Consider the following 72,089-nt stretch of genomic DNA (forward strand, 5'->3'; position numbering starts at 1 on the left):
TGAACCATAGCACATCAATGAATACTAAGGGGAAACACCAAAGCCAAGCAATTTGCAGTTATGGAAACATCCTATTTTACCTTCAGGCTGTAACAATTCATACAACACTTATCCATGCTGCATGGTAGAAGGCAGCAGTGTTATTCAATTGACATGCAATCACAAATCAACAGTATGGGGCTTCTGTCTGTTTGTGTTTGGTCCCTTCCTGCTGTCTACTCCCACAATATCAATTTATCTCCCAACATTTTGTAAGTCCACCTCCCAGAGAATACTTATTTCTAGAGTGACTTACAGTCACAGATCTCAGCCTCTCATCTTTGGGAAGGGGCCATCAGAAGGTGCCAGTCCCATTTCAAAGATTATGCTCAGAGCAGAGATGATTTATATTACATGCCCTACTTGGATAACAGTCAGGCAACAGGAATCCCACTTTGACATTTTCTCAACCAGCTGGTACCCCCATCTTCCCTTCTTCACTGTCTAGATAATCGTAATGCAGAATGTTGTGAATGAGGTACAATTGTTTAACTTAGAAATGATGCTGTATTACTTCCTGGAAAAAAACTTTTTTCCCAATTCCTTTGAATTGCAACCAAAAGGCAAGGCAAAAAATCCTTTCTTCCTCTAGGAATGAAAAAAACAACTCATTGAAAAGTCTTGCGAAAGCTCTTCTTAAACAATTTTCTTTACGCTTCACACTCTGAGGATCCCACACAGTGTCTATTTATATATGGGAAAAGCTACATGCCTGAAAAAAAAAAAAAGAAGATTCTGGAATAGACATTGTAATTTGCAATGAATACTGTGATCACACTGGGCATTGTACTAGACCTTCTTTTCTATCTCTATTTTCTCAGTCTTTGTTATCAGCATTTATTTTTATATCAACTCCTACAAATAAATATTCAGCGTCACTTTGTTGGGGCTGTTACCTGAAAATAGAAAGCTGGCCATGAATTTTGCTGAAAGCAAATCTACTTAAGCAAAGAATTTATCCCACACTATTTTCTTAAGCTTTTGTAAATAAAAAGATGTGAATGAATTGCAAATCTATGCACTCTGAAGGTTTCCTATCACTAGTTTATAGGGAGCACAGAACAGGAGCATAACAAATTCTTCTCCCCACTCTTGAAGTTTCGGTTGTCACCAAACATTTTATTAAAGGTCAAGCCCATGAGCAGTTTCAGCTCTGCATTTTGTTATGTGAGCTATGTTCCTAAAGTGCTGAAGATGCAGATTTTTGTGTTTGGCAGAGTACTCCTGTTCGGTCCCTTCCTCTGCCTGTGAGGATGTAGGTGTGCATCTTCCCTCAAGGTGCTCCTGTGTGGCTGCAGGAGAAATGAGGAGCTCTCAGATCCTCCTCTTAGTGTTTGCCTTTTTATAAATATCCCAGTGGTGAATAAAGCAATACATGGAATCAAATTCCACACAATGCCCATCCTGGAGAACCTTTCCCCTGTCCTGACTCAAAATGATGCTATCTCAGGCCATTCTTTGGCCTCTCTGTGAGGGCACTCACTGCAGCGCTGGGTGATCAGATGTCCTTTGCTTAACCCAGGCAAGGATCTTAACCAGGAGTCATTGCTTTTCAGCCTCTGTCTTATGTGGAGAAAGGCTTCCCCAACCTGTCTTCCTACTGAGTTTGGTCTACATAATGAAGTATAACTTTATCGTGCACCACTGGGTTGCCAGTTCTTTCACTGCTATGTTTCTCCCTGAACTTTTAGATTGTTGCTCTCACTGAGCTTATTCATATAAAGGTTGAACTCATCACCTGCTGTCATGCCATTAGTGTTACTGTTTTACTTTTTCTCCCTGCTGCTCTATTACCTTGCAAGGTAATAATTATAGAAACTTCTCCTTCTATAAGTTGCAGTCTAGAAGGGCTTTCTCACTGAAGACAGTCCTATTTTCATGAAGTTTCTCGTGCCTCACCAGAATAAAAGTTTCACTGTCCCAGACTGAGGAGAAAATGAAGTGCATGAAGATCTGCTTCAGAATTTGTTCAGACCCCTAAGTTTGCAATGCAAGTCCCACAGATGGTAAATCAGGCTTTTCAATGTAAGTGTTTCTTTTATTTATTTTAAATGAAGTTGAATTTGCTGCTTTGAAAAATCTTTTAAAATAAATCTTCTGAAAAACTCAATCTGGTACTTGGTCAGTGTCTAATGATCTGGTTCTGCTGGTTCAGAACCAATTGCTCTGTGCACACTGGTGAAGCAGATGCTTGGCAAGGCTGCTGAAAGAGAGGCAAGATGCCAGTTCATAGCAGGGAGAAAGGCTCCTCAAGTGCATCTTTGACTTCTTTGGAGTGAAATACATTTTACTGTCACACTTCCCAAAACATGTACAAATGGGCTCACAGAGCTCCCAGGTTACTCCATTATGCTGATATTCAGCCTATATAAACACATGGGATTGAAGGGATTGCTTTTTAGTTCTGATTCTTAAAAATTTTACAAAGATGCTTTTTTTTTTCCACTTGCTTAAGTAGTTTTGTCTAATTTTACTTTCACTGAATTTGCTCACACAGACCTGACATCTCAGGAAAGGGTGTATGGGGAAAGATCCAAATTTTTGGCACTGATACTAAAGAAATCTGAACGTGATTTGAAGTAAGCATAGGGGAGAGGAAGGAGGTGAAAGCAGATTCATAGAGATGACTGAGATTCAGGATATGATGGTTTTGCTCTGTTTAACCACCATTTATGCATGATATTAATTCTATTAATCATTCCACATGAGAAGAAGCAACAAAAAGATTGTTTCAGAAACTGGAGCAATGAATACCAAGGAATCACCTGCTATTAGAATAAATGTGAGTTTGGGTATCAGAGTTGGGATAACTGCACCCAGAAAGAACCAAAACTATACATTAGTACCACAGTCATACTCAAGGAATGTAGCCAAGAATGGGTTGTAAACCATCCCTATTCAGATGTAAATGCATGTTTTACATGAAGCAGGTGTTTTAATCACATTTAATTAGGGGAGTTTTTATCTGAATGAGATCTTGCAGTTAGCAAATGGCATTTGCAAGTGATTAATATCCATCATTGATGGATATATTATTGGATGGAAGCTTATGATACCAGCTTAAGCACGTGCAATTAAAGGTCCTAATATATAGCAGTGCCCTGTCCATGTCAGCAAATCTTGGCTGGAGTCACTTAAAAGTTAGCTCTCTATTTAAGACTAAGATAAAGCTGTTTCTCATGATGGCATGAGAAACCCACCATTTCACACGGAAAACTTGAGTGGAAGAGGCTGGGTGCAAAAAAACCCACAAAGTATTTTCCAACTAATACCACAGTATTTCAAAGATTTCTTTATTAAAGTCTTTTTTCATGTTCTCTTTAAGTTGTTTCTATTGTCTGACAGCAGAAAACAAAACACTCTTGAAAAGTTTCAAAATGCATTAGATTAAAAGGTTGTGTTCCATTTTTGGTAGCTACATTTGTTTAGAAAATGGATAAAGAAATCCTTTTAATATGTCTTCTTTACTCAAGAATAGCCTCTCATAAAAGGTTTATTATTTATTCCTTTAGACTTTATTAAATATAGAGCATGGCTTGCATCCTGCAGGTTACTTACTACATCTCATGATTAGTGAGAAATGCAATTATCTTTTAAAAAAAATTGATAGATACATACCATTTTTGGAGGATATAGCCATTGTCATTGTGCTGGAAAACAGAATTTATCTCAGGTTCCTCAAAACAGAACTGCCCAGATATAATCACCTTAAAAACTGACTTGCCTTTGATTACTGACTTTAAGCAAGTAGACAAATGTTGCTAGAACTGTCTAAGTGCACCTTTGAGAGGTGGGTATGAATGGCCACATTGCAACGGCTTTGGTAATTTTGGACTCTTATGTTACCAAAAAAGAAAAGAAAAAAAAAAAAAGGAAAAAAAAAAGGAATGAAAAATATTAGCAAAAATTGAGTAAGGCTGCCTGGACATTGCTAAGGTGGTTGATATTTAAGACTGTGATATTTAAGACTGCAGGTAAGTGACACATCTCTCTAGATCACAGCAAGGCAGTTCTCAAGCCTCTGCATTCTGCTGTGGAATGCCTGGCTTTGCACGCCAGTTTTGCCCGGGATCATTACATGCCTGCATCTGCTACAAGTAATTTTCTAACTGGGATAAGTTTTTCATTCTTACACCAGTAACAAATTTCCTGAAGAACCTGTTCTGTAAAACTCTTTAGTGAAGTAATTTATCAATGGCAGATGAGGCCCCTCAATATCAGACTTTGCTACGAGCAAGTTCCACTGTGTACATTTATCTTTCAGCTTTATTTCATGCTATTGATTTTAGAGTAACTGTACCATTTTCTCCAGACCCAGGTACACCACAGTAGCTCCCACCTCGCTGTCTCTTCATTGTCCTGAATGCTCAGTAGACTTCCCCCTTTCACTCACTTACACACACAGCTATAAAATCCAGTGTGGCAAGCCTACAGCCTTGGTGTGCCAGGTCAAGGAGAAGAAGAGAAGCACACCAGCAGTGTCATGAGGACTTTGACAACACCCTGTGTGAGTCACTCTGATCCTGCTTTCCGCCAGACCACCAGGAGAGAGACCTGTGCCTGGAACCTGAGTTGCACACCCCTCTCAGGACCTCTATGGTCAACAGTTATGAAAATAAAGACTGTAAAATTCTCCCCTCGCAGGGGAAGTGCTTGGGCATTCCCACATATACCCAAGCTATATTAATCCATGGAACTCTGTATTTTGTGGGACCCCCACCATGAGCCAAATGAGCCACAGAAGCAGTGATGTGGTGAGCTTGGAGATGGGGCTTCTCCTGTCCATCCAAGGCTCCCACCAAGCTCTGGCTGCCCATGCTGGTGCTCCCAGCAGCTTCTCCAGCACACCTTTGGTCCCGGGACATGGCTGTCCCTCAGCACCTCTCTGTGCTAGCTAAACTTCAAGGCCGAGTTTTCACAGAGTAATTTAATGATGAAAGAATAGAGGAGGGAATGACAGGACAGGTATTACAGCATTTTTTTCCAAATTCTTTGTGGGATTTACAGCTGGTTTAAAGAGGACATAGGCTGATGGATATTGAAGAGCTATAGTAACCACAAATACGACACCTACTTAATTAACAAGATTTCCAGAATTTCTGAGGCATAGGTTGAAATTCATAGTGTTATGACAGCCAGCATCCTTCAGAGCTGCTCTTGAACCAAGCATGAGTTTCGGCCATGAAAAACTGGAATACTTATAAGAAACTGATTAACAAAACACAACATTCATCAGTCTGACCAATTCATGTGAAATCTGGGGAGAAAAATAATCAATAATTCCACATTTTTATACATCTCAGTATCCTACCGACACCAGGTTCCCCGTGGAGCAAGTCAGTCCACCCAAGCTGACAGATACTGGTACACAGTGGCCTAGAGCAGCAGTGAGAGCACTTCCCAAAAGAAAAGAAATTGCAATGAATCACTATGATGAATAGCCTGGGGCAACAGCTCATCCTGTGAAGGACCATTTAAAAAATGCTTTCCTTTTCTGTCAATGAAATATTGTCCCATCAGAAAGCACTGATGAATGAGTTATGCTGGACACATCTCCGTGGCGAGATGAATCTGCCTGTTCCCAGGGAATGCAACATGAGGCTTAGCGAGCCCATCCATGAACCAGGACACTTCTGCAGCACTTTGGTGCAGACAAGGATGCAGAACAGCAGCCTCTGGCTGGCACGGCTTTAGGAGAGCTGAGCCAGCGGCTCCCTGAGCAGTGTGCTCCAAGAGACATCAGAATCATCAGGTGCAACAAAAACTTGCTCAAGGGGAGCTCGGGGCTGTAAAACAAAGCAAAGGGCTGTAAACCTGTTTCTAAGTAAGCCAAAATCATTACAAAATCAGGATCATGTTTTTCAAGAGCGTAACAAGGTTTCACAATGGAAATTAGGTCAGATCTGTGTTCCTCATGTTAAACAGAGATTACCAGGGACCTATTCAGAACATATGTGCCATTGTCATACATTTAATGAGTAAAGCAGATTTGAAAAATGAGATAGAGATAGGGAAAACACCATGCTTTAAAGACTGGGGAATGTTTCATAAACATCATATGCCATTAAACTCACAGAAAGAAAACCAGGATGCACTCATGCCTATATCTATGGAGAACCTTCTCTAGCTAATTTGAGCCAGACTGGCTCCTGTAAATCTATGCTAGTTTGTGGCAATCATTCTCATCTCTCTGAGAAACTCAGGTTTCAAAACAAATCAGAGGAAATTGCTAAGAAATATGAAAGGATGGGGCTTGCGTCTGTCTCGAGACACCAATAGTGGATAAATCTTTGCCTCTAACACCTGCACCCCATCTAACTCTGTGATTAACAGTCAGTCACTACTGAGTTTGGGTACAACACAGCACGAGGTCCTCTTCTATTTCTTTCATAACTTAACAAAATGTTAGCACTACATTAATGCTAACTACATTTCCCAGCAAACATGTAATATTCTTTCACTTCTCATGACAGCCCTTAGTCGGGTGTTTCTGGGTGTCTTGGCCAGGATCCCTGAGGTAAGAAGTAGTTAGTGTTTTCCATGTCTGGAAAGACTGACGTTTGGAGATCTTAGCACCCTTCTCACCGGAGTTTTGGCAGAGGAGAAGGAGGTATGACAACTGCCCACCCTTCAAGCACCTATCCCAGAACCTTCTACACAGCTTCTGTCCTTCACATCCTAACAGCAGAGTAGCACCCACAGTGGCATCCCTAAAATTCACTGGATGGGGCAGAAAATATCCAGCCTGTCTTTTCTAGTGATGCAGCAGAATTTTTACATCCATTTGAAAATTACTGTTTTCCTTCTTTCAGAGATCAGAAAAGACTCAGGTTTGCAGTGGTAGTTAATCGCACCTTCATAATAACCTCATAAATAATTCATTTTTTAGTTCAGTTGCTAGCAAAGGGATTTGGATGTAAATTTGAACTCTGAAAGGGTTAGGATTACTAGGGATATATAAAATGTATATGCAGGTGACCTGCTTTTGCAGCAGTACCTATAAGAATCTGGTATCAAACATTACAAATATTTTCAAATTTTGCTGCTAAAAAAAGCATTCCTCCTATGTTTTAGTAAGGGGTGACGACAAAGTCTCTTCCCTAACAAGACGGGCTTGGGACCCCAAGCATCCAGGAGCTCACCTGGACAGATGAGCAAGGCTCAGTGTTCCAGCCCGGCTGCTGGGGAAGCTGTGCCAAAAACAAGGAGCTGTGAAAATGAGTGTTGGCAAGGGCAGAGGCACTTGCAACACCCGTGTGATTAATGCAAGCCACGCTTGCAAAAGCACATGGCAAACCTTGACCTGCATTAATCATATTAAGAAGGGGAATTATTTTGCCTGTCACTGTGATTAGGCTGTGTCAGAAGGAAAATTTTTCCATATTGGCAATTACTAATATTGACTGAAATGCTTTAAAGCATTATTTAACTAAACTGCATTTCACTGCAAGTAAGGCCTTCTCTCTTGCTCTTCTCACCCAATTGCCTTCATCATGTTGATAAGGGGGCTTTTGTCCCCATTTGTTGCGGGGCTTGGGGTTTTTTTTTACTAGATATGGAATTTTTAGTGTCTTTTTGATTAAACTGAATACTGGGCCTTTCAAATTTCTGAATTGTTTCACTTTGCTGTGGAAACAGGAAGTAACAATAGTATGCAAGGAATTTTTCACTGTGTCTGTGTTTCTCCTGCCTACATGGAAGGACCACAGAGCTCTCCAGAATATAAGAACTCTCATTCACTCAGACAAAATAAATCCCATAAGATCTGGTTCCATGCAGAAATGACAGAGATTGTTCTGGAAAGAGAAAAGTTTAAAAAAAAAAAAAAAAAAAGACACATTAGAGAGTGTTTAGACAAGCCAGTGAAGATTAACATTTGCAGCATCAGCAGGAGTTTGAATCTGGGTCTGCTGCATTTCTGTGCTCAGCCCACTCCCTCCTTCTCTCTGACTCACCACAATTAAAGCAAAAGATTCTATCTCAAGGGATGTCCTTCAGTAGAGATCTTTGTCTTCAGCTAATCTACATTTTGTGATGGAAAAATGTTCCATACATCATACCTTCAGTTAATTGTAGTATTTCCAGGAAACAAAGTGTTTTTTTAAATCCAAAACTACTCTGAATAGTGGAGACTTCGCATCCAAAGATTTTCTTTAATTTCTTTTTTTAAATTTCAGCACTGATCCATTAACTTATCAGAGATAATGGAGAGCATGTTGCTTCTTGGGTTACAGTACTAATGTATTGCATTTATCAGATTTGGTAATTTTCTGTTTACAGGAAGCCAACATTTACCAGTCATTAGTCTTTATCCTTTTCATCCTTTGCAGCAAGGAGTGATCTGTATTTTCTCCAGTGGAGCCACTGAGATCTGTAAGCCATACAGCCTTGAATCTGATATTATTCACAATGGGAGCACTCTCTCAAATTAACTTATTGCAGAGAAATGTAAATCAATTATGTTTACAGCTCTCAACAAACAGAATTAAAATGTTCCACCAGTCTGCTTCGAATTCCTAATCATTTTTGTGATTAACCCAGTGTCTGGGATTTGCAAGAGAGTATGAGATGAATTGGTTTCTCTTCATTATCTGACACAGTTCAGTTATTCCTGAGGTGTCCTAAAAAAACAAGCAGCCAAGCAAATTCCACCTTAAATAGTTATCCACCAAGAAATGGATAACACCCCCTGCCATTCCTCAGGACCACTGTGTAGCATATGTGCAAGTCAGAAGGTCATGCTCTTGAGAAGGCAAATGAAGCAAATTTAATCCCAGGCCAAGAATAAGCATACAACCAGCCTGGCAATGTCAGCCTGCTCATGAGGGACTGCGAGTGAAGGCAAGAGAATTGGGCGCATGATATACAGAAATGCAATTTTTGAAAATAATGAGCAACATCCAAAAATGTGAAGCTCAAAGCACCACTCATCTCCCCACCACATTTTAATACTGTTCTCTGCAGTAGCCATCTCCCATTGATTCCATTTCATTTGGACCAGTACAATAAGAACTTTTGATGATCCCTGCTTTTGTGATCACATTAAAAGCTAATCCCTAACTGTATGTTTGATGGTCTCCTGGCTCTGAAGAGCCTCTTGGGGCAGGAGGGGTCTGCCTTACACCACCCTACAGATCCTCCTCCTTGTTGACAGCCATCGGGGGTTGCATCTGGGCTCCCCAGTCCTCTCCAATGGAGAGCAAGGATGTCCTTGGGGACACCTTGTCACTCTACAACTACTTGAAAGGAGGTAGTAGCAAGGTGGAGGTCAATCTGTTCTCTCAAGTAACAAGCAACAGGATGAGAGGAAATGGCCTCAGGTTCTGCCAAGAGGTTTAGATTGGATGTTATGAAAAATTTCTTCAAGGAAAGTGTTTAGTACTGGAACAGCCTGACCAGGGAAGTGGTGGAGTCACCATCCCTGTGGGTATTTAAAGGATGTGCAGATGTAGTAGTTACAGATATGGTCTTAAAGGTCTTTTCCAATCTAAACTAGTCTATGATTCTATGATTCCATTTCTGAAGGACATGTGTCTTTCAGATATGTCCAAAAAAATACCAGGGCTGGAGCATTTTACCTTTTTGTACAGTAAGACATTACCATTTTTAACACTATTATCACTTTTGTCTTCCCAGGACTCATGTGAAGCAGAAGCTGCCCCATCAGACAGATGGGAGACACTGGAAGTCTGAGCACATGATGGCTCCCTAGGTAACCTTCCGTAGAAGTGCATTATTTCAGGAGCATCCAGTGTGCTCATACCGCCCAAGAGCCCAGACAACTTTTCTGAGATGCAATGGCCAGGTCAGCTCTGCACGAGACATCAGCCTGAGCTGCCAGGCAGACTGTGCTCATTCCACTGCATGAGGAATTTGGCCAGCTGGCAGGGAAACTTCACCCGGAGAAGGGATGAGCCTCCACAGCTGCAGGAGCCCAGCTCCTCCTGCTCTCCAGATGTGCAGGCTCCCATGGGACAGGCACTGCAAGCCCCTGCACCACAGCACAGTTGCACACTGGTCTTACAAGGAGCTTGCCATTCTCAGCAGCTTCATCCATCTCTGAATTTCAACAGCCCAGATCCTTCACATCCTTATGTAAATCTCTGCTCAGTCTAGACTGACAAAATACATACCTTACGCAAAGCCTGCACTGATTTCTACAAATCCAGCATTTAGTGGCTTGACACACTGATGAAATATCACATTTTTTATTCCAACCTTATAATCAGAAATTCAGAATTACAGTAAATGGAATCTTTTCTATCCTCTGTTTTAAAAGGTCTAATTATTTTATTATTCAGTGTATGTACACGCAGATAAGTAATAATTATTCTGAGTATTATCCTGCATAATAGAGCCAGTTAATGCTCAGAGATAATAGCACAGAGACAGCTCATTATACCAATTTGTACAAAAATAACATAATTATTTTCTTCTTCTGAACAAACTTGTTCTGGTGTGATAAGAGCAAGTTTAAATCACTTCCTTATTTGCTGAAAGATTAAACACTATGCAGCCAGTAAGGTGATTATTATTTTAATGATGAATCATCATGTGCAATGAAGAATTATCCATCCAAAGGATTTGAAGACAAATTCATATAAGACTACATTAAAATAAGGATGATCCCGAAATTATTGCACATCTGTTTCTAAATAGCCTTCTTACCGGAAATACCACATAGGAGTTCATCCTGCTAAAGGCTGAGAAAACTCAGATGAGCATGGAGAGGAGGAAATGGTGATGTTTCCCTGATAACCCAGTGGTCTCTGGTGGATCTAGCAGCCTGTTGCCCTCAAAGCGGGTATGGACATCCTGTGACAAAGTATGTGTTTTATTTTTCCAGCCCTGTTTTCCTTCATCACCACTGATCTAAGTCTTCTTCACTCAGTTCTTATCTAATCCCTTACTCCACTTTTACCCTGAAATAAAGAACTCTGGGAAAAAAGCAGAAAACATAAAGCAAATGAAACCAATGCTTGCCATTCTTGGCTCCTGTCTCTCTTAATCCAGGGTCTCCACCAAAGACAGCTCTGCCCCACAGCTGTGTACTGCCAGCAGGACATGGCAGGGCTGAGCAGCAAGGAGACTGACCTGCCACCACCTCCTTTTCTTGTGGGATGGGGCTGCCAGGGCCAGAGACTCTGGTGAGACAACTTACTTTCAAGAAGGAAAATAAGGGAGAACAAAGGAAGAACTAAAATAAAATCTCCATGGAAAAGGAAGACTTTAATTTCAAGCTTTCCTGTCTTCCGTCCCTAGGAGTCTGTCCTGCAGTGAAAAGAGAAAATCACCACTATATTGAACACAATTTCGTAACTCACTTTTGCTTTTGATGAAAACTCATTTGTGGTGGGCTTTATTCTGCACCAGCATTTATGCATGTGCTCAGGGAATGGGAAGGTTCCCCTTAACCAAATGAAATACTGTTCTTGCCTCTAGACAGACATTACAGATCATTGCAATTTGTATCTTTCAGCAAACGACCTGAGACTGTAAATTTGTCTGCAGTTTTGGGTTTTTTCTACACCAGCTGCATGAGGGTGAGCCATGAGCAATGCTGCTCCTCAGCCACAACCTATGCTGCCCTGACTGGAAACTCAGGCTGGTTCTCAGGCCCAGATGCTGACAAATCTCCTTCTCTAACACAAGCAGCAGGAGCCTGGCTCCATGGGCACAGGTGAACTTTGCCACCATCTCCCCTGTATCTGGGGCTTACTGGAGGAATGGTGCTTGCCCTTGTTCTGGATTCCAGTTAGTTGATGACGCCTCCAGTTGCAAATCTTATTTCTACAGTGCTGATGGATTTATTTTCTGTGGATTAGAAAGGGCATTTTTATCATCTGAATTGCATGAGCCAGCAATAAAATTCACTGGAATATAGTACCTCTATAAATATTACATAGAAATATGCCAAGTACTATAAATTGTTTCATACCCTGCTCCCAAGCACCATGGAAGCACGGTGCACACCAAAGGCCTAGGAAGGCCTGTGGTCCAAAGTCTAGGAGGAGCTGCCTGTCCCATCCGTTGGGAAGACAACACACTAAAAATCTTGCTTGGACAAGGTGTTCACTGGCATGTCAAAGCTCCATGACGGCTCTGAATTTTCACAGCATGCAATCTGGGCAGAATGTCAGAAAGAGTAGAAAAAACCTTTCATATTTATGGCAGAGGCTGAGTCTAGCAACAAGCCACATTCCCGGGGCTTGGGAAGCCTTCTTCTTCATGCTGAATGAGGCTGACTGGGGATGGTACAGGGCAGGGCAGTGGTACATGCAGCATGAGGCTCAGAGAGCAGCTGTACCAAGTGCTTCTTCACACCCTCCACAGCCTCTTACTTCTGTTTATCCCCTCCCTCACCATGCCCTCCAAATATGACCTCTGTGTCTGCCCCCTCTTCCCCTGCTGAGCAGATGTGCTTTTTATGCAGCAGATGTTGCTTGGCACTTGGCACAGGAAGTGAGAATCATTTCTAAAAAAAAAAACCAAGCAGCCTATTTTGGGGCTTATTGCAAATGCTTATTATAAAGTTCATTTTTTATTTAAAGACATGGCATTTTAAGGCCGTGCTCTTTAAAAGGTTGGTATTCCAGGCTCTATGCAGTGCCCTGAGGCTGAAAAACACATCTAAGCAGCCTGTCCACACCAAACCATCTGAGTAATTTCTAAAAAGGCTCACTTGCAGTCCAGGACAGATGGTACACAGGTTCCCTCCTAATCCCCTCTGTGGTATGTTAAAATTAATTCAGAAAATCCACACAGATCCCTTGGAGTGACGACAGAAGCCCCTACTCATTTGCACAGATGAGATCTCTATTGCAGAGGCCAGTGCAGTGGGTCCTGAGCTTCCTGAAGCTTCCGATGTTTCAGTAAAATAGCATCAGTTTCAATAATCTTAGACAGGTTTGCAAACCTCAAGCAGTTTTTCTTACCTGCAAAGGGGAAGAGCTAAGAAGTCTTTTTTCCAAGCCAGGCTTTCCATCTTCTCAGCTGAAAAGCAAACAATTCTGGTAAAGAAATGCCACCTCAGGACTGGAAATACCACAGTAAGAACAAACACAGCTGGGACCAGATTTGGTTTGATGCAATTTTCAGTTTCTTCCGTTTTGCCTCCCCCCAAGGGGAAGGCAAAGGTTCACTGTGGGCATGCCACCACAGTCCAGAGATGCTTTGCTGGGGTGTTTCACAGGGAAGAAGTGAACCCCTTGCAGTCCAAACCTCAGCCTACTGAGAGCAATGGGCAACATAATGTCAGATTTCCCTCAGAGGTTTGCTGTGCTGTGTCAGAAGTGCCCTTCCTCACCATGCAGAGGACGGAGGTGGCAGCCCTGGGCCCCCTGAAGCTGGTCACACTGTCTGGGGAGGAGGTGGGAGTGGGGACCATGGGGAATGGCCTTGAGAATGGGTCCCTCCTTTCCACAGGAGAACATTCCCCGGCTCCCACCAGCACAAGTACTCCTTTGGACCCCAGAGGGTGTGACACACAGTGTTACCTGATTTAGAGGGTAGTCAAATGAAAGACAGAGTGTGGTTTAACTTAAACATGGCTGCATATCATGCCTCACATTTCTGAAACATCCATGCAACAGCAACAGGCTGTTAAGGATCGCAGCTGCTGGAAAACAGCAATTTAATCCCACAGGTAGCACTGATATTTCACATTTATTGCTCTCTCCAGCTACCTTTGTGCAGGGAACAAAACTTTGCTCTTTCAAATGACTATACCATCACTAATTACATAGTGATCAGTTAGTTATAATAGAAGGGGTTATGTGGTAATGATGAGACCCAGAAGTGATTATAAATCATACATAAGGTTCATGTGATGCAAAGAGCTTCACAGGTATCTCATTACACATATTATGTTCAGGAGTAATTAATAACATTATTAATTTTCTAAGCCTTTTTGGTTATTTTGTGGAGTATAGCCCAGGCATTTTCAAATTTCTCAAGTCTTAGTTACTTATAGGAACTTTTTATACTAGTGTTAAGAACCCTTGCCATCAGTTTTTGCATTTATTTCTGAATTTGAAAAGAAATAGCTCCAATTTTTAACTTATCAAGTAGTTCTTATGGAAATAAAGAGATTAATTAAACAGAGAAAAATAAAGAACAGAATCATAGAATCATTAAGGTTGGAAAAGACCTCCAAGATCATGGAGTCCAACCAGGCAAGAACTCACTTCCATCTAGTATCAGCTTCTTAACTTGCACTTAGCATTTGAAGACACTCTTGAGTTTAAACAATCCCCCAGATCCCCTTTCCAGTTCTCTAGGTGTTTTCTCAGGAGCTACTTTACTCTCCCTCTAAGGCTGATTTTCACATAACTTTTAAATTTACCTAGCTTTTGAGATGAGCGGAGTAATAATTTGGCTTATAAACCTGCTGAAAATTGGTTTCAAAATAACTATACACATTGTAGGATCCCAATAACATTAAAATAGCTTTTATAGCATTGCCTCGAACTCCAAGTACCCCCTTGGCATTCCAGGTCGATATTCCTTGCTTGTTATGTCTCATTGTATAGATTTTGGTGAGCTTTCATTGTGATATCCCGTAAAATTCCTACAACAGTTCAACATTAAGGATCAAACTAGTAAATTCCTGCAACATGTCCCCTGCCATCTCATTTCTGGGTTTTTTTTACACTGAAAGCCATTATCCAGTCTTTTGATAACTGTCAGTCAGCACAGATATCTCTACACCCTCCACCTGGCTGCTCTTAATTAGAAGAAATACAGATGTTTAGGAATAGCCAGGAGAAACACTTCTTGCTCTGGGAGCCAGCTGCAGCTTTGCAGAGCTGAACAGTGAAAAAGAAGAGAAAAGGGAGAAGATAATTCCATCTGATTTACTTGTCCTGTAGCATTTCCACTTGTTGGGCTGCTGTTTCAGGACTGACACATGCGTCACTGTGGAAAACCACATGGATTCAGTTATGTCCCAAGTCATGACAACCAGAAGAGGCTGCTGATGGATCTAAGTGGTCAGGGATGAGACCATACTGTTGCAGTGGGGATACTGCAACACGCACATATCAAACCAGGAGTCCCGTGGAAAGGAAATATATATGGACAGACAGATTCTTGATAGCTGTTTCAGAGATGTTTATTTCCCCAGCCGCATGGCCGGAGCTCTGCCCAGGAACTGTTCCAGTCACGGGACCAAGGGTCCTTCTGCCCGCGCAGGGAACACAAACCAACCAATGGGAACGAGGCTGAGCAGGGGCAGGGAAACCCCGTGTCTGTGCCCTCAGGGCCCCTCTCCCAGGGCTACACGGCGGGGGAGGGACCCCAACACCTCACCCGTTTTATTTTAATAAAAGGAGAATGAAAACAACTGGATAAACATAACAAGAACAGTTTCAAAACAAAACAAGCCACCCTCCTGAGTCTTTAAATGTCCAATCAGATTCTGTGGAACATCTTAGGGCTGACAGAAGGGAGACAGAACTCTCTGAGCATGCTTTGTGGGGAAACTGAGGCAGGAGAGGGTTTAACTTCTTCCCTCCCCCTTTTCATCCCCCACTCGGCATTGGAAAGGGATTTTTGGGGAAACAGTTGGCAAAAGCATGGTTTTGTGAGGGAAACCATGGATGAAAAAACGGATTGGGAATACACTGGGGGTAATAGGACATAGGGTAAAAGGGAAAGGTGGGATTAGGAAAGGGAGACTGTAGGGGGGGCTTACAATGGAGATATTGTCTAACATGACTACGATTTTTTGCATATATACTGCCTTTTACAGGAACACCATCAGGCCCAGTGACCTGCGATGCTTGTAACCCTTTTCTCCCTAGAACAATTTTGAATTCCACCACCTCTCCATCTCCCAAGCTTGGGATGCATTTTTCATGGTTATTCTTTTTAATAGCAGTTCTATGCACGAATATGTCTTGCTGGTCCATACAGCCACCTTCTTTGCTCCTTCAGCACAGGATTTCGATGCTCATAAAGCAAAAAAGGTATTTCTCCACAGTGCTCTGAAACTTCTCTGATCACTGTGTTGGGGATGCCTTTTGTCTCCACTCCAGGGCTTAAATCCCATGACATCAAAATACCTTTAGTTTGGCAGAGTCTCACTTTTCAGTACGACTATGTTGGGGGTTTTTTAAGGGCAATATATATTATGCTTAGGATGCGTCATGTTTTGAAGCTTCAGAGCTGCTTTCAAATACTGGCAATAATCTATTTACTGTAGCAATGTGATCAGACACACTTCATGCTTTGATCCGCAGTAGAGCCTGGTACAGATTTCATGTACTGTCATCATACCCTCACTGATCATGTGCTCACAAGGAACAGGTACATATTTGTTCCTTACTACACTGCCATACAGTCGCTACAGCAGATTTTCCTTCAGGTAATGGACTAGCAAGGGAAGACCTCATCCACAGCCATTTAGGAGGAGGTAAAGTCCCAGATATCCCTGTTGTTGAAAGACGCATATTACAGATAAAACGTAGGTAAGTCTTACTGTTCAAAGTGTTACATTGTTCTCTGAGCATCTGACCACGACCAGAGCGCATGAACTGTGGGGCTGGAGCAGTGGCTCTGGATAGGTGTAGTGGGTTGAACCTGAGCTGATGGACAGTCTTTTAGACTAATGACGCTTCTCACAATTTACACATGTAAACCACACAGAAAGGCAGGAATTGCCTTTTGTCCCGACTCGCCTGCTGGAAGGTGGGGGGGGTCCAAGCCTCCAGGCTCTGCCGGGCCAGGCCGGGGCCCCTGTCCCCCCCTCGTTTCCCAACGCTGCGGCACGGACCCTGGGTCGCTGGGGGGACTGTCCCAGAGCCGCAGGCAGCTCAAACCAGCCATGGACTGCTCACAGCTCAAACCAGCCATGGACTGCCACAGCTAAACCCAGCCATGGACTGCCACACAGCTAAACCCAGCCATGGACTGCTCACAGCTCAAACCAGCCATGGACTGCTCACAGCTCAAACCAGCCATGGACTGCCACAGCTAAACCCAGCCATGGACTGCTCACAGCTCAAACCAGCCATGGACTGCCACAGCTCAAACCAGCCATGGACTGCCACACAGCTAAACCCATCTGGTGCGGTTTCCTGGGACTGGCGGGTCCCTCTCCCCTCCATGCGGAGCCAGCGGAGCCAACAGGAGCCGGCGGAGCCTCCTGTCTGCAGCCAGCACACTTCGTGCTGAACTGAAGAGGACACCATGCAGCCAGCAGCACAAAGGGAGCGAGGCTTTCTCCAGCGTAAAGCCTGAACAAGGACACCCTTCAACATGGCAGCTTCAGAGTCAGAGAGAAAGGGAAAGTGAGTCCTGTGGGACGGAGCTGGAAATGGAGACGGGAGAAAAGAGGGCGGTGCCGCGATTCTCACGCGTAGCTTAAAAAACTTCTTGCATGCCGTGGTAAGAAACTGTAATACCACAAACTGTTTGTCTCTTTAATCCATTTGAAGTACATGGGGGAATGGAGAATTCACGTGTGGCCCGTGAAGATTGTGAAGAATGCCTATGCCAGGCTGTATAGAAGCAGTGAGAGGCTTTTAGAGACTTGTGAAAAAAAAAAGTCTTTGTGTTTAGGCCAAAGTAACTCATCCTTAATAAGATTAATAACCCCATGTGATAGCCTATGTTTGGCAGCGTGAAGGAACGGTGAGATTTTTTTCATGAAGAGATGTTTTACACCACAGATCGTTTCTTTCTGGGCAGGTCTGCTGTTAGTAGCAGTTTGGGAACCACGTGCAGCTGAAGAAAAACCTTTTTCCCTTAAGCATAAGAAAGAGACTTATCAAGAACTGCAACACTGACTAAAATCCCATGTTCTGTTATCCTTTGTGCAAGTTGAGTAAAAGGGAGAAAAGTGCTTGGGGGGGGGAGGGGTTTGCTTTAATTTCTTGTTATTTCTTCTTACTTTTAATTCTATTAGTAATAAAACTCTTATTTTATACTGCAACTGTTTAAGTTTTGTCCCTGCTTTGCTTTCTCCTAATTCTTATCTCACAGAAAAAAAATAAGTAAGTAATAGATATTTTGAACTAAACCACTACACTTAATTGGTGTTTCTGCCCAGTTTACAAACTGAACCCGCTACAATAGGGAACACCAAATCCTCCAAAGAATCTGCAACCAGAGGTTGCTCTTATGTTCAATGTGGCCCTCGCTCCTTTTCTAACTTCCTGCTAGTTCCTTCTCTGCAGAAAGAGATGGTCTTGACACACAAAAACTTTATTCCCTATTCCTGTCATCTTTGTTTTTCTTTGTGATACTGCTGAGAGGTCATTCAAATTGTAATCTCATGTCCCAGAGGTTTTGTCAGTGATATTTGCATGTTCCTTTTACTTTTTTCTTTTTGGCCTAAGATCAAGGAGATAGAAAACAGAACAAGTCATTGCTGCATAAACTCCAGTCTCCATAGCAACAATGAAAAATGTTTCCCTTCCTCGGTTTTACAATTCCAATCCTGTACTCTCACCTGAGGCTTGGGAGAGTGGCAAGAGGTTAAAATATTTCCTAGCTTACTTGTTCATTGCAGTTTTGAAAGCAGGCTACTGGGCTGAGTAGCATGGGCCAAATTAGGCCCAAAAGCTTTCCTGAGCTCTGGGGTATGAGGCAGGGGCTTGGGAAGGCTAGGTAGGAAGTACTGGATTTATCTCTGTAGGACTTGTATGCAGTAAAGCACACTGCTGTGACACAAACTGCCTATGGCAAAGAAAGCAATGGAGAAGGGAAAATGTTAACACTAAGCAGTGCCAGTCTTCCTCTGACCATTCCACCACTGTGGGATCAGGAAGCCAACACTGTACTAAATCCCTAGAAAATACGGGGCTGCGTTGCTATCTTTGCACCAAAACCAAAGTAATTGTCCCAGGTTACCGCCATGAACCTGCCACAGCTATGCAGAGTGCACGAGGCATGCAGGCAATGCTGCACTCCTGAGCACAGGGGAGCTGAGAGACATCCATGACCTGCAGTGGAAAAACTGAATTTTCCAGGACAACTGGGGAATTTTGAGCCTCAGGAAGACTGGACCCCACAGTCTGAGTCAGTGTCTGGCACCAAGACTTGTCTGTGGCTTTGGTGTTCTGTGTGATGGATCAGTGCTCAGCAGTGGCTCTCCAGAGGAAAGCACCTTAAAGTAACAAGAGATGCTTACAAGACTTATTTTTTAGTAAAGCCAGCTCTCCCTAAATCTTTTCTTCCCTGGCTGCCAGCCTCCTGGGCAGGGGGCTGCCAGTGAGCAGCAGGCAGGGGCTGCAGATATGCAGCTGTATGTGGCACGCTCCTGTCCACACCACAACAACGTGTCTGTCACATATCATTAGGCATCCGAGTCATTCATGGAGGTGTTGATTCCCCCTCTCTCACAGTCTGAGCTAAGTTCCCCCACATGAAATCAGCAACCAACAGCATGACTGGTGCTCTGCTGGCCAGTCTTTCTGGTGACCAGTGAGAGGACCTAACAGATTGGCATGAAACTGTGCCAGGGGAGACAGACTGGTAGACAGACCACTGGAAAAGCTGGAAGGACTCAGTATTGTCAAGGCTGTTCCCAGAGTAGAGCTGTGGCCACTGAAACTGCTGAAAATGTTCCTACCAAAGCCAGTGGTTTTGCAGCAGATGCATAACCTCCACAAACAAGAACAGATCATTTACAAGCACAAACATTATCACTTCAAACACCACTTAATTTGCACCAGTCTTCACAGCCAACTGCCTGATATGGCTCAATGGGAAAGACCTCTCTGTACACCATTGTCTTAGGTTACAATGTAAGATGCAACCAAAAGTATATATTCTATCACCATCTTCATAAGCTGTTAAAAGAGGTGGGGTAGTGTTCTTTATCTTCTCCACGAGTTAGCCCTGATAACACCCTCTGGGGATATCTTTGTTAATGGGTCATCAAGGTCTCCCAGAATGACTCATAAAATTACATCATCCCATAGTGACATGCCCCGCCCAGTGGGAGGAACCCGACATTCCTACCTGGATATAATCTGAGGTTTGGAACACCACAGGGGCACTACCACTGGATTTCCAGAGAAAAGAGCTCGATACTCACTACGGGACCTTGAGAGAAAGACCAGATCTTTCTACAGGACCACTGCTTTGACAAAACCACATCCATCACTCCAACAGGACTGCAGTCACCATTTAATCAGACTGCTACCACCACCCTGACTGGCAGGGTGTCAGGTCATATTCTGACTCTCTCAGTTAAAGCCAGTGTTTCTGTAATACTGCCTTTAACTTTCCTATTAAATTGTAGTTCTGACTTGGAATCTCCTGCTGTTTTGTTTTCAAACTAGTACAATCATTCTTCACTGTGAGGCAAGCACACCAAGCCTGGTCCAGCAACAGGACACAGAGCAGTAGGAAGTGGGTCAGGCAGTCCTGTTTATCAAACAAGCCCCCCAAGACCTGTGCTGCTGCATCTATACCCTCCTGCAGCGATATCATCCAACAGGAAGGATTTACCTTGAAACTCTCCACGAGGTCTGAAAATCAACAATTAAGCAGGATAGCACATAAAAACTTCTGCCCTAGAACGTGAGCTGTTTTTTACAGTGATTCAACTTTCACCCTACATCAAAGATACACAGACCCTCCATGGTCCCACTTGGGTAAATCAGTCTGCTAAGACATTCAGCCTTCCCTCTGCTATTAGTTTAGCTATAGAAAGTAGAAATTAAAATAGTTTATAACACGCAGGGAAAAGCATGTTTCCTTCACCAATTGTCCAATGTTTTTACCTAGAAGCCAATGAAAATCTGGCCACTGACTCATCAGTGAATAGTCAGCATCCCACAAGTACATATCCAAGAGGAAGAAATAGAATGTCCACTAATAACTCAAAAATAATGAAGTCCAAATAGCTAAGGAATAAAACTTTATAAATCCTACCTTCAATATATTACATTATTAATTTATTTTTAAGGAAGAAATATGTCCTAACAGATCTTGCCAGGCAGTCAGTTAAAAAAAACGTAAATCCACATCATAGGCATAATAAAACACTGAAAGAATGACATTTTATTTGTTCTTTTAAAGATGTATAACTTTGCATATCAAAACCGGTAGTTTTTAATGAAAGAGATTTCTGAAAATTCTTTACTTGTTGATAAGACTTCAGCTTGCAGCTTTTCCAGCCACTTAAAACTTCAGCTCCCTCCAACTCCTACCAGCTGCCAGGCAATCACATGAAGTGTTACCACAGGTAAGGCTCAGCCAAGCCAACCAATGAATTGTTTATCACTCTTTTCTAGCTCTAGAAGAGATCAACAAAATAAAATGGATCTTTCTTAATGGATAAGCTGGATGGAGAGAAGTCTTTTAAAGGTGGTAAAAGCTTTTCAGTGGCGAGTTGTGTAATAGCAATCCATCCAACACAGAGAACACAAGTCAAAACTTGGTACTCTTTTCTCAAGGGATCAGAGCTATTTTTCATTATAAGGTGAGTAGCATCTTTCTTTTCTAGGCAACTCTTGCCATTTGAAATGGCACACTGCTTGAAGTTTCGAAGTATTTTTGACAGATGCTTTCCTCTGTTCATTGTCCTTCAAACCAAGTGTAAAGTTACCCACAGAAGTATCCTGTACCTTAAAAAACCCCAAACATTAAAGAAACAGTATCTGTGTCAGTCTGTCTTTCTGTGGCCAAGATGAGAAGCCCATTGTTTTCCTCAACTTAACTGTCATTAACTACATTTGTAAATCAAAGAATTTTATTAATGCATTGCTGGCAACATGAAGCTTCTGTGGGGCCCAACACTGGCATAAGCCCTGCTCAGACCACAGCACTATCAGCACTGGCTGTCTTAAAGCCAGCACTCTTGAAAGATGATTCATTCCTGCAATGGAATTTTGGCTTTTGTGAGAATTGTTTCAAACAAGAACACAAATATTATACAAAATACAAACTACTGTTGGGAATGAAAGAAAAAAATTGTTTGATTTACTAGAAAAGGGGCTGTGGATGTAAAGATGATTACCCTCACCTCCAACTCCCTTTAGGTCTCATTATAAGCTTAAGTTTTTCATACCAAAAAGCAATTTTTCATTATTAATTAATTTAGCCTCTAAAAACCTAGGTGCACCCATGAGTAGACAGACGCAAAACAAGTATTTTAACTAGTTTCACTGAACTAACAACTTTCATTAAAGGTGTTGATAACAGTAACAGTGCTTTAAATTGCAGTATTTGAAATAAATTTGAAGCAACTTGGATATTGACTGGAAAGCAGGCACAGGTCTACTACCAATCAAGGACTGGAAACAAACTCTGTTGTCAAAACCCCAAAATTACTTTTGGTATAAAAGCCAAATATATTTAGTGATGGAATTACTGATTACATCTGATGGAAGTGCAACGGAATAAATCCTCATGCCCTAAACTCCAGAGTTGGATTACATTTTTACAGACTGTAAAACTAAAAAGAAAAATGGGAATGTGTGAATGGCAGTATCAGAGACAATTTTCAAGTTTCCTGTATGCTGTCTTGGTTTAATACTGGCCAAACTCCAGGCACCCATGAGAGCCGTTTGCTCACCCTCTCTCGCTTTCAGCAGAGGAGAGGGGAAAAAATTAACAAAGGGCTCATGAGCTGAGATGAGGATTGGGAGAAACACTCTAAGGGCAAAACAGGTTTAAATTTAAAGGTATAAAATAAATTTATTATTAACAGAGTCAGTGGAGGATAATGAGAAGTAAAGTAAGCCTTTAAAACACCTTTTTTCCCCCCAGCCCCTCCCTCCTTCCCACTGACAACGCAGGTAGACAGGGCGTGGGGGTTTGGTCAGTTCGTCATCTGAGATCTTTTTCAGTTCGCTCAAGGAGAGGAGTTTTTCTTCTGCTATGCTGTGGGGTCCCTCCCACAGGCAAAGAGTCTTCCCAGAACTGTTGGGGCATGGGTCAATTGTCCATGGGGTGCAGTCTTTTACAGATAGGCTGCTCTAGTTTGGAAGCAGGGGCCCTCTGTCTCTTTGGGTCTCCCACTGGATTATAGCTTTCTGTGGCATCCACTCACTCCGGCATGAGCACTTTTCCCACGGGCTGAGAGTGGATCTCTGCATCCCCCATGGACTCCACAGATAACAGGGGGACAGTTTTTTTCACCACAGCTTGCAGAGGAATCTCGGCTCCGATGCTTAGAGCACCTCCTCCCCTTCCTTCTCCACTGACCTTGGTGCTGCCATGTTGCTCTCTCTTATACGTCCTCACTTCCTCCTCTTCTCTATTTAGAAAAAAGCTGCTGCCCATAGGTACACTACTGCCAACAATTCCACTAATTCAAAGATTTTTGCAGCATCTCGCAGGGTGGAGAGGTTGATCTCGTCTAGGTTCCGTGTCAGGGAATGGCTTGCCATGTTTCCGCTGTCAGCCACACGGCCCCCACCACCACCGCGTGGGCACTGGGGGCCGCCGCGGCGCTGGCACTATTCAATGCCTCTCTTCACGCGGGGAACCGGGAGGGAGAAGCCGCCGCTGCCGCCCCTGCCCTTCTGCTGCGGCACAGCTGGCAAGGGGTGGCCAGGCAGGCAAGGCTCATCACAGGCCATGGCTGGGATGCCCCAGCAGCCGCGTCTCACCACCCCTGGAAAAAACTGCGCGCGTGCTGTTTTCATTTTCTTCTTAAATATGTCATCACAGAGGCATCACCAACCTCTCTCACTGGACCAGCAGCACATCCACCTTCAGAGCCATCAGAGATTGGCTCTGCTGGACACAGTGGAAGCTTCTAGCAGCTTCTCACAGAAGCCACCTCTGTGGCCCTCTCCCACTACCAAAAACCAGTCCGTGTCAAATCGACACAATGCACGTGACATTTGCTTCCCACTCTGATGCTGGGGCATCCTCGGTACGGAGCAGGCCAGGAGGGAACTGCCGTTCTCTCCAACCATGCCCCTGAAGCACCAAGAATCAGGACCTGTGAACAGCTCTGCAGTCTGGATGTCATCTCTGCCCTTCGATCCTGTTTGCATTGCGTGCTTGAAGCTACAGGATGTTCCTACTGCACACACAACAAAGCCTGTGGGTGCCAGAGGAAAACGCAGCAAAGCAACCTCGTGTTCCTCACACAGCAATCCTGCAAGTGAACTTTTAATAGAAATGCGCAACCTGCAGTCTACAAGCCCTTCGAAGAATTGGGAAGAGAGGTAAAGGAGAAAGAAAGAGGCTGCTCCCCAAATTGCTCCCCACTCTGTTAGATCCAGGAGCGCAGCTTTGGCAAACAGCATGTTGTTACAAATTGAGACAGATGGAAATGTGCTTCCTTGTCAAAGCTGTTATTCCCCAAGAGCAAAGAAATTTTGTCGTCTTGAACATGCTGTGGGAAACAGACAGGGAAAGGTCCAGAAATAGAACAAAACTAATAATATAAAACTAGGTTTGGAAGATGAAATGAAAGCTGTCTTTTGCACAGAAAGGTAAACCCCCTTTTTTTTAGTCCCAACAGTGTATGTTACAATAGGCACACATTGTCTTACTGCAGACTTAGCCTATTAGAAATAAATTACGAATGTTTGTCATACAGTATTATCAACAGGATAATTTCTGTGATTGAGTCATTTAAAAATTCTGGTCTATATAAAATATTGGATAATATGGGATACCAAGTTTTTTAAGAACCTTTGAATTCAAACTACAGCACAACCCATTTGTGAAAGGTTTTTAAAAATTTTAGATACTAACAATAATCTGAATCTAGCTTGGGAAAAAAAAAGCAGAATTTTCTGCATAAGATAGTGATTCAAGGTTCATTTAATAATGAGCTACATCTTTTATTTTAAAGTCAATTTCACAATAAAGCTCAAGAAGAAAACCAACTTCCAATTTCACCAACAGTATATTTTTCTAATACTGCTCATTTCTTTCCATGAAAACAAACCCACTCTGGTACCATTCCTTTGTCTACTGAATCCTCAGCCCAGAAAATAAATGCTAATTGCATCTTTTCCATTAAGGAAGATGATGACAAACAAATAGAAAGATGTTTTGCTCTTTAGGTGCCAAGATTACAAAACAAGAAACCCCAAAACTAACAACTTTCTATTTTAAAAATGTCAATTTACTTCTCCCAAATTCTTTCAGCCTTCAGCACCCATTAGGAGGAAAAAAAAAGAAGAGAAAACAAAAATAATGCAATTAACATAAAAGTGTTGTGATTATTCCATTTTTTCATTTATTCTTGCACAGAAAGCCAAACACATCCATTTCAGACAAGTTATAGCATAGCTGCATCCATTATCTCAGAGAAACCACATTCAAGTACAACTGGAAAAAGCAGTTTCAAAATGCTTCTATATGCATTAAAATAATTTTTTTAATCCTTTAGGTTTTGTATTCCGAGTCTTTAGAAATGGTGATTTTTTTATTAGGTTTGGTAGCCTCGTCCATCAGTTCCTTCAGCTGCCCAATCTGTTCATCACGGAAGTCATTAAGTTTTTCTTCTGTGAGCTGAATTCCATATACAGCCTTTTCTCTCACGTTTTGTTTGTCCTCATTAATTTGTTGCTGGATCAGTGCTGCATAGTTCTATTGAGAAAGAAATATAAAGGTCACAAAACTGACAAATGCAAGATTCAGGTCAACTTTTTTTAATAGCATTTTACTGTAATAACATACTCCTACACAATCTCCCACAACAGTCTATTAATCATTAACAAATGACTAAAACAAATTACAGTTTTTATAAGAAAGAAACGTTATTAAAGCAATTCTACAGTCAATTTTATGTAGCTAGTTTAAAATGCATATATGTACGGATTAATGTCCTATCCTATACTACTACTGAAAACAAAACAAAATTTAATTATAGATCTAATATATTTATTAAAATAATCTCTCCTATCTATCAGGATATCAATAGGATACACTTTGTAAACTGATACATCCAAAAAAGTATTATTCTTGAACAAATGTATTAGAAAAAGCATTCTACAATTAGACACTGTCATAGGTTAGCAAGCATAGTCCTGGAAGGGATGTCCTTGCTAAGGGGTGCTTACACTTTCCTCTGGGACCTGACAGAACCTATCAGCTGGCCAGTTTGAATATGGACAATTCTCTAAGCCACTTAAGTTGTGACCCCTCTGTGATCCACACTTAAGAACAGTAAACCCCAAGGCAGACTCTCTCTCTCGTTTCCGGCGCTGGGACAGGTGGCTGCGGGCCCCGTGGGGGGGCCAGTGGGCCCAGCCAGGCCCTGCTTGGGCCAGGCCGGGCCAGGCCACGGCCATCCTGGAGCCGATGGGCCCTGTTCCACCCGTGGACACCCCCCCCCCCCCCCCCCAGCCCTGCTATGGGCAGCCGGAGCGGCTTGGCTCCCCCCCTCTCCACTGCAATAAGCAAAATTCCAGCTGCAAGGCCGAGGTGAGATTAACCCTTTTACTGCTGTGAAGAGCTGAAAACCTGAAAGAAGAGAAAGAGGAGATGCTTAAAGCTGAAATTCTGTTGTGAAGCTATGATATATCAGAGTACCCGTTGTAATTTCATGAAGATATGGGGGGTGGAGTGTTCAACTCATGCCTGTTAGCAAAAGCACCTGCGCTGAGATTGGCAGATGCTGACGCAGCTGTAATTTCATGAGAAGTTTGGACAGGGAGAGATGGACCAGACGAGGACTTTTGCTCCAAACGGGAAAGGAGAAAACCTCAGTTCCTAGAGATGCTCCCAGAGATAATCCTAAAGATGAAGATGAAGAAGACCCTTTGCTCCCAGGGAAGGAGAAGGGCCTCTGTTCTTAGAGATGAAATGCTCCCAGAGATGGGTGAAAAGAACTTTTGTTTCTGAACGGCTCAACCTTAAAATTGTACCCCAAAAACCTTGTGGGAAAAGCTGCAAGTTGGGGGAAGGGACTCACATGTGAGCAGAGAGACTCCTCTTCCTAAATGGACTGAACAAAGTTATTTGAAAGTGGGCGGCTGTCGCGTTGTGATAATGTGTTCATAGCATGAGCAAGAGAGACTCCTCTTCCTAAATGGACTGAACAAGGTTATTATGGAAGTGGTAAACAGACTGAACATCTTAAGGGTTGTCTTTTTACATTGTCAGTAGGAGAAAGGAGGAAGGTGGGGGGAGGAGGAAAGTTCTGAAGGTGTGGTATGATATTTTTTTCTTCTTTTAGGTCTGTTAATAAACTTCTTTATATTCTTTCAAGTTTGGTGCCTGCTTTGCGTTTCTCCTAATTCTTATCTCACAGAAGATAAACATTAATGAGTATCTTAGACCAAACCACTACACTAAATTAGTGTTTCTGCCCAGTTAGAAACCCAACCCGCTACAGACACATGCCCTGAAGCCTTTCTGCCTAACCACTCTCTGCTTTTCTCAGAACTGGTAAGGTCATTTGCATCCATCCTGGACTATTCCAAGGGCAGTAGAAATTCAGTAACTGTGAGACTTCTGTCATTCTTCCAATTTTTTGGAAGAAATTAGTTAACAAAACTAAAAATTAGAGGAGAGTAAGAAGGGGCTTAAAGGACATATACCTACTTCATATACTCATTCCCAAAGGAAAAGAAGAAAAGGATAACCCCCTTCCCACACTGTTTTGAACATATTTAAGTCTGTTCAGACTTACCTACAATCCTGTTATAACAGAAATCATTTGGCCCACATTTACTTAGATAACAGCATTTATGTCGGTGGACACGGGACACAGTCAGTGTGTATTACAGCAATACCAGGCTGAGCACCACAAGAAAAGCAAAACTTTCTCAAGGGCAGAAATGCAAGTGGCCAATGGGTCACACTGGTAATGAGGGCACAGATGGAAAATTGCTTTCTCACCACTTTGGAGCAATCTTTGACCATTATGACTTCTCTAAATTACAACACTCAAGGTTCTGCAAGGAGGGCAGCTCTGCAAAATTAATTCTGCTGGCGGTGCTACCCTTGACACTGCTGTGCCCAAGGTCCCCGCACACTCCCCAGCTCCCTTTGCCCAGCACCAGCCCCACTGCAGCAGCTCTCAAAAAGCTGTAATGAGTGAATTCAAAAGCCTCGTGGTCGGTGTACTTAGCGAAGTCAGTCAACCTACTCAGATGTTTAAAAGTTAAGTACATGTTTAAACACCAGGTTGGAAGGGAGCCTAAACTTATATTTTTCTTAAGAGGTACTTAAAAACAAACTCCACAATTAAGAAATTAATTTCAAAAGCTAATTTTTAATTGGAAAAAATACAGGCTTCTCTTCAATATGGTATCCTTTAAAGTACCTTTAAGTTTGAAGCACAACTCTGAATACAACGTAAGAAACTGAACTTAAAAAACCTATTTTCTGAATATTAAAAATGATGACTGTTCTCTGGTAACCTTTTTTTAAGAAAGGATTAAATATCAAGGGTATTCAAAAGCACAGCATTACAGCAATGAGATATAAGCATTAATTCCCAATTTTCAGCTAAAAAACCCCTTTTTTTAGTTGCATAGTGAACTCTTAATCTGATTACCAGCAGAGTAACTAAAGCCACTACTTCAGCTGTATGTCTAATAATTCCAGAGAAGTGGGCTAGAAGAAAGAAAAATGAGCCCGTGATAAAATTTCAAAATGACACCATTTGCTAACATAAATACATTACATTGTTAATGGACCATGTGAAGCCTCACTGAAGTCAGCAGGATCTTTCCAGCCCTGTTGCCTTAATTCATGGCTATTTAAAGAAAACAGATAGCTAAAACAAACTGGGGCAAACAAACCAGACTCTGAACCAAACTGATTCTTCAAGGTTCTTCCCAACATCACCTCTCCTGCTTTTACATTAAATAGGCATTCAGGAAGAGTGACACCACAGTTAATTCCCATGGTAAACCTATACCTCAGTGGTATTACCTCATGGTAGAGTTGGCGTAGGGTTTAAAAGGAACTAAATAGTTTTTTTCCCAATGATTGAACAATCAAATGGTAATGACAATAAAAAATTATAATGGGTTAATTCTTCAACTTTGCGATTTACAGAATTTCTTACCAAGGCAGATGGACAAATGTGATCTCTGAAGCTATTAGCAAACCAGTAACACACTGACAGTGACACATCAATTATTCCACCTAATTCTATTTTATTCTATCTTCACACTTCTGCACAGAACAATCCAGTCAGCACTGGCTCTGGACCAGGGAACAAAAAACAAAACAAAAAAAAACCAAACCAAACCAAAACACCAGCAAACAAACAAACAAACAAAAAAAACCCAAACACCTAACAAACCCACATAAAAAAAAACCCCCAAAACCAAACCAACAAACCCCAGACCACTCTCATTATACCAAACAACATTTACAGCATGTAATTCAGAAACAACACTGAAAGCAAGCAATGCAAAACTCTTCACATCTTATCAAGAGATCTGACTGAACATACAAACCCCAAAAACCCCTCCATGCAATGTCCTAACAGTGTAGGTTCCACAGCAGGAGAAAAGTCCTCCCCACTGCTAATAACAACCACCTGGGAGCAGCCTGCAGCTATCGCTGCAGGCATGAGCTCTGGTACCAAGTACTCCTGCACCCTCACAGAGCCAGGCTCAACATACACAAGGATGGCAGAGGGACACAGGAGCTCTCCTCTCTGGCAGTTTTTTAGGTTGGTTGGTTGCTTCTTTGGAAGTAGCTCTTAACTGCAATGATCTTCTGCCTGCACCAGCTGTACACTTCCTGAACCTTTACATGAAAAAAGCAAGCAAAACCCAAACCACCAGCTGAATGGTAAAAGTTTTTCCCCCTTGTATGTGACTGCCATCAGAAACAGAGGATCAGAATCAAGTTCAAGCCTCAACAACCTCTCTTGACCATTTACCATCAAAAGATGGCTGCTTTATTCTGTATTAAATGCCAGCCTGCTGTCCATCCGTATCACAGACGCCCTCCTCATCTTAAAGGAGGCCCAAGGTAACAGTCCCAAGGCGCAGACTGGTCACGTCACTGCACTGCCATCAGTGTGTGCAACCGCAGAGACACCCCAAACTCTCCGTATCACCAGTGCAGAGACAGATCCCTCACCTGAAAGGTTTGATGTACTCCTCACAGGTGATGGTTCTGCCTCAGATCACTGCCATCTACAGCATGCATGCTGAACCCAAGCATCAGGCTCTCTTAAAATCCTACGGTATGATTAAATGCTTGAACCTTTAAATGATTTATACAAAAAATAGGTGAGTGTTTGCTATAATCAATAACCTTAGGGTTTTTTTGTTTAAATTCACTAAGTGAAGCAAATACAAAGTTCTCCTCTGCTCTCACAGAATGCAAAAATTCATTAAAAGGGCAAGGGGATGGGTAACATTTGAGGTTTAAAATATCACACATAATTGCCAGAGATCTGCCGGAATGAACCACGCTTCTCATAGAGATATGATGGAACTCCCTTTATTCTATTGTCAGTCCCATAGTTATACCCTAATTCCCCTAGCACACATAAGCAAGCTCCATACTATTGGGTTACAGCTACTGTTCACGCGGCCTTTAATAGCAAGCGATTGGTTACAAATGAATATGCACGCGACTAAGTAACATAAGTCTTTCTCTTTCTATGGTTAGCATCCCCCTCCCCAACATCCTGTTGCTTGCCACATCAGCATTGCTCCTCTCTGTCTTCCCTAGTCAAGGACAGTTCACTAATATAGCTTGGATTGTGCATATATACATGTCCCTGTTCACTCAGCCATTTCTCTACACACATTACAGAAAGAGCATCAGCTTTCTTGTTTTCCAAGTTGAGAAAGGATTAAATAGAAAAATAAGAGCAAAAAATCACACAACCAAAAGCCCCACTCCCTGACTGCCAGATATATAGACTCCTACCAGGTCTAGTCCACACTGACACACATTATATGCTAACACAAAGTGCTGATAGACATTTATGATTTAACCATAAAATTAAATGGGTTAAGAGTCCATTTTCTCATTTTCACTGGAAAGAACAGCAATCATAATTTTTATTTTCTCTGGCATCCTCCTAAACATGTACAATGCTACATTTTAGAAAATTGCTCCAAAAATCTCAGGAAGATACGTCTGTTCACAGTACTACCTGCACAATTCACTTTCTAGTCAGATTTTCTCTCTAAAAAAGGTCTAAAATTTTTATCTCCTTTATGCAGTTGAAGTATAAAGCTGAAGTATTGATCCATTCCAAAAAGACTATCTCCACTTGCAGCCAAACTAATGACAGCACTGATAAAAAACATTACTGTGGCAAGATCAGAAAACGCTACTCTTGAGATGTATTAAACAAACAGGGCACAGTCAGGCACTAGAAAAATGCTATCCGATTACTTTAAATTTATTTTTCTCAGGGTGACATAAAAAAAAAAATTAGCATGGCCTGACAGGCCACCCTCATTGCTCCCTGGAAGTTAATTTCAAATTGCAGCATTTTAAGAGTTTGTGCTGCTACTCAGAGCAAAATCAAACACATGCTGCTAAGGGTGGCAGCATGAAGAAACAGCTGTGAATGAACAGCACAGCAAGGAGCAACGTGTTCTTATTACTGTGCAGAGATATGTTGAATCGATTATTTCATACTCATTCAGACAGAATTCTGCAAATTATTTACTATATTTTTTACTGCAAAACTGTTTTGATGTTAGACCGATAATCAGAAAAAGATACGTTATTACAGGAGTGATTTTTAAATGGGCGCTACACCCCATGAAATTTCAGAGTATCTCCATACATTTTACCTGAAGCTGCAAGTATAGTTAGAAATGCAGTAATAAACCCAGGAAAATTATACCACATTTAAGCTCAGCTTAATACACCACTACAGCAAATATTTTCATGCACTCACGTACACATTAACCCATAACAATCTATATTTCACCAGATAAGACCACTTAAAATAGCCCTAAACATTTTAAAAATTGCATAAAATACAATTACTGCCAAATTAATTAACCTATGTGAATAAACAGCTATGTAAAGTCACACATCCTGAGCAATGTATTATCGATTTCAAAATTTAAATTTCAAATTACCTTTAGTTTTGTAAAGGTCACACCATTAACACCTAAAAAAAGAAAAATCAATATACTACAAAGGGTTCTGAGTAAGCCTTCCCCCTGCTTTTGAAAATACCCATCCAATGGTATTTGAATGATACCAGGTAATGACATATGAGAGCATTAGAAGAGTTTCTTATGTGAATAATTAAAATAGTAATTGCTGGGGAAAAGGCAACATAATGAAGAATCAAGACTTTCACTGAGGTAGCCAGCACAGCAGAGCACCTCCAAGGAATAAAGATGTCCAGCTCCTACTGCAAGTCTTGATAGAAAGTGAAAAAACAACTTTCTCCTGAGGCATTTGAATCACCTCAGCATCCATCATATGCATAACAACACACCAAGCATATACAAGAAAGAAACAGAGACAAGCTTATTTATGACAGAAACCAGTGTTTTTCTTCATGTTTTCTTGTTCTAGCTTCTCCTTCATTAACAGCATCAGAGCACACAGTCTTTCAGCATCATCTTTAATATCTACTAAGGGAGGCAGAGTTGTGCAAAGTAACACAAGTTTTCTGGCTTCAAAACCCAGCACTAACATGTTGAAGAAAGCCATACAGGAGCCTTCAGAGAGCAGTTTGGGCTAAGGTGGCCAGTGCTGCTAAGTCAGAAACCTGGGATGGTGCTGCAGCCCACAAAGGCTCTAACAACAGAGGTAAGTGACAAAATGATGTCCATGTCCTCTGCTTACCACTGCTTATCCTGAGGTATTGCTTAAATAATATTCCAGTCCTCCTTGGATTCACACACAAACCTTTGTCGTTCAAACTGAACACACTGCAAACACAAGCTCTTTGGCTTGAGTGAAGCACCAAGGTAGCTAACGGCCAGGATACCTGTGGCTATGCTTCAGGCTACAGACATAATTAGCTCTCCTGCTGAATGATTCATCTGTATCTCATGAAAGCAATTTGGTTATAAATGCTGCTGTTCACAGACCTGTTTACCACCTTCTGACAGCTCTTAGATGTAAAGAATAAGATGCCTTAAACAAGCTACAGAATCTGTCACATTTCAAATTTCAGCCACCCTTGATATTGTCCATTTATAATAAAAGTTTCAATTAAGCAGAAGTTAGGATACAACATATTAAATAAGTATGTTTTATTCATATACATTTTACTCACAAACACTTAAAAACTAGACTGAGTAGCTTAAGTCCTAAGAACACTACGAAGAAACTTAAAATGCCTATAAACAAGAATCAGAAAAGGTATCAAATAGAGTACTTTATTTTTATTAATGCTGAAACATTACTCATTCTTATTTAAAAAAAAAAAGCACTCTTTTCAGAAATTAAAGGAAAGCACATTTTCATATAAAATTTTGAGAACTTCAGATTACATGTAAGAACAAAATAAAAAAAATTTAAAGCATTTTTTTCAAATCCAGCAAGTGAAAAATGTGTTCCCCCCAGGAGGAGTTCCCTGTTCCTCCCCTGTGCACCACTGCCTTTTGAGCAGGGCAGTTGAAGAATCCCCAAAGAGAAAAACTTCCAAAAATGGGGCTACATCAGAGTTGGTAACTCACAGTCACTGTCCCTGCCCCTCTGCTGAAGCAGCCACTACAGTCACACTCCAGAAAATGAAGGAAACACAGGAACAGCAGAGCAGCACACAGGTTTTATTAAGCAAATGCAAGACACAAAAGGTACAAAATTGACACGGTTTGCCAGATGGCAGACTGGTTTCTTGAGTAGCCTTTGAGATGATGAGTATGGAGAATCCATCTCACTACCAGATACATCTCCAACTCCCCAAAAAATTATACAGATGAAACAAAATCCTCCCTTTTCTAACAAACACACCCAATTGTAATTTATGAGAAGCTCTAAAACAAGTTGTGTGAAGAGCAGCTTGGATAAGCTATTTTGTATTTCAGTCATTAGATGGAAAGATTTGCACAGGTCATTTCAAGCCAAGTCATGCGCTTGCAATGGGACTGCCTACACCTAAATATCACGTGCCTAAGTGAAGCTAGAGATGTAGCTTGTCCCTCTGCTGGGCATTGGAGAGAGAAACTTCTGTCTTAAACATGATGTGATGACTGGATACACTGTTCTCCAGAGATGCGGGTCTCATTACTGAGAAAGCTACTACATGTCTCTGCATCTCTGGCTGTAAATGACTGTATTTAACCAACTTCCTTGCTTATGGTAAAAGGAAATGTTCATTAGTTATTTTGTTTTGTGCTTTTTAATTACAAAAGGCAACAAAAATACCATTTCTCCTTGATTGATTCTACAATCTTTCCCCTGGAATTTGTTTTATCTTTTTCTAATGCTGCTGATACCAGACTTGGCAACATCCTGAAGTGAAACACATGAGAGAAAAAAACTGCACTTCCTCTTTATCCTTATAACTAACTTTGAATTATGCATAATTTCATTTCTGGGGATGAAAGACCATGTCACCATTTCTAATTACAATGCACAGAGGTAAAACAGATTTCTCCAGGACTACATCTCTGTATCATAAAGAATAGGAACAAGAAAACATCGAAGTTTACTGTTAATCTGAAAGGAAAAGCCATGAGAACTTCAACAATATCAGGTTTTCCTAGGATATTCAAGAAGGATGTTAGAGTCTCTGACTATCAACCAGTTTCAGGGAACTGATCACAGTAACACAATGATGCACATACTGTAACTACACAGAATTGTTACCATAAGGGGTTTGGGTTTTTTTTTTTTCAGTTGCTTGCTTGTTTGCAGGTTGGGAGCAAAGAATGAAAAATTGTTCCACTAAAATGGAGTCAGGGAATATAATTATGTAATACTTAGTAATCAGCAGGGAGAATTATTATTTGATCAGGAAGGTATAAAATGGACTGCTTTTTCTGAATACAGTTAACTAATATTGTTAAACTGGAAGAAATGACATTTATTTAGAAGAATATGAAAAAAGCTCAAGGACTAACTCAGCTTTTTTTTGTAGCTTAAATAACATGTTATTTCAATGTCCTTTAAGATTTATGAGATCATAATTTGAGGTGAAAATGGGAAGTTTATGGCCTGGCCATCAAGGTAAACATATATAAATGCTATTACATCCAAAATGGAACACAACACTATTAGAATACATCAGAGTGACTACTGTCATTTGTGGAAAAACAAGCTGTGATTATTTATTTCTTCCTGGGTGCAGAATACTTACACCCCTACTGTACATTGGGGCCAATATACAGGTCACTAAAAGCTTTTCGCATCATCTGGTAACAACCATAGTCTTTAAGATTCTCTCCACTTAGGCAATAAGCTTCATCTCAGGCCTTATATAGAAAGCTTGATCTTATTCTAGGGAATACAGAAGTTAAAAAAACCTGGAACATACTTGAACATTTAAGCAAAAATAAAATGGCCAATTAAGTTCTGGAAAGAGAGATCAATCTGAAATGTGGGTGCAGCACAAGAAATGAAGCAGGAGGAAGAGATGGGAGGTAGAATGAAAGAAATGGTCACACAATTGGGTTCCAATGGCTAAACAAGATCTTTCCATGATTCTCTATCCTTGGACAGGTTGTATCATTCAAAGTGTGAGTTCCACTGAAAAAAACAGTTCTTTTATGAGAGACTTTAAAAAATATTCTCCTCTGAAGTACGTATCAGTATTTGAAAGCCTTTTAAATTGGTAATGGAGACAAAAATATTTGAAAGAGAACTATATTAAAAACTCCACTAAAAAACTTACTAAATGTAACAATTTAAGAACAAAACATGGAAAATTATTCAGTCTGGACCTTCATCTGTAAAAATTAGGAAATTACACTGTTGCTAGTACCAAACTATCAGACTGCTGTGAATGGACAAATAATCTACAGACCAGGAAAATTAAATTTCAAGAACATTATTTCATATTTTCATACAAATCCTAATAAAACCCCAGCAATTTGAAAGATAGTTATTTCTTGACTCAGTTTCTATTTTACTTTGGCATTTTATGTTGTGCATGGCAGCTCTTTGGCTAACAAAAAAGCTTTTCTCTGCACTTTTGTCTACAGCTGATGTTTCGTCTGGCAAATATTATGCTATAATCTCACAGAACATCCAAGGATTTATCACATGCTGTTAATTTCAAACAAGGCAAGGGAAAAGACTGGAAACCATAGTATCAGTTTGTTTTTAGGAATTTCACTTCTAACGCATCAGTTACACTGTAATATTTCTATTTAAACATTAAGCTAGGAAATCTTGGCCAAGTGTTTCACTGCAGATAATTCCCAGACAAATATCAACACTAAGTACAGGCATTTTACCTAAAAAAACCACTAAAGACTGTTTTAGCAACATAAGCACACAACTATAATTAAAGTTCACAATGCAAACATCACTTACAGACTCCTGTATCAATTCTTTAAATAGAGGATAGGCATCTTAAATCTGCAGTTATTTCTTTAAGAAGTATTACTTCTAGATTTTCAAGGAAGATGATGATTTCACATCTAGATATTCACAAAAGGAAAATAAAGCCTGTTTCCAAGACAACCACATTACTTGCCAGGCCACTAGATACTAACATGCAGAAGATTATATATCCCAGATGATAACACTTCAAAGACTTCCATGCATGTTCTTCTAATGATGCATTTAAAGTGCACATATATATCCAAAGGAGATCTGGCATTCTTATTTTCCCATTGCACACATTTCTATATGCTCATTAGAAACAAAAACTAACACAGCAACGAAGAAAATCTCAAGTATAAACAAAAAATTAATCCACTAAAATAGGCATCTCACATTTATTTCTGTGACACCGCAAATAACCTTTCTGCCGAGGGTGCGCTGAATTTTTTACTTCAATGGAGCTGTAGAAGAAATACGTGCTTGAATGAATTAAGCAAACATTATGGACAATATTTAATAAACATACAAAAAGGTCATTAGTGTAGAAGTCAGATTCACCCCTTAGGACAAACAGACAGAAACTTCTCCAGTTCTAAATGAACACAGTCAACGTTACCAATTCCAATACAATAAATAGGATACTAATTTAGCAAAGCAAATTTGGCATCAGAAAACACTGAATCAGAGGCTGATTTTTTTGGCCAGTATTACCATGGTCCCTCCAGCAACAGGGGAGAGAGACAAGCCCTACGTCAGTGCTTGTGGAGGCATTTAAAACAGACAAACAAGGAGTCATGGAAGTTTATCTAACTGTGTCTTGGGGTGACCTTATGATGTGTATCCGATATCGCTGCCTATGCCCAGAAATTAATTTTTGTGTCTTTCTATGCCTCTAAACTGAGCCTGAGAGGGGGAAGGAAAAAACTGAGCAAAACTTTTTCAAAGCAGTTTGCAGCTTGTTGAAGGTCACACAGAGACAGCAGGTTTTTTTCCCCAGCTGGGGCAGGGAAGCGAGGAAGCACCCGGCTTGCTGCTTTCCAGTCAGCTTTTGGCCAGTTGTTTCAGTTTCTTGTTCTCCGGAGAGAGACTGAGAGTTGGGCTTTGTTTTTCCTTCCCTGGAATTCTGGATTTTCTCCCTTTTCTACTGGACTGCTTTTAACCTCAGGGCACATCGGGAGGACTTTCCACCGGGCACAGAGGGCCTGGCCCTGGGCCAAGCCCCAGCTCCGAGGAGACCAAAGGGAGGACTCTAACACTTTCCCAGGTTTTTCCTCCACAGCGAAAGATTTTATTATTTAGCATTATTTTCCTTTTCCCGTGTGTTTGGTAAATAAATAGTTTTATCTCCTTCACTTTCCTTCGAGGAAAATTTATTTTTTCCCGAATCTGGTGGGGGAGGGGTGGTTGTGCCTTCTCTCAGAGGATATATTTCTAAATTTGGCCAAACTGGAACAAACTGCTTCTTCAAGAAGACAAAAACATTTTGAGGTGTGCTCTTTACAGAGCACTACCTAGGGGACTGACCATCAATAAAAGAAAGCCTACTCACAGGCAGACTCATGATTTTAAAAATTTTAAAAATACTGCCACTGGGAAACACAGGTGAATTCTTATAAGGATGTTACTTATCTAAGTATGACATTTAGTCTGGAACTTATGAAGGTCCTACTCTATAAAAATAAATCAGTGTATTTGGCCACAGTAATTTGGCTGCAATTCAGTTCTTCTTACTTTTAAATAGCAGCAATGAGACATCTCTTTGAAAAGAAATGCAAATTGATATAACTGACATTTTCCTTAAGACAACTAACAATATGCTGGTCTATATTGGTAAACTCACTCTGTGGAAAAAAAGCTTGTTACTGCAATTAACATTTACTTCACAGTACTTAATAAAAGGCAAAAAAGGTTAACTTATTATTCTCTGTGCTAGACCTAGTGCAAATTTTTTAAGTTCTTGTTGCTGCAGCAAAATGTGTTAAATGATGTTCAAGTTTTAGACCACACATATGCTTTGTATACACATACACCTCCCTCTGTGTATTGGTTTGGCACAGCCTGGTTTTAGGTAGCAGGGGCGCCACAAAAACGGCTCCTGTGAGGAAGCTGCAGGAAGCTTCCCACCATGTTTGGCAGAGCCAGTGGCTGATGGTTCTAAAGACAGACATGCTGCTGGCCAATGAGAGAGGTTGGTAATGCCTCTGTGGTGACATATTTAAGAAGAAAATCAAAACAAAGTCACAAGATTTTGGATTCTAGTCAGAGAAGAGAAGGAGGTGAGAACATGTGAGGGACAACAACATGGTGACGCCCAGGTCAATGGAGAAGGAGGGGCAGGAGGTGCTCCAGGTGCTGGAGCCGATATTCCTCTGCAGGCCGTGGTGCAGACCATGGTGAAGCAGGTTGTCCCCCTGCAGCCCATGGGTCCATGGGGACTGCAGAGATCCACCCACAGCCTGTGGGGGAGGTGCCCATGCTGGAGTGGGTGGATGCCTGGAGGAGGCTGTGATCCACTGATCTCCGGTGGAGAGAGGGCTCTGCTTCCAGGCTGGAGCAGCCTGTCCTTGGAGCACTGCACCCCGCAGAAGAGAGACCCATGGCGCAGCAGTTTGGGAGGGCTGTGTGCCCGTGGGAGGGGCTCACGCTGCAGCAGGGGCGGTGGGGCTGCTGCTCGTGAGAGGGGACCCACGCCGGGAAAGTTCAGGGAGAACTGTCTCCTGTGGGAGGGACCCCACGGCCCCACAGGGGAACACTCCTCTCCTGGAGCAGCAGAAGGAAATCTCAGTGATGGACTGGCCAAACCCCCACGCCCTGTCTCCCTGCGCTGTCGGTGGGAGGGAGGGAGGGGCTGAGGGGGGAAGGTGTTCTAAGGGCTTATTTTACTTCTCATTATCCTCCTCTGATTCTGTTAATAATAAATTCACTTTGCCTCTTTTGCCCTTGAAGTGTTTCTCTCGGTCCTTACCTCACTCATGAAGCCTTTGTTAATTTTTTTTCCCTTTTCCCTCCTCTTCCCAGCTGTGGCAGGGGAGGGTGAGCAAGCAGCTCTTGTGGGTGCCTGGCATTGGGCCAGGGTCAAACCATGACACTCTTTCAAATGAAATTAATAGCATACATTGTTTAAAAAGTCTTCCATATCCTCCAAGCAACAGAATAAATCACAGCATTTCCTTCATCTTTAGTTTTACTGCTCTAAAAATTACAACATAAAGTTCCTTACTCTGTTCTAGTTTCCTAAAATGTTGTGATATAAGACAATATGTAGCCAGAAAGTCCTCTGGCATAACTGCAGACAAAGATGCTCAGAGAAACCAAAAGTTCCCATTCTAAACATAATTCTAAAACTGTGCTTATTCTTTAGGCAGTTTCTTAAGGTAAAAAACTCTAAAGCCTACAAATCTATGTATCTTACTTAGCAAGGGTCTTTTAACTTGCAGATTTTTATATAATTTCTGAACTACTTCAGAACTAGCCACAGAAGTTAACCAAAGAAAACAAATGTGTCATCAGTGTGGTCAAGAGCTGCTAAAAGGGAGCGTGAATCTTTATGCTACTGCATCAGAACCCTCAAATCCGAAAAACCAAAAAACTTCTGTAATCATCTGCAAGTCACTATCTGTTTATCCAACAGCTCTGACATTTAAGAGGATTTTTATAGTGTCTGTCACAATACAGCAAGTGAATGCTGCACTGTCACAGAAGACTGGAGGGATTAAGCAGATAATGAAAAAGGAAAATTCAGTCATCTGCTAAACAAGTTTCAAAATTCAATAAAGTACTGTAGACACAGCTAATCGGAACGTACTTCTGAAAAAAAACCATCAAATATTCTGTACTGTTCTTGGGGAGATCAAATACATATCAAACTCAAGCCTCCGCATGTTCTCCTGTAATCTCTATACAACAAATACTTTAAAATTAACTCACCTGTATCTTGTTCTATTTTTTTTCTTTCTTTTTCCTGCTATTGCCACAGGTTTTCCAGCTATTAAAGGGGGCTTGCTTTCAATTAGCAAATGACAGGGAAAATAGGATAGGGGAAAAATAAAGGGATGGAAATTAAGTATGTCAAATAGCTTAGACCTGTATGTACTTCATTTTTAAGTGAACACTCAGTTAACAAAGCTCTAAGATTTTACAGCAAAAATCCAGACTGCCTACGTATTCCTAAAAATTTTCACCCACCTAGAACCTCTATTTTTTCCTCTGCACAAAAACAGGCTGTCCAGTCCCAAGCAAACAGGTATGTGTTGAACTGGAACAGAAATTAATTTACCTCAATACTTTAAAGGGAAAGCATGCAAAAACACCAGAACCGGGAAAATATGAGGGCAACCTTTCAGAAATGGGGATGCACCACATTAAGATTGGTCAGGCAAGCTCAGCTCTGTGCTCTGGCTGCCAGCCTCACAGGTGCTTCCACAGCCAAGTGCCATGGTCTTCACTTAGAGGCAAAGACAGCATTAACATTTGGAGCAGAAGCAGCCTGCCTGTGGCAAAGACAGCGCAAATGGGAAGTGTCACATGCTAGTTCTATGTCCAGAAGTCCCATGATAAACTGCCTCTGCTCTAAGTGGTACCATTTAAACATTTTGGTATGGTGCACCCCCATCTGTTCAGCTGCTCTCTCCACCCTAATACCATGATACTCCTATCATTAGCATCAGTGTCAAACCACTGCACCGTTTGTTTATACTGACTAAAGAACCAAGTTCTTTTTCTACTGTATATGATCAGGAAGAGTTTTCAAATCGACTATATAATAAGTTTAGAAAAATCTCTGCCTGCCGTCCACTGATGATATGCAATAAATAAGATTTCTACCAGTCAGAGAATACTAAAGCTATTCAAGAGGTTTCACTTGTGTTTCAAGACTTGTCAACACTGAGGAATTATCTCATCTTATATTTGCATGGCTTTAAAATTACTCTGGACTTATTTCAAGCAATGCAATGCTATTTGAGCAATAAAAACTTGAATTATTTTTGCGTTGTTTATATGTCTTAATGGATTTTGCTTGCTAGCCAAATACAAATACGAAAAAGAAAATCTTGTGTACATCTGCCCACAAGCACAGCAGAACCTCATGGATCACACTGAATGGCAATTGTTGGGGTCTTTGTGAGCAGGGGTTTATTTCAGTCTTAAAGGGGGGGATATTAGCATGATTTGCTGTCCTGCAGAATGTTTCATGTACCTTTGAAAAAAAGTAACTTGTGAAGGCACCAGTTGAGAGGGGAGCCTAGACCAGTCCCACTACATCTGTTTAGTGATGTAGGGGAAAGCCCTCCCCCTCACCTGTATGAGATGCAGCAGGCAAGTACAGCACACATTTGCTGCAGGTCACAGCTCTGAGCACTGGCTATGCACAGGAAGGCATCAGACTGCAAGGGTTCCTCTGCCATCCCAGCACGTGCATCATTTCTATCATAGAAGACAAGGGTAGACCAGAATAAACACTTCTTCTAAAACCCACTTGGGGGCTGCTTGTGAAATGTGCTTGTGAAATGTCCCTACAGGCTAGACATTGAAAGCTGCCCATGGACCTCCAACCCACAGGCACATGCACTACAGTAAATCCAGCCTGAAGTCCACCTGCTGCTGTAGTGCAGGACTAGCCTTGACTATTGACTGCTGCCCTAGAAAACTGGAACAAAATGTAACTTCTCTGTGTCAACGCGTAACATTTTAACACAAATTTTTAATTTCTCAAAAGATGAAAACACTGAAAATAAGACCATACAGCATTGGGGAAAAGTGATTGGATCATTTGTATTCGTCTATATTTAGGAGAAAAATAAAGCAGATCTCCTCATCTTCACTGAACTCTTTGCTATATCCATTACAGCAGTGAATTTAAAAATAACAGCTTTGCAAAACATCTTCCTTTACAGAACTCAGCTTGGTAATGCTATATTTCATCAGGTAGGTAGAGAATTTACCTGGGAAAGTTCTGCTCCAACTGTTGTCAAAATTATTATTTGCAATGTTTTTTGGAATCTATCTTCCCTCAACAATGCTCCTACAAGCTATCTAATCACAAATGAAAACAAAGAAGTCCCATTACCCAGGAAAAAGGAAATCTTTGGCAAGTAACTTGGTAAGTACTCAGTGACAGATGCATCACTGTACCAAAAGCTTTAATCAACAAATGGGACATGCTAAATAGTACAAGGGATCATCAGAACCTCATCTCACACAACAGAATTGAACATCTGAAGGTGAAGAAAAAAGGACAAAGCCAAATAAAACAAATTCAAAGTGCTCATTCACACTGCAACTAAATCCACTGCACACTGCTGCATGCTTTCTGCTAGACTACTAAATAAATTCAAGTGAAACTGTTAGGTATCAATCTAATGCCATGAAAGACTGCAACTAAGTCTTTTGGATACCATGGCACTGATTTTCAAAAGAAGAACATGCACAAACTCATACACTTCATTTATTCTTATACTTGTTACTGTGCATTAAAAGTGTGTGTTTGTGCAAATAAGTGCACAAACAATCCATCAAAAACAATACAATAAAAATTAATAATGCAGACAGCATTCACATCAGTATAATACAGGTTTCCAAGCTCTGGCTAATTACCATGAAAGTTGCTCCATCACAGTTATATTCCACACTGTCTAGCACATTAATCCTCATTTCAACGACATACACACTTTATATGGCTGACTTTGTCTCGGCATAAACATACTGCTGAAACATAAACACACTGCCAACATCACACCTACACAGTTACATTTATATATAAACTTAACTCATTATTAGGCAAAACCCAACACAGTATACGACTTCCAGTTTTTGGGGACGTACGGCTCTTGGATTGAAACCAAGCGATTAAATGTGCCACAAAGGATACCAGTGTGTGTCAGTGATCATGTACTTTCAGAGTGCTGAGTCAGCACTCGTACTTCAGTACCATTCAGTTGTGAATCCGACTTAGGTTACAACTTTTAGAACTGTAGTTAGTTTTGCTTGAACATAAGAAACTTTGGGAACCTTCTCACCTCACATTTGAAAATTATACTTTAAGTCAAATCTTTTCTCCTCATCCTCTACACAACCTCTACCAGCAAAACCCAAAAGGGTTTGTGTGAAGGACTGGGTGAGGCTACAACCAACCTGATCTAAAATGGCCCTTCCAGTCAAGGTCTTCCAGGCTACCTCAGCTTTATTACTCTATTCATTAAAACCCCAAGATTAGTCCAAGTGATATTTTAATGACTAGCCTCAAGTTAAAAATATTTAAAATACAAATCTCAGGTTATTGGTAAGATCTGACATTATGTTTATTGGTAAAGAAACATTGGTAAGATCTGACATGTTTTGAGGACTACCAGATTTTAGATTTTTTTCAAATGTTTCAGTACTGAAGATACCATACTATATCAAACAGTTCTCTTCCTCCCCCAAGGCAATTGTTTCAAATAACTACATCAACTACAAAGTTCGCGAAGACAGACAAGTTCACATACTTAAGAGATCGGTAATAGAACAGTGGCATTATTCAATAATCAGCTGATTTATTCAAACTTTAAGTATACAAGCTTTTACTAACACACGCAGAAGCTAGATTCCATCCTATTCTTTCATAACCAACACAAAACTTCATTAGCAGCTATTTTTCAGAAAAGAAACACTGTGTTTATAATTTTCCTCACTAAACCAAAGTCACTGAAGCTTTACTTGTACAACATACAAGTGAAAAGAACAACAAAACCTCCTTTCCACTTGAAACACAATACACACTATGCAACAGCACTCAAAAAAAATCTGATCAAAATTTACAAGCAGTGCATCTTAGCAGTTCACCAAATTAGGTTCAACGACAGCAAAGGATAATTAGAAATACTCTAATACCCTGCATTACCCAAAGGTTTATTTTCTGCCTGCTTGCCCTTGAGGTATTGTGCAAGATGATAGCTCTAGTTTTTCCAGGGAACTTGGGAGTTCCTCTGTAGCCACTGTCACTCAAACAAGTTAACAGGGCTTCTTCATGCAGCTCTTCCTTCACCCACACAACACCCTCCAAAAGGCACCATACAAAACAAACTTCCCAAACTCAGTCTCATCTCTGTAGCCCAAGAGAGTGTAAACTTGGCCCACGACATTTCAGAAGCAGATCAGTAAAATGGAATGATGAAAGTGTGTGCTTACTTGTCTTATCAACACAAAGCACAACTATGAACAGCAGCTGGCCTATGCTCTCCAGAGGCCTCTGAAATAGCAGTGAATGTTATTTGATTCAGAATTGATTCAGAATTGAAATTTTAAATAAATGTTAGTACTCAAATAATATTTTACAGATCTAGGATGCAGAATAACAAGACACGTCTGACAATCCCTCCTGGTTAGAAAGACAGCAAGGGTGGGTTTTTTCACTTTCTTTTCCTTCCAGGAATGTATTTTCCACCTGCCTACAGCTGAACATTCACAAATGCTACTGTGCAGACACACCACCCAGTTTTGACGTGCAATTTCATTATGGCCTAGAATCTACTCTTATTTCACCAGACCAGCAGCAGAACAGCTCTGGAGAGTTCAGAGCTTGTTTCTTAGACAGTTCAATCTCCACACAGATTTCAGATATGACAACTCCTGATTTGGAGAAAGGTAGATAAATCTAACAGTTGTTGATAATCTGCTAATGGGTGACAGAAAGAATTCAGAACAAAAGCAGCACTTGCACTTGACAGCAAAGGAGTCAGACTTCTGTCTGCAGTAAAAACTTATAGCACTGCCAGGGAATGCTTTGAGAAGGTACTGGAACCTGGGAGCTTGGTGCCACAGTCCCTGGCACAGGTATTGATCAAGGATAAGCATCTTTCTGCAAAACAACTCCCAAGTTCTGCCAGTGAGCTGGCACAGATCAGGGACTGCTCCCAGCAGGCAGTTTGGATGTGGCCACCCTGCTTTGGAGCACAAGAGCTTAACAGCATGGAAATGGGCTGTTCCACTGCCAGCTGCAAAGCAGCCCAGGTGCATCGATTCAGCAGTACACACCCACCTTTAGCTCAACACTGCTGTGGCTGAACAGTCCCCAGCCCGCCCTGCAAGAGGTGTATTCCCAAGCCAAGAGCCTATTTCATACACTGCTTGCTTTTGTTTTAGTATCTCCTCTGTAGTGCGTAGTTTTTGTATTGGGATAATTTTTTCCAAAACCCCATCACTGTGAAGTCTCTGAAGACTCTGCATAGCAGAGTACAACATCTGGAATGTTGTTAAGCAGAATTAATAAAAAGGTTTTCTTGCATGCAAACAGGAAATGTTTTAAGCTCCCCAACTGCAAAATTCCAACTTCTTTCTCTTAACCAAATACTCTGATACATGAATGGCTTTACCTTCATACTTCAGTAAAAGATCTGAAAGCAACTTCACCCACAGCTGCTGTCCACTGAGGACACTGTGCAGCCCACTTGCAATTTCAGAAGAACCCACTGAAATCACCCTATGATTTCAATATGCTTTGCTTCAAGTCAAAGCCATTAAACACTCAATGAAGCAGATGGTGGCAAACCCCTGAAATACACCATGCATGTATACTGCACAGCTATAGATACATGAATACAGAAAAAAAACCCAATTCCAATAGGTTGGAAATAGTTAACATCTAGAAAATTAAGTTTGTGAAACACTTAAGGTTCTTAACACTGGATAACTGATAACTGATCAATGCTACAAAAAACATCCTTAGGAGAGGCAAGTTTGCTGTAATGTCAAACGAAGTCAGAAACACTTTTTCCTGAAAGAGATAGGAATAAAACAAAATGCAGCTATACTATTTCCAAGGAAGAGCTGATGAAACCCAAGCTATATAATACAAACTAGAAGTTAAAGGAGAACTTTCCCAGGAAACATGTGGGAATGCAATAAAATTGGCACTGATGGCTTTTTTCACAGTTAATTCTCCAGGGCTCAAATGGCATCCCCAGATCTTCACACGTTTCCCACCAGCCACAAGAAAGTAGTCTGCATTATTTTTGAAGTTGAGGAGGCATAATAAGTGTAATTATATTTTTTTATATATCTACATATACACACACACACACATATATATATAAAACAGATCTTCTCTCACCAGGAATATAAAACTAAACCCTTTAGAACAAAACAACAACACACACAGGTGGCTCTGTGTGAAAAATCAAAACCTTGTTAGCTATATCAGGAGTATTTCCATTACTGGCAGACAGATGGAAGGGGTCAAGGCTGGAAAGGTGACATCCATCATCTCAGTCCAAGGTCTGGTGGTCTAACCATATTTACCAATTATCAAAATAGTCTTCTACTGAAGATGTCTACAGAGGCCAAGACAGGCCTTGCCCATATCCAACACACCAGCTGTTAAAAAGATGGCTGTTAAAGTTTAGAGATAGCAGTATATCATTATTCATGTCCCAGGACACATAATCATAGGACAATGTCTTTTCAAAATTTACAAATGACCAACAGAGTATTCTTACCAGGATTTCCTTGCCTATTTTCACTGCACAGCTTCTTAGTTCCTTCTTACACTTAAAACTGGGCCATCTGTTTTTCCATATGTGTAAAGGTTTTGCAAGGACTTGGCCTCCTGCAAGCCATTGAGACTTCAGCTTCTAAGTCTTTCTCATTACATCTTTTCAGCAATTCCATCCAACACAGACACCTTTCCACCTTCCGTAATGAAGCTCCCTGAGTCCTAAATGATTTCTGGGTCATCCTCTATTCAACTAAAATACTGCTCTACACGAAACTTTGAAGAACAAAGGCATCTTAGCCCACATAATACCATTTTTGCAGCCCTGGGGTTTAATGCATCAACAGAAAATAAACCTTCAAACAGTTCCATTGTAAAATATAAATATTTAATTGTTTATACCATAGGTTGTTATTATTGAGGAAAACAAAGACAATCCTAGGCAAACTGTCATCAATGTTTCTAAAAGCAAGGGTCTACCACAACTATTTTCCTCTATCCGGTTAAGCCTGGGAAACTAGTCTGCTGCTGAGGAGTGGCACCTGCTGGCAGACAAGCACTCCACAAAAATCAGATTCACCAGTAAAACAAATAATAAAAAATTTTTAAAAGACAAATCAGAGTTCACATTATTCACAAAGCAACTCTCACTTCCTTCTTGATTGATAGGATGATGATGTTTTTCTCAACAGTGTAACTCCTTTGAGTTATGCTGGCGGTACTGAATTGCCCATGAACCAGAACAACATTGCTAGCACTACCAATGAGATTTCTTCTCACTTCTCAATCAGCAGCTGAACTGAAGAACAAAAGACATGTTTGCCATTTAATTAAAACCCTTCACATCATGGATCTCTTAAATAAATTCTTACAATGACTCACTGTAATGGATGTTAAATAGCTCACCAGGGTACTTCACTGTGAACAATAAACTGGATTTAAAAGGCCCAGAAAACAACTGAATGTCATGATTTGCTGAACACCTTAAAATTAATTCTAAGCATAAAATCAAGTTTAAACCACTGCAAATAAAGTACATACACAGAACAAATAATTGAACATGAACCAAAATATCCTTAATTTTAGAGAAGCCTGCTTGTACCAGAGCCAAAAGCTGACCTACACCTTCCACAAGGTTTTATTCCTGGAACTGTGGCAAACTGTAATTTGTTGGCTTAAAGTATCATGGTGAATCACTGAAACATGCCATATTCATTTTGAAAGGGACAGGAAAAAAGAGAAAGATCCAGTTTAAATGTTTTACTGGTGTCCAGGAATAAAAGCAGGAATAAATAATATTTTATACTATATTTTCATTTTTGAAGAAAACTTTCTTTTTAAAGAAAACAGTACTATGCAATACCAACATATTTTGTAACAGCATCTTACTAACAATAAAACTTTTCATTTGGTGAAAAAAAATTTCCATTTGGAGTATTACTATACACTTCCAAAAATACAATTGCTTTAAAACTCAATAGATCCATTATGAAAAAACTAAAATAAATAAAATTTTTTAAAAGAGTTTTGTATCTACATACTGAGGCTCCGTCTGCTCTGGGCATACTCTCCTGGGGACTACCACGGCTGACCTGAATTTTATAATCACGGAATGTGCCAAGTTGGAAGGGACCGACAAGGATCAGTCCAACTCCTGGCCCTGCACAGGACCATCCACAAGAGTCACACCCTGTACCAAAGAGCATTGTCCAAACACTTTACCAATGCAAATCCAAACCAGAAAGCACATTACGACAACATTATGACTAAACCAAGTGGAAACCACAATAAAGTTTTCTAGTTGAAAAGCCTTCTCAAAATCTGCAGCATTAAGTTAACAATTCTCAACATATATTTCAATAAATAATTTAACAATAATTGAATCTGTAGGAACTCTAGCTTATATTACTAAATTCAGCATCCTACTTTTTTCTAGCATAGGAACAAGGCTTCTCTAGCTAAGTATTTGCTGCCATCATGTGTACACTTTAAAAATTGCAAACTTATGAACAATACTTTTCCTTCATCAGGTCAAGAATCAGCCATGAGAGTACACAAAAGGGCGTTACAGATGTCAGCCAGAAGGTGACGACGTTTCAAGGATTGCTAATGTGAGTTCTTACCTCAATACAGACTGCCTATTATAATCCAAATTCTATTAGAAACACCACATGCTTTCACTATGCAATCATAAGAAGCAAGAAACTGATATGAGTAAATGGTATTTGATGGCCCACAAAAAAATAAACCAGTTGCTCTGACTTATTCCATGCAAATATCAATACTTCCAACACCACCCAATACCTTCAGCCATGACATCTCCAAAGAAGCAATGGTGATGGGGACTTAAAACTCAAATCCTTTCACACATTTCTTCTGGTTCAGGAAGAAAAAAAAAAAAAAAAGAATAAAAAAAGAATGTTGCAGTGACCTAATGTTCATTTCCTCTAAATTATGGAATAGTTCAGCAAGAAGAAAAAAATACTATAAAGTTGCATAAAACTAGTTTATCAAGTTTACGCCATTCAGTGATTCCCACAACGAAAAGGAAGGTGCATCTACAGTGTGTCTGTTGTTAGCCAGTCTTGAAATATGGGTGCAAGGTCCATTTAGAAGGTATTTTACAGATTTACCTAGTTACTGCAGCGAGAAAAAAGTGCATCATGCTCTCTTTCATCTTAGACTGTTCTGCCTCTCACTAATGTCCCTGAAACAATAAAAACCAGCATATTAACAGGACTCAACCCCCTCACACATCAATAAGCCTGAAATCCAACACTCAGTAACTCTGCTTCTAGTATGAATTCTAACTTGTTCACTAGAAATGCCTCATTACTATACATTACTTCTGGAAATTACCTTTAAAAGCTGTAAGTTCAAACATTTTATCAGATACTATGATTAAATATATTTTCCAAATTATATCCTTCAAAAATACAGTTTGAAATCAGCAGATTTGAGTCAGAAACAAAAAATATTTGAGCAGAAATTTTCTGCTTGATGGATTCCCAGGAGTGAGCTGCACAAAAAGCAGGATATCACTAAGACTACGTACGGTTGTAAGTACAGTCAGCTTCAGCCTCAAAAGAGCCAAAGCTCTCAGCATTACAAAAGACAGCTAAAGCAACATGAATGGTGATAAAGACACGACTAAATACAAGATTATGAGATCAAAATCTCAGGTTCAGTTTCTTGCAAAAAACAATACGCAATTAAATTACTTTAATATCAGTGAACTGTATAAAAAATCTTCATTCTTCAATGGGTATACATCCTTATGTCCTAAGTATAGCTCTATATATAAAAATCTGGGGCTTTAAAACCCTTCAAGATGCATAACTCTATTTGTACAACCTCACATTATGCTGAAAGAAGAAGAAAAAAAACCAAAACAGTTTCCAAACAATTATTCTGATGTGCTCCAGATGCCATTTAAACTTGCAGAAAATATCAATTTTGTGTCTACACAGGACAGAAAGGCACATCTATACAGTACATGCAATTACAGCACTCATAATATTATTGCAGTAATTACAAAATATGGTACTTGACAGCACTTGTAGAAAGTTGGCAGTGTTTATAGTGTTGATAGTAGAAATGCACTGACAACGCAGTAAAACCTACCATGCTTACAAAACACCATGCTGACAATATTCACACAAGTACCAAACAAATGCTAGAAGGAAGGCATCAATAAAACACAAACAAACAGAAATCCTTGTAGCTTTGCAACTGCAATTCATACTCTGTTTGTTTGTTTGACCCACTACATTGTCTTAAAATGCAACAGAGTTCAGACCTCAATACCTTCATCTGAAAACCTAACCCGGTAAGGTTTTCTAAATTCTACTGCAAAATACTTTAAATACTAAAAATAGGGCTGTAACTCTGGAGGCAAAACAATCAGAATACCCATCTGCTCCCCTTTCTTCTTTTTTTTTTTTTTTTTTTTTTTTTTTTTTTTTTTTTTGTTTAAATGTAAGAGAAAGCAAGAAATCTAACAACACTCATACTTTCATACATACAACTTGAAGAAAAGCTTTTTCGGACACCCATGTGCTTTCAGTAACCTGAGTCATGTTAAACTTTTTGAAATGGCTGTCAAGGAATACTGAAAAAGAGGAATCAGCCTAATTCACAGCAAGTAAGATAAACTTACGTTCAAAGAGTATTTGGATATCTGAATGCACAAAGTAACAAATTGCTGATCATTGCAGCTCTAATTTAAAAAAATCTGGAGGTCCTGAGAATTATGTGTTATTACATTTATAATTTATATATAATAAAGGCTTTTGATTCCCTAAGTTTCACACACATACACAAGTACAACGGTATGTTAGCTAGCATGGTTATGCACATGCTGTCTCAAATGGCTTGGACAGAATTTTATAACACCACTAGATGGAAACCTGAATTACCTTTTACACTGACAATTCTGTAAATGCTCCACTACTGGTTCTGCTTCTACTGTGTCTGGCTGTTTTTTATTTAGCAATCTATTCTCACACTGGCTGTCACCAGCCTGTACTCATTAGGAAGGTGTCCGTGGGGCAGACATTCACAAAACTTCTACAGTATCTTCAGCCCTGAGAGCATTAACAGAAATATGCCCTGCCAGTGCTACCCAATGCAAGGAGTAAACTGTTACACTCAGTAGACATGCACCCCACTTCTACAGCAATTTAAACTTCTCAATCTAAGTTACAACTAATAAAATTGCTACACTCTGCCACAGAATTTCAGTTCAGGGATTCAATTCATGTCACATTTTAAATATCAAAGGCATGCTACAAAACCATCTGAAATTTATAAACCTATTTGCACATCATGTATTTACACTTGCAATGTTCCTTGTTGTGAGGTGACTGGCACACACAAGTGACTGACATTACTGCTGGATGTGACCCCTATGGCTTGGATATTATTTCCTGCTGTGTCAAAACACTTGTAAATAAAAACTTCAACTAGCAGATAATCAATTATCAAAACAGCCATCTGACTAGCTACATGCAATCACAGATATGACAGCATATAGATAATTGGTATGGTAACATGACAGAAGCACTGAGAATACTGATGCCACAATTTATAAAATTTTAGATTTGGAAAATACAGCAAAGGTCTAAAACCAGTATGTACACAGGGGAAAAAAAAACAAAACAGCCCAGCTAGAAGTCACTGGCCTCAGCAGTGGGCAGATGAACCTGAAAGAGAATGATGCTGCTTTCCAGGTGAGAAGTAACAGATATCCCTTCCCACAACAGATGTGCATCATGCACAAGCAAGTGGGTATCCACCAGGCTAGCCCAAGTCTCACCACTTCAGAAAGCTCCCAGACTGCCTGGATTCTCCGTGGAAGAGAAGCAGACTCCTGCTTCTAAACCCGAATCTGAAAGAGCACTGAAAGGATGGAAGAGATGGCATAATTTGAAAAAGATGTTATTTGCATGATACTTCACAACAGAGATCCACATGGTCAACCTTTGCAATTGCATATAAAAACTAATTCAGGACACCCACCAAATCCTGGGTGCACCCAGGCAAAATTTCATCAGAGATAGACTTCAAATCTTGCAACCAAGCAGGCCACCAGGAATGCTAGGTCACAGCAGCAGCCTGATTTCCTGCGGCCATTCATATCCAAATCCCACACACTCTTCAGTTTATCAGCCACAACTCCCTGCCTCTCAGAAAAGTGCAAAATTCCTTCCTGCCTTTTGAGAAATATTAAAGAAAATAGAGGAAATTGACTCCAATTTAGTTCTTACAAACTAATAACTAGTGAACACCCTAAGTGGGGGATAAAAACATAGGACTCAGTAGGAATTTACTCTTAATAAGAAGGTTTTTATCCAGATAGCCATTAAAATCACTAAAAGCAAATTCCAATGTATCCGGTAATGTTAAAATGAAATACTACTCTAAAATCCTATTTCACAACTTTAATAAAAGTAATAAAATGGCAAAAAACCTAAAGACATATTTTCCTTCCAAAAAAAAGTATTTCTTTGTCAGGAAAAGAAAACATCTCTTATGTAATGTACTTCACTGAAACTGAGAGCAGAATTCAGAATGCCAGCAGCAGTTTTATACTTATACAACCTACATTATTTGCTGAAAGACAGCACAAAGAGCAACCCACACATCCCATTCCCATTTCAGTCTGACTCCACTACTGGCCACAATTTCCTCTTCCACCCTCTTTGACTATTTGCTCTTCAAATTCTCCATTCAACATTTCAACATATTTTTGAGTGCCAGCAGCTTAAAAATAAATCAAGAGGGAAGATCATACTCACCCAGAAAATTAATAATGAAAAAGTTCTGTAAGTGTATCCACTGATGAGTAGAAAGACGTATCAGAACAACTATATTCTCTGAAATATGACAGCATCCCACAATCATCCCAGCAAAGTAAATACTGCAAGTGACACAGACAACTGAAAATAAATTTGATGAATGACAATTATTTGTATTGCACCAAATATACTGATTAAAAAAATTTAGTCATTCTTGAGAGGCTACATGACCAGGTTCCCCAGACAGTTCATTTGAAAGCTTGTAAAAAGGCTTCCAGGGTCAAGAGTGGCCAAAGAATTTCCAAGGCAATTTATTCGATCTATTAGATTGAGAAAACATAGTGTAATTCTGCAGAATGATTCTGCTCATCTTAGAGACAGTCCAGGCCTTCTCATCTACAGAGTCAGGCTTTTTAAAAAAGCCAAGTACAAAACAGTAATTTTCAAAATTAATGCTTAAATGTGAAACAAATTCTTACTGAAATTATTCCGCTGAATATTGTACCTATTGCAACCTGAAATAAAATAATCAATACTATCTTAATATTACCTATCTTATGTAAGCATTCTCATCAACTACCATATGATTTAGAAGACTGTTGAACTAATTGACTTATCATACCTGTCAACATTAATTCAATAGCATTCCAAGGTAATAATCAGTATCAATCTAATTATATCAGCAGTCTCCTGTAAATGAGTACCAATTATTTTAATTAAAATATTAAATATTTAGAAAATAGATAGGAACATATATTAATAATTTATACACTTAATTTGAATCTACCTGAACAAGCATAATTCCTGAACAACAAAGCTTTGTATCCCCCTTTAATATTTTCCAGCAGTTTCCAGACACAAACTAGCAATCCAATACCAACGATAGGAAAACCACAATATTTACATTCTTCTACTTTTATATAAATACATATGGATTCGGTCGTACCCACTTAAGAACTCTTCCAAGAATATTCAGTGGATAGTTTCCCTATTTTATAAATGCAAATAGGTCAGCTTAGGTTTCCTACAAAACTACATTAGCCATCTACATGGTTGGCTCTAACACTAAATCCCTCAATTTCTGTGCATTCTAAACAAGCAGATCCCTTCTCATCTCCTTTACAGGAAAACAACATGAACCATTCACATACTACAGCAAATATAATTTCAGAGCTTTTTACCTCTTTTTTGCCCCCTTTATTTTTAAAGCTGATCTTAGAAACCTCCCTACAGGTTTTCCATTATGTTTCACAAGAAATAAAGGAAATTTGTTCAGTTTGTGAGACACAATCACAGAATCATGCAGACTGGAAAAGACTTCTAAGGTCATCGAGTCCAACCTTCGATCGAACACAACTTGTCAACTAAAACATGGCACTAAGTGCCACATGCAGTCATTTCCTGAACACTTCCAGGGATAGTGATTCTACCACGTCCCCGGGCACTCTGCTCTTAACGACCATTTTTGTGAAGAAATTCCTTCTGATGTCCACCCTGAACCTCCACGTGGCACAACCTGAGGCTTTATTCTCTCACCCTGTCACCAGCTGCCTAGGACAAGAGGCTGACTTCCACCTGACTACTGCCTCAAATTAATATGCCCAGTTCCCTTGAAACAGCATAACTTAAATAGTAAGGGAGGCAGGGGGATCAATTGAGGCAAACATAATGTGATTGAAATGCCAAGCCTGTTTCCTAACCATTTAGCTAATATGAATCAAACTGGAGGACAAGAAAGCACACCACAGACTATGAACTAGTATATTCAAGCACACCCAGAAGGTCTGACTACCCAAAAAGAACCTGAAGAGTTTTAGCAATAGTCAAGTAGTTTCATGTTAAAATAAGACATCCTTGGAAATTTTCATTCTAAAAGCATTTGGGATGACTTATTAAGATTACACTGCATATTGAAATCCTCATTCACAGTCAAGAAACATCACTGCAATCATCATATCCATAATCTTTACCCTCTGATGAATATACATCAAGACATATTATTTTAACATAAAATTAAGAATACTAATTTTCTACAACATGAGACATCATGCCACTCTGTACCAGATGCTCTGCCCTGCATGCAACAGAAGGCATGAGGAAAGAACATTTCCAGATGGAAGCTGAATATTGACAACACTAAAGTGCATACAGCAAGGTATATACTTAGCCTAATGAACAAGCAAATTCCAAAGAAAAATGTTGGAAATGCAACACACCAAAACACTGTTATCAGAGCTGTAACTATGCATTTTTCCAAAAAAAAAGGAAACTTAAACTTAACAGGAAATTTAAACAAGCAGTTTGTATTAATGTTGTCGTGATTTGTTTGGGTGGATTTTTTTGTTTGGTTTGGTTGGTTTTTGTTTTGTTTAATAAAATTAGCATTATCACAGCTTCACTCAGGGCTACCTGTGCGACTCTTAGGCAAGAACCAGGCCCTTCACAGCTATGCTGGTGTGTCCTGCAGAAACTGCCCTGGAGCTTCCAGCCTGTTTCTGGTCAAAAGAGTGTCCTGCTGCCCAGGAAGGGTGCAAAGAATAAAGCACAAGAGAAAAAAGTGGTGCACAATACAGCTGCTCACCACCTGCTGACCGATGCCCTGCCCATGCCTGAGCAGCGATCAACCCCTCATGGCCAACTTCCCCCAGTATATATACTGAACATACTATAGGTTGTATGGTATGGAATATCCATTTGGCCACTTTGGATCAGCTGTCCTAGCTATTTTCCCTCCCAGCTTCCTGTGCATCTCCTCACTGGCAGAGCATGGGCATCTGAAAAATACTTGATTTAGAGCAAGCACACTTAGGAACAGCTAAAACAGTGCATTACCAACATTATTCTCATACTAAATCCAAAACACAGCACTGAACAAGCTGCTATGAAGAAAATTACCTCTATCTTAGCCAAAACCAGGTCAGACGACTGACACCAACATGAATTAGCATGTAATTAGAGCCCAGAGTTACCTAACCCATGTTTGTCCACAGTCCACTTTCCTCAATTACCTAGTTCAAATCTTCATGGGGCTGAGAACCACAGCATAACACAAGATGCAAAGCTAGTCTCACAGGCCAAAAAACTGAAAGTCTGATTTAAATTCCACACTTGAAATAGATTATTATTTGGGTGAGAAAAAGATCCCAGAACAAAACAAAAATTAAAGATGAGAAGAGACATGTTAACTATCTGATAATATCTCCCAGCACCTTGTTAGAAGACAGACATATTTGCAAAGTTCTTTATACTCAAACACTCAAAACAGTTATTAAATTAGTTTCCTTTCCTTGAACATATCATAGCTAATAGCACTAAATGTCAGGTTTCAAAATCCAACTTCAGTTACTTATAGTCCAATTTTTGTCACAATTTTCCCTATAATCTACTTTTAAAACATTTCAAAACTGAGAAATATTTTCACTATTTGTTTACTTCACTTTACAGATGGCTAAAGATATTTCAATGTAAACATTTCAATGTAAACATTTACTTCCTTTTCTAAAACTATTTTAAGGAAGATTTTAGCACTGAAAATAGTAACCTGTAACTTGTCTTTTTAGCACATGTTAAAATTGAAAGCAGTGATGCAGAAACATTTCAGCAATATCAGGTAAATGGCAACTGAGAATTACAATAGCATCAGGCATCTGAGAGGTAGATAAAAATTTCTCTGATCTGAGGATCTATCAGTTGGCAAGAGGCAATTAAAATATACTTAATCCTTTCCTCTGTAGAGAATACCAGGCAGTCTTCTCCCTGCTTATTCCTGATGCCCCAGCCCAAGTTATTTTAACCCACAAGATTTCATCTACTGCAGGTAGAAGAGATGAGTCAGTTCTCCCCTATTACCCTTCTACTGGTAAACCGGGAGGCAATGGATGCTACCTATGCTAACCACCTTCCACTGCAAAGCAGAACAGAATTTCCTTCCACAGAAAGGAAAATAGTTTTGAGATTCAAAAATACTACCACACCAGTAGTTCAAGGAGCATGAAAATTAATGGGAAGCTTGTCTATACTCTTCTCTCTTGCAGCTGTGTTCATACTTTAACTGCAGCCTGTCTGTGAAGTGTCTACACATTTGCCTGCCACGTGGACTTTTTGGGGGACCTATTAATATGCTAATATCTGCTGGGGTCCAGGCATGTGGGGAAGGCACCTTATGGGTCTCCGTCCTCTGCTGCTTGAGAAACTTGTTACAACCACATCACTCGGGAGTGATCTGCTTTTCTCTCCTTGGTAAAACCATGCACTAAGTTCAGGGGAAGGGGTGTTAGGCAGAGAAGCAATGTTCACATAAGACTTGTTTCCTTAGGAAACACTGAAAAAATGTCACTCAAAACTGAAATGCAAGTTCATAGGGAAGCTATGTACCTAGCTAATTATAATTATACAATTAGTTATGTATGTAGCTATAAATATGTATATAGACTTATATAATAAATTGTAACAGATCATACGGATAATTGTGCATTTATATATACCTAATTATCTAACTGTTATCACTCTGTTACATATACCTGTGTGTCCATAACTATGATCACAAATATTTGAGGCAAGGCAATGAGAACCATAAAAGACAACGTGCCCAGAGACATGAAGCTACAAGGCATTCTGCACCTCTGTAAGGAGCTCGCCTTTCAGTGGAGCATGCCCGAGGAGACAGAATCGACTGGGCTGGAAAAGACCTCTGAGATCACCGAGTCCAACCTCTGAACAGCTGCGACCGCCCGGCGCCCCTGACCTTGCCGGGGCCTGCCCTGCGCCCCGCCGGGCCCCGCCGCTCCCGGCCCCGTCCTCGCCCCGCAGGGCGGCGGGCACTTGCCTCCCACTCCCGCAGGAAGCGCTGGGCCTCGGCAGGCCCGGCCGCCTTGTGCCTCCGGAACTCCTCCTTGACGTAGCGGTCGCCCAGGTGGCGCAGGGCGGGCGGCAGCGCCCGGTGCAGCTGCAGGATGCGGCGGTACAGGCGGCGCGCTCCGCCCGCCATGGCGGCGGCCGTGCGGGGCGGGCCGAGGGCCGGGCCGCGCCTCCTCCGCGGCCGCCGCGCCAAACCAGCGCTCCGCGGGCCCTGTGGGGCGGTACCGCTCGGAAACTGGGAGGCTGCGTCTTGGCTGTGGTGTTTAAAGCGGTACCAAGAAATGCAGTTGGAAATAGCAGATGTAAAAATGCGTAGAGGATGTTGTTTTAAAAAGACGGATGTGGGTGGTAGGGATCACGATATATAGATATAGATATAAAGGAAACAGTTCATTTTTGGCTCCAGGTTCACCACCAGAAGAAGAGACTGTGCACTTAACACCAGGGTGGCACAAATTAATTACGCCACGAAGCGCAAGCTTCATATGCTTAAATTTTATTTACTGACATTTTCACTGTGAGACGAGAGGAGCCATAGCAAGAAACCTTACTGCCTCCGTGGGGCTGCGGGGGACTTTGTGCCACCACGTTGTCACTACCGAGCTCCTGCTTCCTCCTACCTCCCACTTACAGCCCAAGCTCCAGCTCCCGAGCTCTCCATAAAGCTTTTTCAGCAACTTAACATCGCATCCAACTCGCCCATGCGGAAAAACCTTCAAATGTTAACAGTCATAGATACTATGGAAAAAGCAGAGTCAGGCAGTGGCAGCAGTGGCAAAAGTCCTGCCTCATTATGGGTGAGTGTTAAGCTCCTTCCAGCCAGTCAAATTCCTCACGATTCAAAAGAAAAAGGAAACATTTCCCTAGACCAGGGAGCATTAAGCTTTACTAAAATACTAGGAAATTACGTAAAAGTTTACTGCCTCATCAAAAGCCCAAGTCATGATATGAGAGCCGCAGCATTAAAAGCAAAGTACAGGCTATTTTACTGACTACTATTTCTTTATGCTTATTTATTGTCCTAAGCACTTCACTGATGGAAAACTGAAGTTCCTAGTAACACAAAGTTACTGAAATAAAAGCAAATGCTTATAGGTTCACTTTTCCTCAACGACAGTCTCCTGTCCTTTTTATGCTGGTAATGCTGTCGGAGTGAGCAGTCAGGCCCTGGCAGAGGTGGCCTGATCCTAAAATTGATTGGTCTTGCTATATTTTCAAACTGTATTTTCTGCAGACAGTTCTTTGAGGAAGGATTTCTGGACCTAATGCATTTTGTCTACCATATGTCGTTCAATACATTCACAGTTTAAAAGGATTGAGGTTAAAAAACTGATTTGCGGTATCACTTATTTGCAGTGATGCAATTCCACCGGATCATGTCAGGGTGCATTCATTTAGAGAAATTATTAAATATTTTATTATATCTTGACCACCTCATGTTGCACGTTGAGAGCCTTCTCCTTGCTACATCCACCGTGTGTGGTTTTTAGGAATCCTCTTCCTTCCATGGCCTGCTTAAGCCCTCTGCTGGGCACTCACTTTGCCACTCAAATACTCGCCAGGCTCCTTAAATACTAACTCAGGCAGATGTGTGACCTTCAACGTTTCTTACATCTTGTGTTTCTGTCCACAGAGACCAAAAGCCATTTTTGCCCGTCCTGTGGGGCAGGTTGTTCCTGCCCAGGAGGATTCCTGCAGATCTCTGCACCTCCAGGCTGCTTCAGCTGCCGCTCTTGAGCCTCTTCCTTGCACCTTCCCTAGGTGCTGCTAGAGGAGTGAATAATTTACCAGTGAATTCCCCATGGAGCAGAAGATAGAGCTATAAGCTCATCAAGCTGCTGATTACAGTCTAAGTTGTCAGTCTTTGTCTATTAACAATTTTTATATGCCTAAGTCCTCGAAGGTCTCTGCACTATCAGGCAATGTGCAGAGGCAGCAGAGGAGTTGAGTTATTCTTTGTGTATGGGCACAAAAGGTCTTCCCATCAGAACTCATTAGGATAGGATAGGATAGGATAGAATAGGATATTAGAGGCATTATTTCCATATAATGACCTCTCAATCATCACTACTCAAAACATCTGTGCCACACTTTGAATCCAGACACAATTTTAGTTAACACGCATGAGTGCAGCTCCTTTGCTTGCCTGTTGTTGGTTCCTGCCTCTGCTTCCAGGCAGCACTGCTTCTGTGCAGGGCGCTGGGGCATCTGTCCTACTGCTCCTGGTGCTCCACAGCCTGGGAACACTTCTTAGCTTGCATCTAAGAAAGAGGCATCTCAGGAGAATGGTTCATCCCACTCCTTTTTGGGCAAGTGGAGGCAATTAATCACTACTTCCTTTCAAGTGTCGATAGAAGGATGTACTATGGTACAAGTGATTTAGACAACCCGTTAGGGATTATTCTGTATCCAACCAGGCTTTAGAGAACTGGCCCAGTGTTCGTTGTGCTAGAATTGGTGGGGATCCTACCAGAGTGTCTTTGTGCCATACTCCATCATAGTGCCTTTGAATCTGGGGAGGCAGTGTCAGCTTTGCAATAGGTCAGCACAAAGGCGGGTGGAGTAGCTTAGCCAATATATTAAATCTCTATTTGCATGTCTGGTAACTGTATGAGTAGCATCTCAGCCTTTTCCCAAGGATTTACAAGAAATCTGTGGTAAAGCATGGATGCAAAGTGGCCTAGTTTCTTAGCCATCCTTCTGAGCTTTTGGCCCTGTGAATCTGCCAGAGTGGCCATGTTGTTTGCTACAGTCCTAATTCCAAATGTAGAAAGACTGGAGGAACACTTCCATGTTTATTTTTTCCTTTTATCAGTGCTATGTTGACTAAAGAAGGTGAAGCTGAAGTATTTATTGAGCTGGTATAATTGCTGTAATTTTTTAAATTATCAAGAGCATCCTGAGAGAAGTTCTTTTTGTGAATCAAAATAAATGATTAAATATAGAATGCATTGATGTGATATTTCTTTCCAGAACTGTTGGTAGTCCTGATGAACCTAAATTGTATTGTCATATTTTAAAAAGCCTCCACAGAATAATCTGCAATCTTCTTCTATAAACTGTGGATGAATGTTAAAGTACAGTCTAATTTCCTGCTATTAAAGAAAAAAGTATAGCCCTGTCCCATGTTTCCTTTTTTTTTGCATTGTGCAGATCACAATAAAATTGCATCTCTTACTTCAGAACTATGATGTTTTTAATAAACTCTCTAAGCATTTGAATATATTCAAGACAGTTTCTTTTTCCATGCTATTCCAGACCAAGGCAGATTCAAAAACCAAGCCAAAGATCTGTTATGACAGCACAAGTTGTCTACTAAACATTCTGTGGCATCTTCCAATGTGCTTCATAAACTAAAAAGACACAGAATTATCCCTGCTCTGTGGGAGACAGCTGCAACATTAATACTTCCATAAATGACTTAGAAAAAGCTATGGGTACTTAGAGATTCTGAGGTTGCTTCTGCCTCTGTCAAAGTGGAGTAGAGTTTTGTCCTTGATTCAACAGAAGCAGAATCAGTCCTAGAATGGGACTGTCTGCTTCAACACCCACCCAAAAGTTGGACATGCAGCCTACTATACATGGGTGCTATGAAAAATGGACCAGCTATTTCCCCAGGGCTTGGGGAAGTGCAGCTGACGAGGATACCAGTCATGTTTGGTGTTGGCTGCAGAGGCAACTGCCTGTCCATGTCTGGCCCAGCATTCTTCACACAGTCCATGCTTGGTGTGCTCCAAGCTGGTCAGCAGAGCATGGTAGTGAGAGCAGGATTTTCTTCCAAAAGCTCCATTTCAGTGAGGAAAAAAAATGCCATAATAGATGTAATTTGGTGCAACTCATCAGGATGGCTTCAGGTACTCACGCATGCATCTGATAGTAGGATGAAAACAAATAATAGAATGTATTTCTGATGAAATAAATACAGCACATGACAATTTTGGAAGGGAGAGGCAGTCAGCTGGTTTTGGACTACAGTCAATTTCAGGCCTGGCACGCTGGTAGCTTTTGGATATTAAAAAGAAGTTCTGCTTTGGTTCAGCTTATGCTAGAGCTGCTCATTGATTGCAGGATTTCTTGTACTTTCATCTGAAGCACATGATTGGTATCATCCGAAACAAATTTTTGACAGTTTTGAGGAAGCTCTGCTTGCCTGCTGCAGACATGAAAGATGCCAAGTGTGTTAAAATATTCAGAGAATTTAGCTACCAAACTCTATCAAGTTTCTGCTTGAATCTATGTGAGCATAGCTTTGCAGCAAGCCAAGTGTAGGCAGCATCAGCGCAGAGGAGTGCCAGGCTTGCACGTGGACCCCCCCGCTCACCATCTCCCCACCTTCATCTCCTCGCCCTAGTCCAGCGCTGGATTTCAAAGCACACATGCACCAGCATGTCTCAGGGAAATGTTGTGAAAGAAAGAGAGAAGGATTGTGATTAGCCTTGTGAGGGTTTTCTTTAATCTCATTTCAGAAACATCTAGTATTCAGTGGAAATTTTCTAAAAGAGTTCAACTCAGTGAACTGATCCAAAATTAAAATTTTGGGTAGAATGATTAAAGAGCATCAAAACTCAATGTAATGGCAGGCAAGATGGTTTTAGGGGGAAAATCCTACACCTTCTTTCATAGATGGTGCCAAGTCAGACTGTGAAAATCTTTTTCATCCTTAAGCTATTATTGTTTTCAACATTCAAAGAAAACGCCCAAAAGGTTGCCCATATTACAAAATAATTCTTTTACTTTTGAAAATTCAAACAGAATTTGAAAATGCCAGTATTTGGAATTGCTGTGTGTCTTCTTCTCTTGTAAAAAATCTTTTTGTTAAATACAGTACTAGTTCACCTGGTTAATCTGCCACATGCTGTTCTGTTTAACTGCATTCAAATTCTGTAAGACATGCAATATTCTGCTCTTAATTCACATAGTAAGGGAATTAACAGGAGAATGTTGATGCTAAAATAAATACAATTTGAAAGCACACATTTTGTTATTTCAAATATAGTATGAAGTGTGCACCGTTCATAGGTAAGGCTTTGTTTTCCTGTTCTACTTATTAAGTCACTGTAAAACTTAAAGCCATGCAAAGATGCTTCCACAAATCCATTAAATTTCCTTCCAGAATAACACAAAACAAGTGCAGAAATTTTTATGTTGATGCTTTTAACAGAGGGTGGAAGCAGAAAAAGTTAGTAGATAATCAAATTTAAAAAATAATACTTTTTAAAGCTGCAGAAAAGACCATATGTATGTGATTGCAAAAGCATAGTCCAGCCTCAAAGCATCAGGAGGGGAGCACAAGTGAGCCCCTTCTGAGCAGTGGTGTCCATGGGTCCTGGGAGCTCCAGATGATGCGCTGGCATGCCCTGAAGTCTAAACTCAGGGAATAAATCTAAGTAGGCTACATCACTTCCAAACTTTTAGCCCAGCTTCACATTGACCCAAGAGGAATTTAAAGTGCGACATAAATGTGTTTAAATGAAGTTAGAAGAAAGCTTGTTGTCCCATCTCCTGTTTTAATTAAATATGTCTTATATGAAAAGCATAGCTTACAGATGCAAGGCTTGTGGTTTCTCTGGCAGCACTGCAGCTCTGAGTAAACACACCATAGTATTATTTTGTTTGCTTTCTTCCCTAATTAACTTTTTTAAGTTTCCTCTGCTCTCTGTGTGGCTGCTTCAGTTTTTGGCACTAGTACTGAGCCAAAGGGGACTGGGAAGAAGACTATGCTTTCTCTTTCTCCCTCCCTCCACCAAGTAATCACAGACCAGTTGGAAATCCCTTCTTGCTTTTTTAAGATATATAGGTAACAGGATACATGTCACCAATAAAGCATGAGCCCTGTGGCTCATACTGGTCTGGGAACCCATACCTTCCTATTGGGAGAGAAACTAAGCCATTGACTGCACTGACCATGGGAGGTGCAGCTGCAAGTGCCCAGGCAGTGCTGCACACTTCAGAGCAGAAATGAGGGCAAACCCACAAATTTTGAAGCCAAACATAAATTTTGTCAGCCTTTGAGAGTGTTTGGATTTCTCCTTTTTACCATCCTTAGTGGTTACAGATTTTCAGGTTCAAGGCTTTGCTATAACACTGTTATTGTTTCACAAATCCAGATCATTGTCTGCTGTTTAAAATGAAGCATGCATAATCCAACATCATTCATTATTTTGGCATAAACAGTATGCTATCAGCAGAGCACATGTTCCGTCTCAGGTCTCCAGCACTTTGATAGCCCTCTGAATGCATCCAGTCTGTCCAGGACAATTTAGCATGCAGGCCAAGTTCCGGAATACTTAACTGGCCTCACGTTAAAAACAGTTGGTGTCACCCTTGGTGTGCAGCCTTGGATAGGCATCTCTTGTCTCTATCCAGTTTCTGATGTTGTAATCAATCAGGAAAACAAATTCAACATGCAACTGTGTAGCTCTGAAACTGTTTGTGTCTTTTTGTTGTGTTCCCTGCCCTGAAACTCAGCACCACACTGCAGACTTGGGGTGTATCTGGATGGCTACTCATCCAAGGTTTATTATTCACTGGATCTGGTAATATTTGTGATTACATTTCTTGATAGTCAGGATTTTCCTATGTGGTTTCTTGATATAACATCTTGTGTTAATGGTTGAGATTCAGGATGGCACTATAGGATACCACATGAAAGAAAGGAGCTTTTAAATAAATACTCAAAGTTCCTTAAACCCTTCTATCCAACATCACTATCACTGTTAATCAGTTCCTCCCTCCGCCCCCTCCCCAAATCCCCTGAAGGCAGGATCAGTGGTAATCAAAAGACATGTAGCATTTGTTAGTGTTGAAATGATCACCTCTGTGAGATATGGTTTTTAATAATGAGTTTATTGCTGTTGCTTTGTGAATTATGGCTTTTCACTTCTCCTAAACCAAAACAAAAGTTATTTGCAAGGTGCCACAGGAATAATTTTTAGACTGAAAAATAAGTAAGTTAGTGATCACAAACTCCTTGCTGCTTATGTGGAAGTGGCATTTGGTTTTTTACTTCTTTGAGATTTGATTTTAAACTGAGATGTTGAAAGATAACTTGTTCTTATATGCTATGGAGCAGTAGCAGCTCCAGGTGCTATAGAAAGCACAGACCAAGATGTAGGGATAAAAATTTCAACTGTGTCAGTCTAATATGTTAGACAGTAGGATGGTCACACTCTCTTGAAAGGAAAAAAGTTGGAGACTTTTCACTGATGGGATATAGCAATTACAATTGTCCTAGCATTATTAATTCTCCAGTGTTATTTTCCCACCATATATAAATTATAATTTTTTTATATTCACTAGTAGGGTACAAAGATAATGTATATTTAAAAATAATTGACAATGAATCTTGAAAGCAAGCTGTTTAAAGGTGCAGCAATGTACTCCTGCAGCTTATGGTGAAAACGACATTCTGTAGGACAGATTATTTTTCTGTGAGCTCTAAAATTCAAATGATTGCTGTGTCATCTTGAAAAATTGGAGAATCCCATCCAGGTCTAGGGTACAGTGTCTATTTCAAATATCAGGTTGTGATATCAAAAGCTGTACTTGAGGGGATCAGTACATCAGAAATTCTTCAAAAGGACAAGAGTTTTACCCCTTCTGTTGTTCAGCTTCGTATATCAAAACTGTACTCTTCACAGCTTCCAGAGGTCTTTGCTGGGACTCATTTACTGTCTTCCTGCACTCTGTTTTCAAAATTATGCCCTGGGAGCAAAACTTCTCATTTAAGACCTGGATTTCAAAGTGCTCTGAAATCCACAGGCATCTCCAACATGTTTTGAAAATTGTTACACCTCACCGGAGCCAGAGGCAACATTATCCATGCAGGTCTGAAGTCAGTTGGTCTAACAGGTCTTCAGATAATACCCTTTCTTTTCAACCTTCCCAGGAGGACTGCATTTTATATGCTCGGAAATCCACTGGGATATGATGATTGTCTTGAAAACTTAGTCGTGACAATAACTGTGGAGCATTTCACTGTAAATTTGGAGTAATTCCTCCCTCCCTGTGGAGATGCTTAGCAATTTTTGATTTTTTTTTTTTTTTTTTTTTTTTTTTTTTTTTTTTTTGTAAACAGGTCAGGGAAATCTGAGGGTATGAAACCCATGAAATATGTGTATATTGCAGACTGATCCTGAGCTTAATTCTTCAGCTAACCACACTGACTATTGAAATTTGGTAAACAGCCAGTTGAGAAATATTTAACACTACTAATGCTTTAGAAAAAGTAAAACAAAATCGAAAATTACTTTTCTGATACTAGAACATGAATAATTTCTCTTGCTGTCAGTAAATACTTTCAATTCCTTCTGAAGTGTTGTCTCTGTGATACATGTGCTGCTGTACAAGCAAAGGAATAGATATTCCACAGATAAGCCACACAAGTAGTATGCACTATATGTGCATAAACCTGTTTTTATATAAATGTATATAAATATACTTACACCCACATGCCCCTCCAAACTCACATACGTATGTCCATGGACACAAATACACACATACACAAGTGCACACAAAACTGCTTTGTTACTGTAACATTCTGAAGTAGCATACCAAAACTATATTTCCCTGGCTTACTTTGTAATCAGATTTTTAAGGCTTTTAATAGGGTGCTGGTTTTTTTCCTTCTGGTAACTCATCCCAGTACTTCCCACAATATAAACTGTGTCCTGTGCATGTGTACTTGACACTCACCGATTGCTTGGCACATTGCCTATCAAAATGTGCCTCCAGGTACACTGAGATTGTCTGAGAGTACCACACTGCCATTCAACATATGGGAAACTTGAGAAACTGAGGCATCATGCCAACCTAGCATTCAGTAAGACAGTGTCAGAGATGGTACAACAACTTAAGGCTTTCCTGTGTCTCAATTCAGCACTTCAGCCAATAGCTGATATTGTCTCTGAGGTTTGCACAACTTTGTATTATTCCACACTGTGTCAATGTGTCAGTTTTTATTTAAAACTTTTTGGACAATACATCATCATCATCATATGATGTATTACCCATACAAATCAATGTAAAGTCTATGGGGATTTTAGTAAATGCTTTCTATATATCCTGTAGAGGCTCACTCAACAAAAGGAACATGCAGCTATTGAGATCTGAAGCTTTAACCCTAAAATGAACTGAAGGGTGTTCCCACAGCAAAGCTGGAAATGCCCCTGGCAGCAAAAGACTTGAAAGATACTGATTGTCTCTAGCTGACATTCAGTAACAGAAATATATCTTAAGGCAAGATTAAAACATTCATTAAAGAGTGAAAATAAAACATCATTACAAAAAAAAATGAGGTTTCCCTCTTACTCTTTAGGAGTTACAAAACATTCTTCTGGCTCTTTAATTGCTGCTTGCAAAGGCTCTGTACTGAGTCATTTAGTTTCTGAAAGTAACAACACTGTCCTAGCCTTCTTATTGGCATTTACTCCTATGCCACCCACATTGAGCTCCAAATCTGGATCCAAGGATTGCTGAGCTGTGAAGACTGTATTTGTGTAATTCTGCCAGCAACCACCCATATAACCTCAGAAGAATCAAAGAGAACTAAATGCTGAAACATTCAAATGTTATATGAACACCAACTACCAGGAGATGCTCACAAGCTTAAGGGTATTTTATTTTCATCCTGTTCCATTTTCTGGTTGGTCTTTTCAGGGTGGAGAAGGAGGAAGTGGTCAAAGACAGCTCTTTGTGTTTGGTCATTTAGCAAAGTGGAAGTTCTGTATTCTATCCGTCTCATCTCCAGATGGTGGTAAGCCAAATCTCAGCATTGTACCACACTGCAGAACCAGAGAAAGACAGATGAGTGTTGCCACAGGATGAAAAAAAATGTATTTTAAAGGAGATGAGGACTAAAAACTGCTAAGAATGATTACCATGGCTATGTTGTTTAGACATTCCACAGTTGGCTCATTCACTGTCTAGTAATCATCCCTTCCTCACTGGGTATCTCCTTGCTGAAGAAAATAAAGAGATTTACCCAGGACCAACAAGGGGTCAAGGCAAGATGAGAGTAGCCTCAACATCAGCATCTTCACCTGCCTCTCTTGGCTTCACCCCTCACTCTGGGAGTTCCTGTGTCCAGTTTTGCATGTCCCAGAGGAGTGTTGTCTTTAGGCTTGACAGACGATGCTCTCAGGCTGGAAATGAAGTGTTCTTTACATCTAGAGTCTGGATTAAGTGTCCTAAGGATGGCGTAGGCTCTGTGCTCCCAAAAAGCAGGATATTCTAGGATGTCTCAAAGTGAGCACACAAAGTGAATACTGCAGTTCACTCCTGAAGTGTGTCCAGATGGAGACTGCAGTTCTGTGCATGCAAAGTTCTCTGGTTCATCTCTACATATGTATGTGGAGAAGGTACATATTTATGCGTCCACATATGCAAACGGATCTCTGTATTGAAAACAAGAATGCAGAAAATTATATAAGGGGCTCCTCCCAACTTTGTTTAACTGGAAATAGCAGTGATCTGGCACACCTGAGGACAAATTTTCTTCCAACTGTGTTTTTAACCAGGGTGCTTAGCCCTCCCACCTTTACTTTCTGAGACTACATTAATATTTTTCAAGTATTTAACTGCCCCGCTGTATTTCCTCCCTCTTCAAAATTAAACAAAATTACTTGATTCATTTCAAGTTTAAGTAATGAATTTCTCATCATTTTTACTCCCTAAATCCCATGCACAAGCATAAGGCTGCTTTGTCTGGGATGCATTGGTTGAGTGGAAGATGTTTATTTGTAATAAGGATTCAAGAAAATCCCCTGTATCCACTGGAAATTATAAACATAGAAATATCTCCACAAGTCTTAGGTTTGTTGAAAGAATTGTATTTCAAGTTGCTATCTTTAGGTCCCAGCTTGACAGCACAGTATCTCTTTAGACAAATAACCCATGCAGTGCAATGCTTTTTGATGGGGAATGAAGGTTACCAGTGAATATCTTCTTGGCTGGTGAAGGCAGTCAGCAGATTTTTGGGGTTTGGAAGGCAGAAAAAAACAAACCCCACCCCTTATTACCTAAAGAAATACTTTTTAATATTTCTATATAAGAATATTTGTGGGAAATGTAAGTAAAAGTCAGATGAGGGAAGACAATAACTAGGGGGACTCCACAGAGTGATTATTACCCAGAACTATTGTGGAACACACCCATGGACACATGGTGCACCCGCCTGCCAGCATAAAAAACAGAGGGTTTATATTAGCACTGAAGGACGCAAGTACCACTCTTACCGTTTTCAGGCTGCAACCCAGTTACTGCAGTGTGAAAACCACTAACATACATGACTGTTTGCAAAAGTCGTGGATGGTGTGGCAACATAGGACAGCAGCCCAGAAATCTGCATCTGATTTATTTTTCTCTCATTGTTAGGTGTCACTATGTTTAGCATGACAATGCATATCCCATAAGAGCTCTATTTATAAAACACATATCAGGAAAATATGGAAGACATTTCCTTCCTCTTGCTCTTTTTTTTTTTTTTTTTTTTTTGTCTCAATACAGCATAACCTTTCAGAGCCACAATCCAGGATGACATACACAAACAAGCAGCTTCACAGATATACACGTTTCTGTTTTGTCCTGCATCCTGAATGCTGCCAGTCAGGAATCAAATGCCAATTCTGACACTCTGAAATTATTTGAGGAGGGAAATCCAGCCCACAGTTGTCCCATTGCTATGCAGTGTACAGAAGGAATCATCTGCTGTACATGGTCTGACAAGAACTTTCTGCAATATTTTGATGGTCAGACCACTTTTATCACAGATTTCTCTTTTATTGCTATGAGGAGAACCATTTTTAGATCTTCATAATCACAGACTGAACAAGTAGCACCTTGCCATTTTTTACTTGTTTGTGTTATGCCATCTCCCTTCTCCCCTTTTCTTCCTTGCAACAACACTGTGAAAAGTCCATTGTTGAGCAGTAGGGTTGTGACATTAGGGTCAAATCCCTTTTTTCACATTCCCTCATCTCCTCTGTAAGGGATGAAATCTAAGTGAGGGAGTGACATGCAAAATTGTACAGAGCTTTGAAGCGCTGACCTACCTTATACAAGATGCTGCTCCAGTTCAAGCACATTCTTGACTCCTGCTAAATCCAATGTGAGATGGTACTCAAGTCTCCATGGATTACAGTGACTGCATTTAATGCATTGCTCATATTTTCTGCTCTTACTTCCATGCACAATATTCATCAGTTTTGGACAGCCTCAATTTTCTTGTCACCACCTAGAGGCCTGTACAACCATGGACGGGATCTAGTCTGTGCTGTATTCCTTACTTCTGGATTGATTTGCTTCCATGAATGGAAGCCAAAGCCTTCTTTTCCACACAGTTCCTCTTCTGGATGCTACACTGATACACCAACTGTATAACATTTCCAGCCCAGTGTCCCTCACTGAGTAAATAGCACAGCCTGTCCATTTTGGAAAGCAAGCATGATGATTTTCAGAGGTGCTGGTTCTGCTGAACTGCATCATCTTGTTGAGGCAACACAACTAAAAATTATAGGAGGAGAGTTGATGGAAGAAAACAGATTTAAAAATTATACACATTGAACACAAGAAGTGTGAGCTGATAAGAAATTTATTCTCATTGCTGTCGTTAGCATTCAGTTTCAGAAACAGACATGTTTTGATTCCCTCCTTTATTTATTTTTAATAACACTATTTGCAAGAGAAATACCATACTGCTGGAGCACCGTGCCTTTGGGGTTGATTAGGTATAATCTTCTGCACAAGACTTACAGAGATTGCATCATGTTAAGAGAAAAAATGCACTAATAGCAGTGCTGTGCAGGACTGTGTCATTTTAGGTTATCAGAAAGTCCTGCTCACATGTATCCCTTTTTTTAAAAGGAGAGGAGGCACTTGTGCATTCTGGATCTTGTTTGTGAATTTTAGCTGGTTACACCCAGTGTAAGTTGCTTTAACTTCTTTTTAAACTCTAACAGCCACTACTGAGGACAACAGAGAAACTTTACACCATCAGATGATTTGTGTTGTTTGTTTGTTTGTTTTTCAACTAACAATAAACAAGTGTTACGTGAATAAAAGACCTTATATTTTCTGTTTTTCAATCTCTATTGTATTTCTTGAGATATCTGTGGGTGTTGTTCTGATTTGTCATCCTGCCTCTCAGAAGAATGTCATCCCTTTTCCTTGCAGAGTCGACTCTGGGCTGTTTTGCTCCAGCAGACAGCCATCTTCATCAGCCAGTAGATGTCATTGTGTTTCCACCGCAAAAGCACATCAAACATATTCATCTGGCTGCAAATGCCTGTCCGGTCCTGCAAACAATACTGTTGAGTATTTAGGATTTTCTCTACCCTGTAGCAAAATATTTGTTTAAAATGCTTAGCCAGAAAACAGTGAAAATTAAGTTCCAAGCATTTGATAGCTGTGACTAACTAGCCAGAATACCATTGGCTTCAGCTAATATAGTGCCAATGGTGTTATACAAACACAGCTTACTCAACAGGACACAAATCATTGTTAATAAACTATTACAAAAGATGCCAACAGAAAAAGACAGAAATAATGTCTCGTGGATTAGCCAGCTTCTTTAAGCAACCAGCTTGTTCTGCTGTGAGATCATCTGCTCTTCAATACTCAGACAGGATTGAGAATTTTTACTTCAAAAGTCTTTAGACCTTCAGAGTGTAATAAAAAGAGGCTGTAGTCTGTTATTTTTCAGCTATTTTATTCTGGGCTATGTTAACAGCTTCCCAATTTGCATGATATAATATTTGTGGTGTAATTAGAAAGTTCCATTTGAAGTCAAAACTTGGTAGCAATAGAGAAGGAAACACTTGGCAGTAGTATCAGAGGTAGGGTTTTCCAGAAAGTCTGACATATTTTTTATCAGTAGAAACTCAAGATATATCATTTAACCATCATCTTGCAACATCCATGCTGGAAATGGCATGGAGAGCCAAATTCCCTGCTGGCAGCAACCAGTGAGGCCCTGCTGGCTCTAACAACACAGGAGACCCTTGACTGGCCTTTTGCAACGTGTTTTGAGTCCTAGGAGCCAGCCACAAAACTGAGTGAAGTCAACGGAAATATTTTGCTTGTTGGCAATGGGCTATGGA

The 72,089-nt window shown here is 40.5% G+C and overlaps 1 protein-coding gene across 1 annotated transcript; it reads right to left on the reverse strand.

The window, feature by feature from the left end:
* Positions 1–24,779: 24,779 nt before the first annotated feature.
* Positions 24,780–58,141, reverse strand: SDHAF3 (succinate dehydrogenase complex assembly factor 3). The gene is made up of 2 exons (XM_039549849.1): positions 57,962–58,141; positions 24,780–25,554 (listed from the first exon to the last, which is right to left on the reverse strand). Exons 1-2 carry the CDS (start codon positions 58,121–58,123, stop codon positions 25,351–25,353), a joined length of 366 nt encoding a protein of 121 aa, XP_039405783.1. The 5' UTR covers positions 58,124–58,141; the 3' UTR covers positions 24,780–25,350.
* Positions 58,142–72,089: the final 13,948 nt, after the last annotated feature.

Source organism: Corvus cornix, chromosome 2 (assembly GCF_000738735.6).
Source record: "Corvus cornix cornix isolate S_Up_H32 chromosome 2, ASM73873v5, whole genome shotgun sequence".
NCBI lineage: Eukaryota > Metazoa > Chordata > Aves > Passeriformes > Corvidae > Corvus > Corvus cornix.

Excerpts from the sequence above, each read along its gene's own strand:
- SDHAF3 (XM_039549849.1), bottom strand. The coding sequence starts at position 58,123 with ATGGCGGGCGGAGCGCGCCGCCTGTACCGCCGCATCCTGCAGCTGCAC. Across the intron at positions 25,555-57,961 it reads GCTTCCTGCGGGAGTGGGAG|AACTATGCAGCACTGATCCA; the intron begins GCAAGTGCCCGC and ends CTTTCTCAATAG.